Source organism: Beta vulgaris, chromosome 7 (assembly GCF_026745355.1).
Source record: "Beta vulgaris subsp. vulgaris cultivar EL10 chromosome 7, EL10.2, whole genome shotgun sequence".
Lineage (NCBI taxonomy): Eukaryota > Viridiplantae > Streptophyta > Magnoliopsida > Caryophyllales > Amaranthaceae > Beta > Beta vulgaris.
In genome coordinates, this window is record NC_079208.1 from 11,904,089 (window position 1) to 11,957,216 (window position 53,128).

Genomic DNA, 53,128 nt, shown 5'->3' on the forward strand with positions numbered 1-53,128 from the left:
GTTGTTTAAAGTAGTAATTGATACTTTAGAAACCCTCATATTATTCGGTAATGATAGATAGATACCACCATTTGCTACTGAAAGTAATGTTCCTTTGAAATTTCGATGCTGGCATCATTTCTTAAGGCGTACTATTTGGTCCAAGAAAACGCCAGCATAACAGATATAATTCGCTATTACAAGAAGCCGTTTCTAAAGATCCTTTAGAATTGTAAACTAACTCTACAAGGTAGAGTTTGAGCAATATGAATCATTGAATAAAAAATCAATGGCTCATATATTCTCTTTTCAAATTTTCTCCCTATTTTATCTCATCAAAATCCACCCCTAAACCTTTCCCTTCCACCGATATGAAGCCTTGATTTTAAAATGTATGGCTCAGATTCAACTCTACTTTGTAGAGTTTCACTAAAATTCTAGAAGATCCAAACTCGTCTCGAAAATATATAGTATCCCTCTATTACCGTTAATAATTGTCTCATAAAAAAAGAAATGATACAATTAATAATAAATACGGTTCTGATACTTCATGATCCAGTTTCTCAATCAAAATGTTTGATGAGCATCAGGCAGACCTTGTGAGATGAGAGAAAAATAGAATGGATACTAGTTATTTGAGGTTGGCGCTATAATCTATGGGTCACTTTAGACACACTTGACTAACACAATTATATACCCAAAGAAGGGGACAAATTTAAGTTGCTATTTGTATTTTTATGAAATCTTGAAATAAAAAGAAAAGCTAATTATAGAGATATTATAAGATAAATTTCCTCTATTAGTTGAAATATTTTATCCGGTGATTAAATCTATGTTGTTTTTATTTTGGATCTTGTTAGATTTAATTCAATGAGTTTCTTTATAATATCAATTATTTCTAGTTCAACTTATTAATACGTAACTAGAAAAATTAATGATCAAAATTCTAAAAAAATAATACAAAACTTGCATTTGGGATATTAAGGAACTTTATACTCAACTTGGGATCATAAAAGGCTATTATTTTTCCTTTCTACATACTCTTATTAGGCAATATAGGAATACTCTGACAAGTACTCACTTTGAATGGAAGAACTAGACCCACAAGTAGGCCAAATATGGCCTTTCAAAACCACTGATCCGTTTTCTAATTCACATGAACACTTCACCTTCCCAAACCACCCCCCAATTCAGCTTATGTATGATGATAGTGTAGAAACCTTCAAAATGAAGCTTAATCTTTCCAAGTTGTCCTCAACAAGAAGCAATGCAAAATTTGCCATGATTTCAGACCCTCCCTGCAAAATAACCTTTCCTGCCTTGCTAAGCAAACAACACACTATTTCAACAATATTTCTCCCTCAGACCTCACCTAAATATTGATGTTGTCAATCCAACTTAAAAATATTTTTTATCCTAACACCTAACTATATTATATAACACCATCTTTCCTTCATAGCTGAAGATAATACATCACAACTTCAGCAAACACTTAAGAGAAAGAAAAAAGAATCAAATACTTCCCTAAAATTATGAAGTTCTTCCTTGCAGCATTATTGTTTTTCCACGGCATTGTCCTAACCATGGCTCAAGCGCAAGCACCGGCTAAAGCACAGGCGCCTGCTCCAGGACCTGCAGGACCTACAAACGTAACAGCGATCCTTTCAAAAGCAGGTCAATTCACAATGTTCATCCGGCTACTACAGAGCACTCAAGAAGCAGACCAAATCAACAACCAACTTAACAACTCAAATTCAGGCCTTACAATTTTCGCCCCACCTGATAACTCATTCTCTAACCTGAAATCTGGGTTGTTAAACTCCCTGTCAGACCAACAGAAGGTACAGTTAGTACAGTTCCATGTACTCCCTAACTATATATCTCAGTCCGAGTTCCAGACTGCTAGTAACCCACTAAGGACACAGGCTGGGAACAGCAATGATGGGGAATATCCACTGAATATTACCACTTCAGGAAACCAAGTGAATATAACCACTGGAGTTGTTAATACAACAGTGTCTAATTCACTTTACAGTGATGGACAGTTAGCTGTTTACCAAGTTGATCAAGTGCTGTTGCCGTTGGCATTCTTTCGAACACCAGCACCCGCTCCAGCTCCAGTTGCAGCTAAGCCTAAGAAGGGTGCTAAAGAAGCTGATACTTCAGATGATGATAACACTGATGATTCTTCTGGTGCTATTGAATTGGTTAATTTTGGATTGTCTAAGGTGGTCTTTGCTGCCTCCTTGGTAGCGTCAATCTATATGGTTCTATGATTCTGTTAATTTTTTGTCATGTTTCTTTGGTTATTCTTTTTGGGCATTACTATTGAGTCGAAGTTTTGCTTGATGATGCTGAGATAAATATGAATGTAATTCTGTTTTTGTGGCTTCTTGAATTTAATGGAAGTTTTTTTTTCTGTTTTTTTGCTGATTTTGCCTCCGGCTTGGGAACTAATCCGACTGTTAGGGAAGAAATATGGAGAGGTATTGATGGAACTGGAACAACCGAACAAGGGTGTTACGTAAAGATTGTTCTGTACCTGTCATTACAGACCAGAACACCAAATTTCAGCGTTAGACATTTTTTTTTAATTCCAATTGACTCTTTCAATTCTTTCTATTTTACCGCTCACTGCTCTAAGCTCATCTGCAGTCAACGCCAGAATTTCGTGTTTTGGCCTGAAATTCATAAAATAGTTGTTATTAAAAACCGAATATATTTTAATAGGTCTTTTTAAACAAAATTTTTTTATTAGGTCATTTCCTATCAAACTTGTATTTTGTTAGGTATTTTCTAACAAAAAAAAGCCTTACTTTTTTTTAAAGGTGTTTTGATGCCTTGTACCGCATGTAAAATATCAATGGCAGGAATATAGTTTTGCTATCCTTTACTACTAAAGCTTGAAGGATTGCTTTTAACTCTACTTCAAGAGGGGATCTTGAAAAGAATCAACCCCTCGATCCATTCACCTTTTGAGTTTCTCCGAACTATTGCATGAATAGAGTCCTTAGTATTATAAGAAAAAGACCCATCAGTGTCTTATTGCTTACGCGGTGTAAGCGCGAATTTCACTATCTTATTAGAGGATTCTAATTTTATAAACATTTTGAAGTTGTTAGCAATTCTTTAAACGAAGACTTATAAACGTAATTGGATATTTGGAAATCATACATACATCTTAGGGACTCATCGAATGTAGATTAGTCAATGAACCAAAAATTGAGTTAAAAAAAAGAATATGAATATGATCATGAATCAAATTCATTAGAGCTCTACTAGATACGATTCATAGGTCTAGTTTATGCAATACAACAACCAAATAATAATATATTTCAAACACCCTAATGATTAGTCCACGTTGGCTCACTAAACACAAAATATTATGGTAATATATTCATTAAGCAATCAAATTATCAGGTTCCCAAATCAATTGTCCAAATTATCTTATTAGGCATGAGAATATTTATTTAAGTATTTGATTAGCCAAATTAAATATATGAGAGTGATGAAACAAATAAACACATAATGATGAATATGAATAAAAAAAGAGGGATAATCTCATTGGTAATCTTGTGTTATTAAAATTTATATTTGGTAAACATTTTTAAAAAGTTTATTCAAAAAATAACCTTTTATTAGACGTAACATTAATGAGGCTTTTTGTTAAATTTTCAGTTAAATATTCACTTTTTAGGATTTCTTCTAAGCTGTAGCTAGTAATGTAGTTAATTATTGATCTACCCTCACTATTAGGGTTGGCAAAAGTTGATCCAACCTTATAACACGACCTCAACCTAATCTAAAAATTCCAAGTTTGGGTTGAGATTTTCAACTTGAAATAAAACTGGATCAACCCAAACCGATTTAAAAATATAATGGGTTAGGTCCAAGTTGACTTTTTGATCCTGAAAACAACCTGAACAACCTAATTTAGAAGTCGAGTCAGATTCAGGTCGGGCGAGCCTGAAATTAACCTAACTTTTATAAGGATTTTTGGTGCCAAACTACCTTTAACTTTCATGTTATTGCGAGAAACTACCTTATAAAAAAATTATTGTCCCAAACTACCTTACTTTTACCATTTTGCTGTTGGCAGCTACCTTATGTCGATTTCCGACGTTGACTTTTATTTTTTCCTATTTTTTAATGTCACATTATATCACTTGACCTCTTCAAACCCTTTTCTAATTTCCCCCACCCTAATTTCCCTATTTCTTATGTGCGCGCGCTCTCTTTCTCATATCTATGTGACACTTTGTACCACCAATGCACCATTAATTCCCTCTTCTATTTTAACTAAAATTGAAACAATCACCCTTCTCAATTTCCACAAGGGTAATTTTGTTTTTCCCATAATTTTAGACAGAAAGAACAAACGTAAGAAACCGACATAAGGTAGCTGTCAACAACAAAATGGTAAGAGTAAGGTAGTTTAGGGCAATAGTTTCTTTTATAAGGTAGTTTTTCGCAAAAACTTGAAAGTTAATGGTAGTTTGGGACAAAAAATCCTTTCTATAACCTATTTTCCGTTTTTTTAACTTGTATTGGGCCAATCCCGCTTCCCGAATCTTCTAAATTTCTAAACATAACAAAAAACTTCTAAATTTGATTGAATTGACATTTGAATTCGAGACTCACTCAGCAAGTTGACTTATCGTAATGATTAAATTTAATTTTAGGTCATTTTGGGTTGGTTGTGTGTCAACCCAAAAAAAAGGGTCGGGTTCGGGTCATGACCTCTGACCTGAAATTAGAATCAGGTCGGGTTTGAGTTCGGGGTTAGTGACCTGAATAGAAATCAGATCAACCTGAAAATTGACCCAACCCGACCTAATTGCCACCCCTACCCACTATTCATTCAATTTTTAAAAAAACTCTTCTTCTCCATCCCACTGTTTGAACAATTGGCAGCACAAATTTGATGTGCTTGTTGACTATTTGCAGAGAGAATTCCAAGAGAATTTTATGAGTTCTTGAAATTAACGATTTTCCCGGTTCCCGACTGAAGGAGGTGAGGTTTATTTTTAGGAAATGAAGATTCCTTTATGAACTTGGTAGTGTATGGGCTTGCGCCCGTTTTATGACTTAGAAATATTTTTTACCTTTGTCATTTGACCATCTTATTTGGATTAGTGATATGAGCTGACTCAAATAGTGACAACCCAAAATATATTTGTTTGAATTAATTTGAATATTTATTTGGGTGGACTAAATTAATTAAATCGGGCTAATTATATTTATTTTAGCTTAGTAATAATTAACTTATTTTAATATAGAATACTAATAAATTTTTAATATCTACAAATTTGCCCTCCTGAAAATATATCACGTACACAACTTGAAGAGGTTTGTTAATTATCGCCCCAGAATTACTTAAAATCGCCACAAATCTATTTTTTCAGACTATTTTACCCTTTCGTCTTTTTCACACCATCCACCACCCCCACCACCATCTCCTACCTCTCCACTGCCACCTATGACCCTCCACCGCCGTCATCTACCTCCCCCAACCACTACCATCACCCTCCACCGCTGTCACCTACCTCCCCCAACCACCACCATCACCCACATACGATTTTTTTTTCTGAGGCACTCGAAAAACTGCACCTATGTATTATGTAGAGCAAAACACCGTTTGATAACTCCATTATAGGCCAGAAACTCAATAGCTGATTAATGAAAAAACATCAAGGGACACAACCCAACTTGCCAACACTTAAGAAACTAAACAAAACCTCCGAAAGTTTAATTCCACAAAATCCCGCTTTATTCTAAATGAACTATATCTTGACAACAGAGGATTAACACTGAATGAATGCACGCCGAGAGCAACTTGAACAAACGACTTACTCTGTCTTTGACATGTGGACGATCAAGTCAACTACACGGGAACTGTAACCCCATTCGTTGTCATACCAAGACACGAGCTTTGTAACCCACATACGATTATCGCAATTTTTTTTTAGGCGTGGGCGAATGTCCGCGGTGGACGTTCGCCCCATGGCCGGAATGTCTGGCCTGGACGTTCCGGCCATGGGGCGATCGTCCGCGGTGGACGTTCCACCCATGGCCGGAACGTCTAGGCCAGACGTTCCGGCCATGGGGCGAACGTCCACCGCGGACGTTCGCCCACGCCTAAAAAAAATTTGCGAACATCAATTGCTCAGCCTGGCCCGATCCTTAGGGACCGTTGAGTATGCGGCTCCGGAGGTGATCATGGCAAGAAGAGGTGGAGGGTAAATCGCAGGGGGCTGTTGGTGGTGGTTGCGGGTAAATCGCAGGGGCTGGTGGTGGTGGTGGGGGGTAAATCGCAGGGGATTGCAGGAGGTGGGAGGGCTGCTCGTGGGGTGGGGGAGGTGGTGGAGGCTGTTGTGGGTGGCTGTGACAATGGGGCTGGTGGTGATGGCGGCAGGAGGGTGGGGGCTGCTGTGGGTGGATGTGGCAATGGGATTGGTGGTGGTTTAGGGGAGAAAGAAAGAGAAGGTTATAAATGACATTTCAATGTTTTTTTTGGGCGATTTTAAGTATTTTTTGGGCGATAAATAAAAGTTCAGAATTTGAAGTGTTTAATTATGACAGGGTTTCGATAAATTTGATTTAGACCGGGTCACGGTTTAACATTGCCGTGTTGTTGGATTTTTATAGTTGCATAATTACTTGCAACTCTTAAGATTTATCATGATCCCACTAGGTTTACCTTAACCTATAAAACTCTTAAGTTTTATCATGATCCCACTCGATTTACCATAACCGATAAAACTGTAAAAGCCAATGAAGACAACCCTTTTTTTTTTTTTTTTTCTTACTATGCGATAATAAGTTCTTCAACTCCTCCATCACCAGCCAAAGGTAATCATGCAAATCTTTTCTTTCTTCCTTTACTTTCTTGGTTTTCAATTCACAGTTAGTGCTTTGCTCTTTTGTTTTAGTTTGCATTCTTTCACTATACCATAATCAATCACGAAGCTTCAAGATCAACCAAGTAAGTGAGAAAGTTGCTTTTTTTACACTTTTTCTTGTTTTGTACTAGTATCAATACTCTGGTAGTCTTGAAGTGCCATCTATAGATATCAAATACTATAAAGAAGTCAGATACTTCTCATCATTCTCATCTTGCGTCCAGCAAGAGACTAGATGTATCTGCACCTTTCATTCTTTTTTCTTTTTCATTAATTTGTTAATGTTTATTTAGTTAGTAAAACACATGTGTTAATCCATCATTCTTGATCATAATCGAAAATCCAGCAGCGCTAAAAGTCTATTTTTTTTCCTTTTTCTTTCATCAATCATGATGTATGATAACTAGACAATATCTTACGATGTATGATGCTTTTACCATACAGAGGCGGACCCACGTGGGATCTGGGTGGTCTGAGCCCCACCATTATTTTTTGAAAAAAATTAAGTTTTTCCTGAAAAAAATTAAAAAAAAACAGTTAGAGTTTTACTTTTAACATTTTAGGAGTCTATAGTTATTTATATATCCAATAAATCCTAATAAAATCTGCAAAAGTCAAATATCTCTTAAAAATTTAAGAGTAGAAAGAAGTGGACGGTTGCACATTGGTCATTGGACGACTGTTTCTGTCTATTCGGTCTGCAACTCTCATCGGCAAGGCTGCAAAGTGCACGGTGCACTGTTGGAAACTTGGAATTGAAAGGCGAAAGCGACAACACACTGCACAACATGCCTGCTACTGTGTGCCAAATTGCCAACCATCTTCTTTTCGTCTTATGTGAGTCTTTATTTTCGCTTTTTGAATTGAAATTTTTATTGATGTTTGACTTTGTTATTTGTTTTGCAATTTGCCTAACATCCTTTAATTTTATAGGATTATAATTGTTGTGGTACATTATTATTTTTCAACTAGCGGCATATTTTGACTTTTTTTTCCTAACGTTCAGTGGTTATTGATGATTTTAATTTAATTTGTAGATTGCATGATTTTAATGTTATATTATTGCCTAATTATTAGATTGTTTATATTTATGCACTAACTAAAGCTTTTTTAAAAAATTCAGAATGAAGAGAACAAAACAAAAGGATATTGCAAGTTTTTTTTCAAAAAGAATTAACGTAGATAATGGAGATCCCTCTACGCCAAATCCTCATCAATCTCGAACAAATTTTTGTCCATCAATCAATAACCCGTCAACTCAAGAAACTAATAATATTCCACAAAATCAAAGAGATGAAACAGAAGTTAGAGTTAATACAAATCCTGAGCTCAAGCCACGAATGAACAAATAAGATAAACTGAAGTGGATGCTACTAATCTTCCTCAAGATCTAGGGAAAAGGAAGAAAATTTTCGATTTCCATTCAGATGATAAAGATATAGTTCGGAGGGTTTATACTTCATACAGAAAACTTTGTCAACCAACAAATCATGAGTTCCCTAAGTAGATTTTTTGGGGACAAACCTCGCCGATTTTTTGTTGAAAAGGATGCAGTTTTTTGCTTTCCTTGCTATTTATTCAAGGAAGAAAACACACCCGGAGGAGATGCATTTATTAATGAAGAATTCAGAGCTTGGAACAAAACAGATGCATACGAGAAGCATGTTGGAGGGCATAAGAGTGCTCATACTAATGCTGTGCGTTATCTTGATGATTTTAGAAAACAAAAGGCAAGTCTTCCATATCTCTTTGCTAATCAATAAGAAGAAAGCAAGATTAAATATCGGAAGCAATTAGAAGCTTCTATTAAATGTTTGAAGTGGCTTATGCTTCAAGGCTTGCCTGCTCGTAGCCATGATGAAAGCGCCATTTCTTCTAATAGAGGTAACTTTGTTGAACTTTTAAAATTTCTTGTCTCCGAAAAAGATGTTGATAAGGTTGTTTAAAAAATGCACCAGGTAATGGTCAAATGACAACTCCTTCAATTCAAAAGGATATTATTAATGCTTGTGCAACAGAGACAACTAAAGCAATTATGAGAGAACTTGATGGAGATTTTTGCTATTCTTGCTGACGAGTCTGCGGATATTTTGGATAAGGAACAAATGGCTCTTTGTTTGCGATATGTTGATAAAAGAGGTGAAGTTATGGAGCTCTTTCTTGGTGTTGTACATGTTGCTAATACCACATCTGTGACATTGAAAGAAGCAATTGAGTCGAAACTAATTGAGCACTCTCTAACTCTTTCTAGAGTGCGCGGCCAAGGTTGATGGTGCTAGCAATATGCAAGGTGCAATTAATGGCCTTACAACTTTAATTCTAAATGAATCTCCATCTGCATATTTTGTTCATTGTTTTGCAAGTATATCAACAAACAGCCAACCACAATCAGCATTTTTCTTGTATATTGCTAGCACCAATTAATGGCCTTACTTGCAAAACAATGAACACAATATGCAGATGGAGATTCATTTAGAATTAAAGTTTTAGGGCCATTAATTGCACCTTGTATATTGCTAGCACCATCATAACCTTGGCCGCGCACTCTAGAAAGAGTTAGAGAGTGCTCAATTAGTTTCGATTCAATTGCTTCTTTTAATGTCACAGATGTGGTATTAGCAACATATACAACACCAAGAAAGCGCTCCATAACTTCACCTCTTTTATTAACATATCACAAACAAAGAGTCATTTGTTCTTTATCCGAAATATCCGCAGACTCGTGAGCAAGAATAGCAAAAAAATCTCCATCAAGTTCTCTCATAATTGCTTTAGTTGTCTCTGTTGCATAAGCATTAATAATATCCTTTTGAATTGAAGGAGCTGTCATTTGACCATTACCCGATGTATTTTTTAAAACAACCTTATCAACATCTTTTTCGGAGACAAGAAATTTTAAAAGTTCAACGAAGTTACCTCTATTAGAGAAAATGGCGCTTTCATCATGGCCACGAGCAGGCAAGCCTTGAAGCAGAAGCCACTTCAAACATTTAATAGAAGCTTCTAATCGCTTCCAATATTTAATCTTGCTTTCTTTTGATTATTAGCAAAGAGATATGGAAGACTTGCTTTTTGTTTTTTAAAATCATCAAGATAACACACAACATTAGTATGAGCACTCTTATGCCCTCCAACATGCTTATCCCATGCATCTGTTTTGTTCCAAGCTTTGAATCCTTCATTAACAAATGCATCTCCTCCGGGTGTGTTTTCTTCCTTGAATAAATAGCAAGGAAAGCAAAAAACTGCATCCTTTTCAACACTGTACTCAAGCCATGATTTATACTTATTTAACCATTTTTCATTAAATCGACGAGGTTTGTCTCCAATAAATTTATAAGGAAACTCATGATTTGTTGGTTGACAAAGTTTTCATTGAGAAGTATAAACCCTCCGAACTATATCTTTATCATCTGGATGGAAATCGAAAATTTTCTACCTTTTTTCTCTGGATCTTGAGGAAGATTAGTAGCATTTACTTCAGTTAATCTTATTGGTTCATACATGGCTTGAGGCTCAGGATTTGTATTAACTCTAACTTCTGTTTCATCTCTTTGATTTTGTGCAGTATTATTACTTTCTTGAGTTGACGGGTTACTGATTGGTGGACAAAAATTTGTTTGAGATTGATGAGGATCTGGCATAGAGGGATCTCTATTATCTACGTTAATTCTTTTTGAAAAAAAACTTGCAATATCCTTTTGTTTTGTTCTCTACATTCTGATTTTTTTTTTTAAAACTTTAGTTAGTTCATAAATATAAATGATCTAATAATAAGGCAATAACATAACATTAAAATCATACAATCTACAAATTAAATTAAAATCATCAATAACAATTGAATGTTAGAAAAAAAAGTCAAAACATGCCGCTAGTTGAAAAACAATAATATACCGCAACAATTATAATCCTATAAAATTAGAGTATGTTAGGCAAATTTAAAAAAGTCAAACATCAAGAAAAATTTTAATTTAAAAAACAAAAAGAAAGACTCACATAAAACGAAAAGAAGACGGTTGGCGATTTGGCACACACTGGCAGGCGTGCTATGCAGTTTGTTGTTGCTTTTGCCTTTCAATTCCAAGTTTCCAATAGTGCACTTTGCAGCCTTGTAGATGAGAGTTGCAGACCGAATAGACAGAAACAGCGGTCTGATGACCAATGTGCAATCGTACGCTTCTTTCTACTCTTAAATTTTTCAGAGATATCTTACTTTTGCAGGTTTTATTGGATATATAAATAACTATAGACTCCTAAAGTGTTAAAGCTACTTATACGATTTGGACACGAAAATCTCTAACTGTTTTTTTTTTTCACTTCTTTCAAGAATAGCTAAAACTTTTTTCAAGAAATAATGGTGGGGTCCAGGCCACCCAGGACCCCACGTGGGTCCACTTTTGGGTGCCATTAGGAATATTTATTGATAGCGTTGACCGAAATCGAGCTGAATCACTGACACACTTGTTGATGTCATTTGACATTATTTTTATGGCACATTTGATGAAGAATATATCTGCGGTTACTAATGAGTTGAACATGGCTTTGCAAAAAAGTGATCAAGACATAGTGAATGCAATGAAAATGGTAGACGTGACTAAAATAAATTTGCAGAATCTCAAAGATGATGGATGTGATACTCATATGAATAACGTTCATTTATTTATGATTAAGTATGAGATTGAGATTCCTAATATGGAGGATATATATATGTGCACAGGGCCGTCTCATGGAATATGGAGGCCCTGTGTTATTCTTCAAAATGGGGCCCTTCAAAAAAAATTATAAAGAAGAAATTATAATTTTTTTTATTATTATTTATCATAAATCGTTCTTTACAATTTGAAAAATAAACCAAAACTAAAAAAAAAATTAGTAGGATCTTTTATTTAAACAAAGCTATCCTTCTAGCATTCTTTGAAGCAAAATCGTCCACCAAATCTTCGTAATCAACTTTTTCCAAAATATCGTTCTCTATCGCTATCAAGGCTAGTCCATCAAGTCTTTCTTGTGACATTGTAGAGCGCATATAGGATTTCAACAATTTCAACTTTGAAAAACTTCTTTTTGCAGATGCAACAGTAACAGAAATAGTCAACATGATTCTATATGCAATAACTAAATTAGGGAAAAAATCAAGATGTTTTACAAACTTTAACATATCTAAAGGACCCAAGTCTTCATTGGGTAAACAATCTTTAATCATTTGCAACTCAAAATACAATTCAACCCTATCAATATCAGATTGTCCATCTTTTTCCATTGCTTTTTCCGAACCTCTACAATAAGACCTTAGACTCTCATCATCAAAAGAATATAGCTTTTTAGAACTAAATAAGAATCCAAAAATATTTTCATATTCTTGATATTGTTCAAATCTCTTATTAAGAGAAACAATAGCTTGATCAACAATATATAAGAAATAATTAACTCTGAATGATTCTTCTGGAGATTGAGAAGATTGAGAAGCAACCGATGAAGTATTAGAATTCTCATCAAAAAAACATTTTCTTCTAATGACAGGCTTTTCACGAAAAATAGGATTAATATCCATTTCAATTGCAAGTTTTTTTTGCTATTTCCAAGGCATCATGAAAACCGTTTTCTCTATATCGCTTAAAAAACGAAATCAACCCTTTTATTTTTTCAATAGCAACATCTATAAGAACATCCTTTGATTATAAATTCTTACTAACCAAATTAACAGCATATAATATGTCAAACCAGATAATAATTGCCATCAAAAATTCTAAATCACTCAACTCATTTGTCGCTAGAGATTTAGCTTCACTTCTTATTTTAGAATCATTATCATTTTCCCCTACTTGAATTAAAGCTTCTCTTATTTCGAGCATTTGAAACCTTATGGCTCTAACACTATCGATGCGACTCTCCCAACGAGTGGATGACAATGACTTAGGAGTCAATCCTTTTGCATTGTCTTTCAAAATTTGCCATCTTTTTGTAGAGCATGCAAATATTGTGTAGATACGTTGTATGATACCAAAAAAATCTCTGGCTTTAACACAAGTATTAGCCATATCACACAATGCTAAGTTAAGACTATGACAACCACAAGGAGTATAAAGGGCCCGGGGATTTATATCTAAAAGTTTTTTTTGTACTCCTTGATTTTTTCCCTTGATATTAGATCCATTGTCATAGCCTTGTCCTCGAACATTATCTATATCAAGATTAAGATCTTTCAACTCATTTTGTAAAACATCAAAAAGTCCTTGACCACTTGTATCATTCACATTCAAAATCCTAAAAAAGACTCCTCAATTATAATAGAACTCGAAGCAAAGTCAACATATCTTAATATTAAGGACATTTGTTCTTGGTGACTAATATCAGGAGTGCAATCAAGGATTACGGAGAAATACTTTGCTTGTTTTATTTTCTTAATGATTTCAGTTTTAATAGCAGAACCAAGCAAATGTATAATTTCTTGACCAAGATAGTGAATATGTATTTCATCATTGCTAATGCGCCTAACATGTTCATGAACAACTAGATCAAACTCTGCCAGCATTTCAATTAAGCCCAAGAAATTACCATTACTCTTTTGGTATATTTTCTCATTTGAACCACGAAAGGCTAAGTTATGTTTTGCAAGAAATTTTACAACTGAAATTATTCTTACTAAAACCTTTTTCCAATGCTCTTTCTCTTTTTTAATCTGTTTTTGAGTCACTTTGTCAATAGTCTCATTCTTTTGAAGTCTTACACACAAATCATACCAAGTTGCCATATTCTTAAAATGTTCCATACTTGTCTCATGCTCTTTAAGTCTTGTACTAATATGAGACCAATCACCAAAACCATCATTAATCAATTGACCTCTTCCATGACCTTTTTTAAAAATTTTACAGAGAAAACAAAAAACTTTGTCAAGCTCTTTTGAATAAACAAGCCATTCTCTATCACATCTTTCTCGATTTGTCAAGATTCCAGTATATATAAAGTCGTAGAAAATCGCTTAGACAACTTATCTTTAGGACCTTTTATAATAGACAAGTCTCTTTTGGGTTCCTTTTCTACTAACACTTCGATCATTTTAGAATTAAGAGCATCCCAATTTCGTGGATCGAATACATCAAGGCCAAATTGATTGTCATTACTTTCATCGAAGCCATGATTATTTTCATTCACAACATTATCATTTTCAATGGGATTATTATCTTTATTCAGATCATTATCATTTTTAGCATGAACATCATTTTCATTACCACCAATGTCATTCTCATTCGGCACATTAGCATCAAAAGGTACATTATCTCTATTTAAAGGCACATTATCATTAGGAATAACACAATCATCCAAGGCTACTTCATCATTCACAACCCCATTATTATTACTTTGAGTACCTACATGTGATTCTTTCACAACAAACTTATCAAGAGCTCCTCTTTGTGATTGAGTAAGCTCTTCAATTCTCTTTTTCTTTTTACGTTTTTCATAGCCACAATCATACTTCCTAATTTTGGGAGGCATGATAGAAATAATTAAATTAAAAGATATGCAATGTATAATAGAAGCAACGAAAATCTAATGATCTAAACACAACAAGAAAGACAGGAACCACCTGTACTCCAATCCTTTCAATTCCCTTTTTGCAATCTCATTCTTGGAAAAATAAATCTGGTTTAGCAAGAAAAACAAAGCTAACTAATTTCAGATTGTATTGAAATTATTAAAGTCTTACACATTATAGAATAATGAATAGCAATAAAGAATCATAAACAAAAAAGCACATGCTTCTGCATATAAAAATACAGTAAGGAATTCTAACTCTTGAAATTGCACCAAAGACCTTTCTCAAACATACAAATAACCTGAAGCGTAATCAACATATGAAGACTGAAGACACAAACAGAATTTTTGGGAGTATGAACATCAGTAGAACAAAAGATTCTTAATATTGAATTATAAAAATTCAAATCTGGCAGAATGAACATCAGTAGAACAAAAGATTCTTAATATTGAACATCAGTAGAACATATTATGAATTTTAATTTTAAATGATAAAAATTCAGAATTGCTAAATCAAATCTAGCAGAATTGAATTACAGTGTACAAAATTAAAGTCCTACACATTATAGAATTACATAATGAACTAGAAAATTACAGAATGTACGCAGAAATCAGAATTGCAAACAAAGCACATAAATCATGGAATCGAAAATTGCAGAAAATTAAAATTATAAGAACATTAAGAAGTACATATTATAAAAATTCAGAATTCCTATTAATCTCTACGAAAAAATCAAAATATGGCATAAAAAAAAGTGAATTTACCTTAAAAGTGAAGACTTTGATAATAAATTAGCCCTCAAATTCTTGATTTTTCACCTTCGAACTCCCACAATAAAATTCGCGACTTTGTTCTTCGACTTCACGTATTGTAATTTTTTGTAAACCAAAGTTCGAATTTTTTTGGAGGATAAAAGAAATTGAATTCTTGAATATGAGTTGAGTGGGTTTGAATATGAATCGCAAATAAATAGAAAAAAAAATTCTTCCAGTTAGATATCTCCATTTTAGGTGGTGTTCTTGATGGAAGGAGTAATGAAATTCAGATTCTTTTTGGCTAAAATTATGGAAATGAGATAATTTTCTGAATAAAGAGAGTGTATATTTATTTTAATTTGGGAAGTTGAATAATTTCAGCGATATTTTAGGGATTTTGATTTAGGAAGATTGAAGAGGAGAGAGAATTGTGTAGAAGAACTGAAGAAGATGAAAACTAATTTTTCTCTTTCTTGAAACTTGCGGGTATGATGCAAATTGCGGTACGATTATGGAGATTTTTTTTTCTTTTCTCCTTCCATTAGTTAACCAAAATTGGGGCCCCAAATTTGTGAGGCCCTGTTCCACAGAACCGGGTGTACCGGTATTGGGTCGGGCTTGTTAATGTGCAACCTGGCAAAAAGAAGTTTCGTGGTAGTAGACCACACGTAACAAATCTTCATCACTTCCGAGTTGAAGTTTTTCTGAGCGTCATTGATCTACAATTACAAGAACTTGAAAACCGGTTCGATGAGAAGGAATTACTTATATGTATGTCTTCCTTTAGTCCTGCTAACCAGTTTTCTTTGTCTGACATAAGAAAGTTGAGACGGCTGGCTGAATTTTATCCTAATGAATTTCCAACAGTTGAACTTTCTTTTATGGAAGATTCACTTCGAAATTTCATTGTTGATCTTCAAAGTGACAATATATTTTCAATGTTGAAGAGCCATAGTGAGCTTTCCATGAAACTTTTTGAGACTGGAAAGCACGAAATACATTCAAGAGTATATTTCCTTCTAAAGTTAGTGTTGCTTCTTCCAAATATCGAAAGTGTATTTTCAGGAATGAATACAATAAAAAACAAATTGTGTAGTAATACGGGAGATTAGTTACTCAATGATTGTTTGGTTTTTTTTAGAGAAAGATTTATTTTTGACAATAAGCCTAGATGATCTTGTAAATCAATTTCAAAATATGAAAATTCGACGTGAATAATGGTAAGAGTTTATTCAGAATAACAGTTAAGTAATATAATTTTTTTGTGGGTAATTTTATGGATTTCTTTTAATTATCGTTTTAGTCGTATATATTTGGCCCCAGATCTAAAATCCTGTATCCGCCCTTGTTTACCATACTTCTTTTTTTTTAAGAGTTATGAGATTGTGATTGCAATATATCTTGATTCACGAACTTGATCAAATAATAATATAAGTATGCTGAATTTGTCATCTTCAAGCATTACGATAAGCATAGCCTTGACGCAAATCATACAATATGTGTACCACACTTTTTTTGTAGAATCAATTATGATCATCATTTTTCGTCACCGGTAATGGACTACTTCTCTTTTGGTCTTTTCCCTTCAAAAATTTTTCATCTGTTTTCATGGATGTTTTGTCTGTTCATTCCTATGACATCATAATCGTGAACATCATCATACGTGTTCGTGGAATTAGGAATTGCTTTTGTGATTTTTTTTTTCTTTTTTTTTATATAATTAATGCAGCACCATGTAGTTAGTGCTTTGATTTGATGATTTATTCCGGTTTAGGGTAAATTTCACGCTAAAGGGATTGCTTGGATTGAGTGTAATGCATTAAGGGGGTAAAAAACAAGTCAAACTAAGGAAAGTAAGGTGGTTAAGTGATTATGAAGGGAAGAAGTGGTGATAAAAGGGATAAGCGAGTGATGGTAGGAAGAAAAAGGAATATATAGGGGAATTCTTACTCTCATAGTCTCCTCATTATGGGGGTAATAGTTACCCACCACCCCCAAGAGTAATTGTCACCCTCCTTTTGAGGTAATAGCTTCTTCTTCCATTCCTTCTCATCACAACAAATCACATTATCCCTTTGCAACCATCTCAATTCACCTCCATTTTTCCTTTATTCTGGTGGTTTGACTTTTATTACCCGTTAAATCCATTACCCCAAATCCATGCATGCCCTTGGCTTAATTGCTTGGAGAGAGGGTTGGCAATTAACTTGCGAATATGAATAAGTTGCGGAAATACAGTTGCGTAAAGTAAATGAAAGCACACAACAAGTTTTATGTGAAAACCCTTTGAAAATGAGGGAAAAACCACAAGATGATTGTTATCCTGCCAATTCACTAAGCACACAACAAGTTGCGTAAAGTAAATGAAAGCACACAACAAATTTTATGTGGAAACCCTTTAAAAATCAGGGAAAAACCACGAGATGATTGTTATCTTGCCAGTTCACTAAGTTGCCTGAGTTTTCGAGAGAGTAAAAAGTGTTTAGAGTTAGATAGAGTAGAGGGACTGAGTGTGAGCTAGTAGACTATATATACTAAGTAAATACAAGAACATTGCTTTCTATCCGTTTTATGCTTGACACTTGATTGGCCTATATCCTATTTTAATGGGAGTTAGAGAATATCTTCATACTTGGCGGTTATCTTCAGCCCCACTTCCTTCTCCCGTCGTATGCTTCTTCCTTGAATATAGAATGCCTCTCAACTGCTTGTCAAATCATCAATCCTTTTGTTCTACACGCGCCCAGTCATTTGCTACCATTTGACCAAGCAAACTAACACAATCTTCTCAAGTGCCTTGCTGCCACGTTATGATAAAAACACAAACTAAGACAATTATTTAACTTTTGAATTATGCTAACCGTCTTGCAAAATGTGCCCAATTGTGATAATTTTTCCCTTTTGCATGCGCTAATTAGACAATTAACTTCTCCATCTCTCTCTATAACTGCTGTTCCTTGGACAATGATATATTTCTTCATCCTCTTTCTTTACCCGTTCAAGTTTTTCTCTGGATTAGGTAATTTTTCCTTCTTGCTGATTTTCTTTGCGTTTTTCTTCAAGTTATGCTCTGTTTTTGCATGAATTGCCTTTGTTTCTTCTTTTTCTTTTCTTTGTTTCAACATGACTAGAGCAAATCCTAGGTCTTATTCATGAAGTAGTTCTTCCCCTAAAGAACGTTTTTCGCCCCTCAGAAATTTTGGAAAACAAGAACATCTACCCTAGTGTGCTAACCGTAGCCGATTTGCTAACTGTTAGGAACAATTATGATTTTCCCCTAGATGTTGTGATTAGGTTGTCGTTATACCAAGAAAGGATGGATTGGGCTTGCCCATGTTGGTTAGTTTTTTGCTGCAACTGAAATGGCACCTTGTCAACTTCTTCCTCGGGCATGGAGGGTTTTTACAAACGTAGAAACTTTTGAGCAAGAATTTGAAGATCGATTTTCCGGTGGACGACTTCGCCTTTACCTACCAAATCAAACCCTTTGAAAAGGGAAGATTCACCCTCAAAACCAATGAAGGTCGAGATGCGTTGGTAAAGAAAATTGACAAGGGCCACGACAGGGGTTGGGTCGCGGAATACTTTTTTTGTGAAAGTAAATTATTATATGGGTGATTTTGGTGGTTTGTTCAAGGACACTTGGAGATCTGAAGGTATTTGCTCTATTTGCTGTGAATATTGCATACTAAATGTTGAAAATTTGCTTACATTTTTTTTTGTTTGGCAGGGGTTTCTTTGCATTCTGCTGGGCGTGACCAATCGGCGAGCTTTATACACCTGATTTTGGCGCTTATTAGTGTTGAGGACAGGAACTTCCCCATTATTCCCATGCATCCAGGTGCCAACTTGCCTACCCAGGCAAACTCATGCAATTCCCCCAGAAGAAGGAGCGCAAGAACTCGCTCGACATCCAACATGTCTTTTGGTATGACCACAAATTTTCATTGTCTTCAAAGTTGTCGCTGTGTAGATTTTCTTTATAAGTTGCTTACCTTTTTTTTTTTTGACAGATATTTCTACATCTTAACGCGTTGCTTCAATTCTAACTCTAAATTGATCTCAAGGATGCGCAACAGGAGCAGAGTTTTTGTCGCGGCTCTTGCTTCTGCGCCAATTTGTCCACCTTCTTCTTAGAGCCTTCGTCCCGTCATGACGCCTGCAACCCATGGCTGGTCAGAAGAGAAAGAGCGTAGAGGTTGAAGTCCCTGAGGATTTTTGCTCCATTTCTGCTGATGCCACCCCCATATGGCCTCATGCCAAGAACTTGTGGTTCCATGCCGCCAAGGCACGCCCATGAAACCATGACCCCTATTGCAATTGCTTCAGAAGAGATTGGGCTCTTTTTGCAGGTACCTTCATTTTTTTAATTCCTAACATCTTCTCCTTCTAGCTTTGCTCTTCGTAATGTGGCTTCCATTTTAGTGTTTGCAAGCCTTTATTGCAACACACCAAAACTTGTCTGAACTAACAACCAAAGTTAACACTCTCACCAAGGAGAAGGAGGATGCTGAGGAGGTATGCCAACGTTGGGTGGATCAACTGAGGCGGAACAATAGGAGCTGCAATGTTTAAAAGGGGAAGTGGAAAAAGATGTTGACGAGGCTGGGGAGAAGTACAATGAGCATATTGACGACATAGGCATGCAACTGTTGCTGGCAGGAATTGAGGCTATGGAGGAGTATGTTGATGGGAAGCATGTGGAGTGGAACCATACTGCAGAAAGGCTGGCTTATGTTGATGCCAAAGTTACCAGGGTGCAAATGTTGCTTTGGTAACTGAGGAAGGGCTAATGATGCGTCTACCTATGTGGTAACTTCTGCTGTTGGTGCACCTTTCCAGCCGATTGACGTTGATGCTGACAAGCCTCATAATGATGCTCTTTAGTTTTACTGCTTTTCTTATGATCAAAAAATATTTTAATTTTATTATATTTTTCACTTGCAAAGGTTAGAAAAAACTTGTGTGTTTTTGTACACGCTCATAGGAACAGGTTTAGGACTTATTTGCGTGTCTTTTCTGCTTGCTAAAAGCAGAATGTAGGAACTAACTTTTGCCTTTCCTATGGGGTGAACTTTATGATATTTGACGTGCGTGGGTTGCTATTCTGCTTTTGAGAATGGTTTACATATATATGTTTTTGTCTCATGCATGCATGTTGTAGCAAACTAAAACATCAACCCGTTTTGAAGTTGCTTTTTGTACTCATTTGTTTTGCAACTGCGGTGTTATTGCCTTTTAAACAAGGAAAAATTGATGCTATGAGGCTCAACTATGAGCGATTCTCTTTAATAGGTCTCAGTTATCAATAATCCAGTGGCAGGTCCAGCTATTACATGATCCATTTTTGAGTGGACCTAACAAGTCACTTAACCTGCTACTTCAAGTTAAGAAGGTCACATAACTTTAAACATCCTTCTCATACCTCTTCCCTTCTTCTTCTTCTTCTTCTTCTTCTTCTTCTTCTTCTTCTTCTTCATCCTTTACGCATAAATGAGAAATCTACCTAACTCATTCTCTCGCATCTCGAACCCATACATCCCCACTACAAAAAAACTTAAATAAAAAAAAACGAAAACCCAAATCCTAAGTCCAAAACACAACAACAACAACAATTACAAATGAACCACACAACAATTAATCTTGCCCCTATCTCTTCGCAGCTTCGCGCACACAACAACAACAAAATAATACAAGCAAATCCCAAATCCAAAACCCAATAACAACAACAAATAAATAATGATCCACACAACAATTAATGACAACAACAAGGAGTTGACTCCAAATCACCACCCATATTGTCGATTTGATACCCCCAAAACCCAAACCACTCACCCTGTCATTCTTTGTCTCTCCTCAAACCCCTTTTTTCTCTCAAACCTTACCCCTATCTCATCGCAGCTTCGCACACCTATCATCGGTGTTCCTTGAGATTTCTAGTGTGTTGTCCTCTTTCTCTCTCTTTTCTCATCTTGCTATGGTGTTGTTGTTAATCTTTTCTCCTTCCTCTGTTTGAGTTGTGTTTTTGCAGGAACTGGTCATTTTGTGCTACTATTCGTGTTGACTAATTTATGTTCATATTAATGCCGTAATTCCACGCATTTGGTGAAATTGGAAACCGAGTGGTGCCATGGTGTGTGGTGGCGGTGCTGCTGTTGTTAGGCACCAACGTGGAAGAAAGAGATGAACAAAGGGGATTAGGGAAGAGAGGGGGAAGGAGAGATATAATTTAAATAAAGACTTAAGAAGCTAAAATGAACTAAAATCATACTAGTTTACCGATTCAACAAGTCATAAGTCATCTGGGTCCAACAAATGACAATACCCCCTAAAGTTAGGACCTTCATTGGATTATTGATAGTTGGTAGCTATTAAAGAGAACCGCTCATAGTTGAGCCCCACATCATCAGTTTTTCCTTTAACAATTGGCATACCTCACAAAAAAAGACGATTTGTAGTTAGGCAATAATTGAGGAAATTGCGCATCTTTATTATTGGAAATTAAGATTACATGTACAAATAAGGGAAGTGATTTTCTTACAAGATGTTCTCCAAAAATTCGCTTTCTATCAAAGATCAGATCACAATTATATCAAACCAACAATTCTCTTCTTAAATTGCCATTCTGAAGTTGCTCAAGAATCTACTTGATTTATTCTTGCACATGTGTAACTTAGATCGAAGTCCAATCCGAATTTATCCTTGAGTTGCAATATCCAAGGCTGCTCAAGAAGTTGCTTGGGAAGCTTCCTAGAAAGTTGCTTGATAAGTTGCCTAGGAAGTTGCTTCTGGCGTGTTAGCCCTTGCAGAATGGTTTACCAGACCTAGACCATTGGCATTTTGCCAACTTCACTCCGATACTTAAGTCAATATGTGTTTTTGCAAATAAAAGTAGATGCAACAAAGGAATGGTGTAAGGAGATATTACCAAAAGTTGCCTGTCATGCGTTTTGTGTTGGGATATTACCTGGGTAGCCGTCAAGTTGTGTTTTGACAGGTTGCAGCCCCTTGCAAGGTGATATGGAAAACTTAGACCTTTAGCATTTCGCCAATGGTACTCCGATGCAAAAGTCAATAAATGTTCATGAAGGAAAGAAATGAAGTGCAAAAAATAGAATAATGACTAAGGTTTAGAAGTGATATTGTTTGAGATGAGTTACGTTCCAACTGCATGGAATTTGCATCCTATTTCTGGTGAGCATCCTGTATGCTCTGTTGCCTACTACCTTTTCTATTTGGTATGGCCCTTCCCAGCTTGCGTCTAGTTTGCCTACCTTTGGGTCTTTGGTGTTTTGGAACATGTTTCTAAGGACCCAATCTCCAACTTGGAATTGCTTGATTATGATGTGCTTGTTGTAACTCCTAGCAGCTGCTTATTGGTAGGCTATCATTCTTACCTTGGCACTATCTTTGATTTCGTCAATGGTGTCCAAGTCATGCGCCAACTCTGCATCATTCTTGTCTTTTGTCATGAGTCCATATCCTGCAGTTGGCATAAACACTTTAGTTGGAATAACTACTTCACAACCAAATGCGAAGGAGTAAGGAATTTAATCAGTTGCATTTTTAGGAGTTGTCATATCTGCCCAAAGAACCATAGACAATTCGTGAGCCCATCTTCCGCATGCCTCGTCGATCCGCTTCTTTATGTTGTTGACGTTAATTCTGTTGCTAGATTAAGCTTGCCCATTAGTTTGCGGGTGTCTCGGCGTTGATGTGTCTAATCTCATGTTCCATTTTAGCAGAGCTTGCGTGTTTTTCCACTTATGAATTGCGATCCATTGTCGCAAATTATTTCTGAGGGGATTCCAAACCTGCATAATATGTTGCGTTTAGTGAAAGATATTACCTTGGAGTCGGTGACTTGTCAATATGCCTCTGCTTCAACCCACTTGGACAAGTAAACCTGGGGCTTGCGGGATTTTGTCAACAATGTCCATTCCTCCACTTCATGAATGGCCAAGGTGCTAAGATTGGGTGAATTTGTTTGGCATGTTGATGCGAGACTGCAGCATGTCTTTGGCAAGCGTCACATTTCCGAGCTTATTCCATGGCATCTTTCCTCATAATGGGTCAGAAGTAGTCCATCCTGAGTGCTTTGTTAGATAGGCCCCTGCCTCCAGCATGGTTGCCACATTCCACATCATGTAGTTCGCGCAAGACAACAGGTATGTCTTGCTCTTTGAGGCATCTTAAGTAGAGACCTGCAACTGAATTGCGAAACAATATGTTATCAATTAAGATAAAGTGGGATGCTTTTACCTTGAAAGTTCACAGATCTCCGAGTTGTTGGGGTAAGATGCCTTCTTTTAGCCATTGAATGTACCCTTCTGTCCAATTTGTACCTTCAAAGGCAACTTCAGTGCCGGTCTCATTTATTTGATGTATGTCCGTTGTAGGTTGCATGATGTGTACAATATTGATGTTGCTTAAGGTCGGTGCAGCTGAGACTGAACCTAAGTTAGCTAAAGCATCTGCTTCGACGTTTTGCTCCCCTGGAATCTCCTTTATGATAAACTGGTCGAACCTGCTAGCAACATTCTTGGTTATGTTGAAGTATTTTTCCATTTTATGATCTTTTTATGCATATGAATCATAAAATTGATTGACATTTAATACGGAATCACAACTTACCTCGATAAGTTTTAATTTACCTCGAGTTCTGCCACGACATTGAGGGCAACAGTCAAAGCTTCGTATTATGCCTCATTGTTAGTTGCCTTGAATTCCCAATGTATAGCCTAGACTATTATGTCCCTTTGTGGTAATTTTACTACAAATCCAAGTCCTGCTCCATTTGCGTTTGACGCTCCATTAGTGCATAATGTCCATTTGGGACTTGTAGTTTGCTCTAGCAGTTGCAATAGTTCTTCGTCAGCTTCTGTTTGCAAATTTGGACGAAAATCAGCCACAATGTCTGCCAAAGCTTGCGACTTAGTGGTTGTTCTTGGTTCGTACCTGATTCTGTAGCCACTTGGCCATTCTGCCTGACAACTCCGGTTTGTTCATCACATATCCTATAGGATAGTTAGTTTTGACGCAAATAGGGTGACATTCAAAATAAGGGTGTAACTTAGAAGAAGCCATAACTAAAGCAAGTATAAGTTTTTCTAAATGAAGTATACCTTGTTTCAGCATCTACGAGAGTTTTACTTACATAGTATATGGGTGATTGACTTCCATCCTCTTCTCTTACTAAAACGACAGTTACAGTTGCATGAGCTATAACTAGATAAAGTTGCAGTTCCTCTTTACCCTTCGATATTGTGAGAAGAGGTGGCGTTATCATGTAGGTCTTTAGGTTTTGAAATGGTTCTTCATGCTTGCTAGTTCATTCAAACGACTTGTTCTTTCTCAGCACATCATAGAATAGTTTGCATCTATCCGACGACTTGAATATAAATCTGTTAAGCGCTGCAACTCGTGCGGTTAGTTTCTGCACATCTTTGATGCATCTTGGAGATTGCAAGTTGACGATAGCCTTGATTTTCTCTAGAATTGCTTCGATCTCTCTTTGAGTCACGACGTATCCGAGGAACTTGCCAGAGGTAACACCGAGTGAGCATTTGCTAGGAATGAGCTTCATTTAATAGCGCCTAAGAATTTCGAATGCTTCTTTAAGGTGATAGATGTGGTCGCTGGCTTTTTTGGACTTGACCAGCATGTCATCAATGTACACCTCCATGGTTTTCCCAATCTATTTTTCAAACATTTTGTTTACTAAACCTTGAAAAGTTGCACCTACATTCTTTAAGCCAAAAGACATCACTTTATCGAAATAAATTCCTCGATCTGTGATGAATGCCATCTTTTATTGATCTATGGGGTGCATGAGGATTTGGTTATATCCACTGAAGGCATCTTTGAAAGTCAACATCTCATGGGTATCAATTGCGTTTACCATGGACGTCGATGTTAGGTAGAGGAAATAGGTCTTTTGGGCAAGCTTTGTTGAGATAGTCGATCTGTAAGGTCAACGTGTAATTGAATCTAGATTGACGTTTTATCAACGTTAACCTGATTTTTCGTGTGGGACGACGTTTTGTCAACGTCAACCTGAGTTTGAGTTTTGTTTGAGCGTATTCGAATGAGGGCTGGCAAAGCTTGAATCTCAATCGAATATGTTTGAGTGAATGTGAACAGTCGGCACAGTTTTGATGTGCTTGTTGACTATTTGCAGAGAGAATTCCAAGAGAATTTTATGAGCTCTTGATAATAATGATTTTACCGATTCCCTCAACTGAAGGACGTGAGGTTTATTTATAAGAAATGAAGATCCCTTCATGGACTTGGTAGTTTATGTGCTTGTGCCGTTTTATGACTTGGAAGCTAGTCGATCTTTTTTACCGTTGCCATTTGATCATCTTATTTGGACTAATGATATGGGCTGGCCCAAATAGTGATAACCCAAATTATATTTGTTTGATTTAATTTGGATATTTATTTAGATGGGCTAAAATTAATTAAATCGGGTTAATTATATTTATTTTAGTTCAATAATAATTAACTTATTTTAATATAGATGTAATAGCCCTGTTTTTAAGAGCGTTTATTTAAACGTTAAATATAATTATTAAGTTAGTTATGTTGCGAAATTTATTATTTTATTTGAGTTGTGGAGTTATTATTATTATTATTATTTTATATTTTCGGATTTTAAGTTTAAGTTGAGCGGTTTTTGGCCCAAATAGAAAATCGAAGTCGGGTTCCCATCCTTTGTTGTTGTCGGTTAGATATGCTTAGCCCAAATATTTTCTTTTGTCGGTTTGATGAAACTAAACCCCCCAAAATCTTCTCTCTCTCCCCGTGTATTCTAATCCCCAAAACTGAAAAAACCCAAACCCCAATTGAGGAAACCCGAAACCTCTCTCGCTCACCTTCGCCTGCATGTCGCCGGCGATTCCTTCCAGGCTTTGCCGGAGTTCCCCCCTGCTGCTCGTCGGAGCCTCGTCGCCTGCCTGCTACAACTCGCTGTTTCTCTCTCTCTTCTCCGTTCTCTGTAGCGCGAGGCGGTCGTGGTGTTGCGGTGTTGTTGTTGCTGCCACCGTGCGTGCGCTGCAAGCTGTCGTGGCTCGACGCCACGGTTCTCTCTCCTCCGCCGCTCGTCGGTGCTCTCCGCCGCTGCCGGAGGAAAGTTCCTCCCTTTGTCGTGGTCTCCCCTCCTTCAAGAGCAGAGGTAATGACTACCTTTTTCTTTGTCCTTGAAATTCTGGTTTTAAGTTTTGTTTGAGCCCAAGTTGTTATTATTGGTCTTTGTTGTTGTTGTTATTGGGCTGTTGTTAGTTATTGTTGTTATTGTTGTTATTTTTGTTGCGGTGCTGTTGTTATTGTTGTCGTTGTTGTGGAGTTGTGTGGTGGTTATGGTGAAGTGTTGAATTGTTGTAGGTTGTGTTGTTGTTAGTAGTATTACTGTTGTTATTCTCAAAAGGAGGGTTGTTAGTTTCTTATTTTCTTAATGAAGTTTGTTAGATTGATTTATGGTTGATTTGGTTTCTAGCTTACAATACTAGCCTAAGTATATTTTATCAGTTTCGTAGTTTTAAGAGAAGGTTTAAGTAGAATAGCTGAAGTTAAGAATTGTTGTTATTTTATTGGAAATCAGAGTTAGCCTATAAGGGTTGTAGTTGTTTCATGAAATAGGTTTAGAAAGTATAGACAAGTCAATACCCTTATTCGAATTATAGGGAGAATGGTTGTTAATACTTATTATTATTATGAGGTTATTATTGGAGGATGATTTTGGAATGAAGAACCATTCGGGATTATGAAGGAGATTATGTTGGTGGAATCTGAATCGCAGTTCAGGTAACTTTTATGTTTAGTAAAATCATTTACTCATGCCCATGTGTGTGTGGATCTCTATTATGTTTTTGATACTTAAGTTCGTACTATGGCCATAGATATGAATGTGATGATGAAATGTCATCGATTGGTTATGAATACGCAACTGTTTTGCTGGCTTAGTTTATGAACTGAAAATAGAAAGTGGGCAAGGTATGGGTGGAGGATGGTTACTCTTTTGATCTGATACGGTCGGCTACGCTCCATAACGAACCTTGGGGGTAGTATTGTTGGGCTCCATAACGAACCTTGGAGGCAACGTTTGTCCTTTGTCCAAAGCCTGTACTTGCCACTGATTTGTTTAAGAGAATGAGCTATGCCAGCGGTGTAACGAGATGAAAATGATTTGAGAAATAAAATGTTTATAACGGGCTGAAGTTAAGGTTACGAGTTTTCCACTCATTTTGGAATTGTGTTTGTTTTGTATTTTTCCCCTGAATTTGCAGGTTTGGTATCAAGAGCTCGAGAATGGAAGTGAAGCAAGATTATGATGTCGTCCTAGATTAAGGATTGAGCTTGTATCTAGTTAGTTGATTGGAGAATAGTTATTTATATTTCGTTGTATAACTTTTGGGATTTTTAGTTCAATTATTGGTGTATTTAAGGATATGTATAATATTTGGGAATTTAGTCGAGATATTGGTGTAATTAAGGATATTTTTCCGCTGCGATTTTATTAATTAAGATTTGGATTCCAGCTTATGGTTGTTGAGTGTGTGTCCGCTAGCAGCTCGGAAGAGCGGGCTGTTACAATAGAACACTAATATTTTTAGTGTTTGCATCTTGATATTGTTATCCCTTCATTTATTTCTTTATCGTCTTTCTAAAATTGTGGTTGTTGCAGTTGGTCTTCTCAAGTTGTTCTTGCTCTTGATGCATTTTTATCTCTCTTTACTGTGTGAGAATCTCTTGCACTTCCTCTCTCCTCTTGATATTGTTAGTGTCTGCAGCTTGATATTGTTATTTTTGCTCCCCTGTTGGGTGTCGTAGCTGTCGACTTAAGTATAGTCTTTGAGGGTTATTAATTACTAACCATGGTTAGTGTTGAAAAACAATTAAAAAAAGAGGATTACACGAAAATATGACTAAAATACTCATTAATGTCACGCCTGGTAACAAAATAAGACTATAAGGTGTAGACATATAATCGTGTCTCTCCATTTATGGATCCAATGATGAAACATACCGCGGTCTTAATTGGTCCGACCCAAGCTCCGAAAAGTCATCCCAAAACTATTTCCAAAAGTATTAAATTCCTATTTTGAAATAATTAATTGTATTTTTATCCTAGTTTTTTGAAAAAGCTCAGTGAATAATTATTCATGATAATTAATTATTTTTTTTAATAAATAAATATTTTCAAAGACATTTTCATAATTAAAATTGAATTTCCGGAGTCAAAACATAAAAGAAAATCTTCAAAACGTGTCTTCTAAAAAAGGTTGGCAAAGCTTGTCAATAAGCCAGGCTGGTGCGTCTGGCGCACCGTCGTGCGCCTGGCGCACCATTGTGCGTTAGGTGCAATATTGTACACCTGTGTCACGTACACCAATCTGCACCTAACACATAGCATTATGTGTCACAAAGAGTCGTGTGCTTAGTACACTCATCTGCGCGACGCGCCAAATTCTTTTCTATCTTTTTAAAACGCTTACAACGTGTACGAATCTAATTTGGCATACCATTGTGTGTTAGGCGCAATATTGTCCACCTGTGTCATGTGCACCAATGTGCGCCTGACACGTGTGGTTATTCGTCACACTAGGTCTGCGCCTAGTGCAGCCCCCGCGTGACGCGTAATTCCTTTTTCCACATAAATAGGTCTTGGATGTCCGAATTAAGGAGAACAAATTTTCATACTTCCACTATAGTTTGCCACACTAAACACTCGACTTTTACATAACGAAGACACTCACGAATTCTCTCTACAAAACTCATACTTTCCTGCTTTTCAAACACAAAAATACATACATTCATACACATGTTCAGATCTTTCGGCTTAACGATTGCTCGTTCCGGAGGTTATCAATCTCGAAGACTCAAGCCACGATATAATCGTGAGGGTCCTTGAATAATCTATTGTTTTCATATTAAAGTTACTAACAATTTCTTTTATGATGTAGATATTTAATATAAAATTGTGCCTTTGTATATTCTAATTCCTTTTCTTTTCTTTTATTTATTTTCATATGCCTATGTGTGCTATATGATTGTCCTATTTAATGCTTTCATCACCCCACATGTATATTTGCTAATAAATACCTAAAGAACTGCTCTAATATTAACTAGATTAATTTGAACAACATGCTAGGTTCCCTGTAATTTGATTGTCTAATAACTTGTCACTAAAAAAATAATGTTTTGTATGTGTTTCCTGAACCAACCTAGACTAAATATTTTTAGGGTGCATGAAAATAGTAATTGGTTATTCAATTGCATAAAAATTGACATGAATCGATATTAAGTAGAGGTCAGCAATGGGCGACATGGTTCCTGAATGTGTTCGTACCCTCATCCCCGAACTTAATCTTTGGTTAATTGACCATTTATGGTGGTAGGATGGGGAAATCTACATTGGATAAGTTCCTAATTTGTCCCTACGATTTTCCGATATTCAATTAGGTTTATGAGTCTTCCTTTAAAGACTTGTTGACGACTTCAAAAACGTTTTAATAAAAACGTTTATGATGAGGTACTCAAATACGCGCTCATCTCGTGTAGGCGAAATAAAAACACGCCTACATAAGGTCACATTTTGTATAGTCTTTTTAAAATGGTTAAAAAATATAATTTTTAATAGCATAAGATTACCAATGAGAATTTCCCATAAAAATTATTCAATACATAATTAGGAGATTAAACAAAGTATTAATCTTTGAAAGAACTACATCATAAAAAAAAAAGTTAACAATTCGAATAATTGAATAAAATGGAATAAACTAAAAGGATCCCCAAGTTTATATCGAAATCGCCTTGATCTCAGGAATAATAACCTTCAAGAGAGCAACCTTTAAAGCTTAAAAGGAAATTATTGAGGTACTTGAGCATATTTAAGTGTTTGAAGTATGTGGGAAAAGTGATATGGAGTATATGACTTGAGTATTTAGAGAGATTATATGGTTGAAAAATCGTTGTTAAAATCGGGTATAATACAAGATGTTTATAGGCAAAGCAAGAAATGTTAAAGTAGTCGTGCGCTTGGCGCAAAGGGAATAATTATCATGCGACAAAATGCGTTCTACGCGACACAATGCGTTCCACACGACACAAATGCATTTGGCTCTAAGAGGATGTGTGGCATGCGACCTACTTATTGACGAATATATATATATATATATATATATATATACACACACACACACACACACACACACACACACACACACATATATATACACACACACACATGCACACACACATATATATATATATATTAATTTTCGCTTTATTTCTCTTTTTCGTTATTTTTACTTGTGGTTCTCTAATTTCTGTAATTTTCATTACTTTTAGTTATGTTTTTAGTTCGGTTTTTTCATTGTTCAATTGAAATTTGTGTATGTATTTTTTCAGGTATATATATGTATTTTTTTCATTGTTCAATTAGAATTGTGTATGTATTTTTTCAATTATATATATGTATTGTTATTAAATATATGTATGTATATGGTGTTTTGAATGAAATCATCATGCACGATCTTTGTTTGTTTTGAAGTATATATTCTTAATTATTAATTAATAATATATAGTATAAAATATTAATAGATATTATGTACTAGGGATTATCTAAGAGGCAGGTAGTAGAAGTTAAGAAAGCAGAATGCATAGTATTATGAAAGGAAAGAATCAATTGGAGTTTTGGTATGAAAGTTGCGTTGCAGACCTATAGTTGCAAGTCTACCACTTTTTTTAGACAAAAACACTACAATCTGATGCGGTTCTGAGGGAAAATCGCATCATATTATTACCTAATCTGATGCGATTTTGGACCGCATCAGAAATGATTAGTCACCTGCTACGCCCCCACCTGATGCGGACCAAAACCACATCTGAAAGGTCAGTTTTGACCGCATCAGGTGGGGTTTTTTTATTAGCGATTTGAATATATTTTATATTTATGTATGGGTTTTTAGTATAACTTTTATTATTGCATACTCATTCTTTTTCGCTATTATTTTTATTACCTATTGAGCTTTATTGGTGCTTTATTTTATGATAGGTGTTCGGTTTGAAAAAGTAAGTACGTGCCCAAATAGTAAGCAATCAAAATAATAAACATTAAGAAGAAGATATTGAAGCCCACTTTATGTTTGGACACTAATGATATCCACGCTACATCAAGAAAGCATAAGGGAGAATTCTAATTACCTGGGCTTAAGTTCATATAAAGAAAAAGAAGAAAAAGAGTGGTTGTTTTGAGTTGGGAAACACGAAGAGAAGAAAGAATAGGAAATGTTCCTATTTGCACCTCCACACAAAATGCAATAATGAAGTTTTTAGGAATTGGGAATATCAGATTTTATTTTCATTCCTCTCTTGAAGTAATTTACTTAATTATGTAAATTGGGGGTTGGTGGAATTAGGAATAAAGAGGGAAGCAGCAACGCAGAAGAGAGGCGGGCGAAAAAAGTAACAGTTTTCGCACAACACACACAATAGTTTTAGGTTTAGTTTTTAATTCAGTCTTAGTTTGTTTATTCATGGGTGACAACGGCGGAAATACATTTGGTCCAGTTCTATGTTGTTCTTTAGTATTCAGTTCAATTGCAAGATTTTTTGTTTTGGTAGAACTTGTTATTGCCGACGGGGCGACGACGGCGGCGAAGCTTAGTTCAATTTCAGTATTCTCTATCTATTTTATTAATCAACTTTGGTACTTTCGTTCCTTTCGTTCTCTAATTTTTGGTTTGTTCGTTTGTTTCACACTTGGATTTTCAATCTACAGTTAGTTTTCTTTCTTCTTTCATCTTTTGTTGAGTAAGAATTATTTCGTTTTTTCTTCTTTATTTTTCTTTAGTTATCCTCGTTTACTCTTGCTTGTTCTCTGACTACTCCATAATTCAATCTTGTGTTGCTTAAAATACTACTACTTGCAGTTCTTCTAAATTCTTAGGTTTGTCCTATTCTAAATTCCAATATCCATTATCATGATTCATGTTTTATTATTGTTGTCTTTGCAATTCCAGTAGCTTATTTGTTTTCGTCATTTTCTTAAGTTAGTTTAACCTTAGTCTATTGTTTGTGCTGCTAGTACTGAGTCATTATTGGTAGATTAATTATAATTACAATATTAGTCTAATATTTGTTTGGCTTAGGCGTAGTTATTTTGCATAATCAGAAATTCAGATATTTAAGTGGGTAATTTAACATAGTATCAACATTCTTGTGGGTTCGACCCGTATTTGCTAGTTGTGTTACATCGTACATCGAGCACTTGCGGTATTAGTTTTTATTCCTACACTATAATAGAAGGTATTCAATTAATGAAGTTTATACTCAGATTACTGAAGAACAACCTGTGGTTTCATGGGTTAAAGGAGTTTGGAATCGTATGTCAATGCCTAAACACAAGTTTTTCACATGCCTTGGGGTACATGACAGATTAAAAACAAAAGAGAGGCTCTTCCAATACAACATTAGTCCTGATGATCTATGTTGCTTATGTGGGACTGGTTCTGAGTCTACTACACACCTTTTCTTTGGGTGTATCTTCAGTACACAGTTATTGAAGGAGGTTCTTAGATGGATTGGAGTCAGTTATCAGCGTAGAAACCTGACACAATGGCTCAGCTGGACTAGAAGATCTTATCATGGATCAAAGGTAAGAAAGCAGGTGTTGTTAACAGTTCTGGCTGCAACAGTCTACATGGTCTGGAAAATAGGAATGAAGCTTTTTGGCTTTCAAAAGTAAATAGAATTACCTGTATAGTTATAGAGATCAAGTATATAATTAAACATAGAATAAATCTGTGTAATTTAGGAAAATGGAGTAGAAAAGATTGTGACTGGATTAGCAGTTTACAAGCTGCTTCTTGGCCTTACGTAGCCTGTTAGCTCCAGCTCCTATTTTGGAGTTTATGTTGTATTATCTCTTTGGTGTGAGCTTATACCTTTACTTACCAAAAAAAAAAATTCCTCTATCATCAACAAGACTCCTGTTTCTCTTGTTAACTTTGGTACTAATTCTGATGTTTCTCCTTTCTTTTCCTTACATCAACCAAATACTCCATAATTCAAAGAAAATATTCTTGTTTCTCCTCATTCTTTTACCCAGTCCATTGATCACACTACTTCTCAGACTTTTTATTCTTCACCTTTACCTTCACATATATCTGACAGTAATCCTTCAACTTCTTCTCCCACTAATTCACCTTCTTCTTCTAAAGTTCAATCTAATGTCTCTATTCCTATCAGAACTTCTACTAGAAATGTGATACCTTTTGTTAATTTGACTAACTTTGTCAATACTTATGTTCCCCACAAAATTCCTCCAAACACTCATCTTTCTTCTTCTGAATATGCTTCTTTTGCTGTTAATTATTCTCATATAATTGAACCTAAGCACTACAATCAAGCTAAGAATAATCCTAATTGGGTTATTGCTACGGGAAAAGAGATTAACGCTCTTGAAGATAATGAAATATGGGATTTAATACCTCTTCTTGTTAATTGGTTCAAAGTGGGTTTATAAAACCAAGTTAAATCCAGATGGTACCATAGAAAGGTACAAAGCATGTTTGGTGGCTACATGATACTAGCATGTAGAGGGGAAATATTTCACTCAAACTTTTGCTCTAGTAGCTAAACTGGCTACTGTCAGAGTGTTGATTGCAGTTGCTAATGCTCATGGTTGGCTTTTGTGTCAATTAGATGTGAATAATGCATTTTTGCATGGTTTTCTTGAAGAAGTCTATATGTTGCCACCAGTAGGGTATGACAAAGCTACAAATGGTGAAGTATGTAAACTGAAAAAGTCCATTATTTATGAACTTAAACAAGCCTCCAGACAATGGAATAAGGAGTTAAACAAGTTTTTTCAGAGTTGGGTTTTATTCAAACCAAACAGGATTATTCATTATTCACAAGACTTTTAGATGGTCATTTCTTAGCTATCTTAGTCTATGTGGATGATATAGTTCTCATTGGAACAAGCATGCCTCCGATTGATTATGTCAAACATTCTCTTGATCAAGCCTTTACAATTAAAGATCTTGGTGCTCTTAATTACTTTTTAGGAGTTGAAATCTCCAGAAGTTCTAATATGTCATAGAGGTATTTTGAGATATATAAACCTTTTTCTCAAAAAACTTTGAAATAATGTACAACACTATTAGTTCTGATGGAGTACAATATAAAGATTGGAAAAATATACCCCATGAACAAAACCAAAATGCTAACGATACATGAAGAAAACAACAATAGCTACGACAACGTGCATGCTTCCAACCCCACTTTAATTTCCCTTTCCAACAATCAACATGAAGTAATATCCTCTGGCCAACACCCTTTACCCTCAACTTTTGACTTACTATAAAAATCTATCAATTTTTACTGCCTCGACAAGATATGATTATCACAAAGAAAGTTACTTGTTACCAAAATGATTGAGCCCCATGGTTGAGTTCATAGATGCAAAACTGGCAAGTTCTTGAGGCAAAAAAGGGCGAACACTTCCGTCTTCAGCTCCCATGCCAAGGAAATCTCTAGTTAGAGCGTTCGAGATGGAAGAGAGCTTAAGTTGGTTTAAATTATTTTGTGATTTCGAACCCGATTGCATTATCAATTGACTAAGGTTGTTCACAGAAGTAGACATTAAGTTCGAGCTCCCTACTAGTCCAGTGCTAGTAGTAGCACAACTATTAGGTCCATTACCAACACAGTCAGGCGCCTCAGTGCTTGACACTAGGGCGCTTGATAAAATGTTGGTAGGTGGTGAACTCGTCATGACTCCCATGGATGTTCCAAGAAAAGAAGGATTGCTCCTTGTTGAACCCATTTGAGCCGCCTTTTGTAGGAGTGCGGTTGCAGACATGGGGGTTGTGGGATTCGGTGAGGAAGATGATGGGTTGTTTTGATCATGTGAATATAAAGAAGCTAGGTTTTCAACCATGTTTGTCTTGTTGTTATTGTTATTTCTTCCTTCATCCTTCAATGCAAGTGGGAAAGATGACAAGGAAAGACTTGCAGTGGTTGATGTTGGTGTTGCTGTTGCACTTCTTTCTAAGGATGAATATTGATTGTTGATCATAAAATTGGGAATCGAGGATGAGCCAAAGAGGTTGTTACTTGTTGCCATTTGTACCATCTCAGGCAAACCTACAAACAACATCCATGAATTCATTCACATATGTTATGATGCTCATATACCAAGATACTGTTAACATGTTCAAATTTGCGCATGTTTTAAAGATTATTCTCAACGTGACTTGATAATAATCGTCTAATTTTCTACTCAATTATTCAATTTAAACTAACACTTCATCTATTCAAAATTTATTGTCGCATATGTTATCTTAAATTGTCCAACATAATTCGCGACTTTTCCTACAATGGCTTTTGTAGACAACTAAAAATCCTAATATGTTATTGCTTAATTTGATAATAATAATGGAAATGATAGAATGAGCACTAATATATAATGATACCTTTGTAAAATATGTTTTATCCTTAATTATGATAGGTTAGGTCAATATAACTCATTTTGAATTAAGGGAAACATAGTTTCGATCTTTTCAGATGAAGTAGTAGTTTTTAGCAAAATTCTCAATAATAGGCTTATATTCTTGATAATTCACAATGGTAAATATGGCTCTTTTTCCTTCCCATTGTTAGGCCTAAATTTTTGCAATTCACCCAGATATAGCATTAATAAGGCTTAATTGTTAATTTTTGGTTAAATTTTAATACTTATGTTAAGTTTTGACTAAGCTCTACTAAACATGATTTATCTAGGTCAAAGAGTAGGTCAATATTAATCTTTATGACTAATCCTGACATATCTTGGTACATTGTATACTATTAGTAGTATGCATACTATTCATGTGATTTTCTAATAAAGTAAAAGATTCACCATTCTATGACTTCTGAAACATATAATGCACACCCAAGAGGAAAAATTACACAATGATGGGGTAAGAAGATGAATTTTCCATTTATCAAAATAAAAAGAAGATGAATATGTATTTTTTAAACACAAAAATAAGAATAAATGTGAGTGACAGACAAAAGGCAACACATTCCACAGTGGGAAGGAGAGGTTAGGCTGGAGGGAAAGTGAAATTAGAATTGGAGGAAAAAAAAATTGTTAGTCGGTTAAAAGTCTTGACCTAAGTAAATCATGGGTTAGTAGGGCTTAGAAAAATTTAAAACAAGTATCAAAACTAAACATGAAATTAACAATTAAGCCCGATTAATGCTACATTTGGGTAAATAAAAAAAATGAGACCTAATTATGAGAAGAAAAAAAAGTTGAATCTACCATTCGAAATTCTCAAAAATAGGAGTCTACCTATGGGTAATTTCCCTAATATTTATCATTGGAAATCTACGACACCCCAAATTAAGGAGAATGTACGTGAGTGTAATATATATTATCATTGTTATTTTTCGATAAATCATCAAATATTTTACTAAGATAAGCTATGCCAATGTCACAATCAACAGAGTTTTATTTGTTCTAACAAGTGCAATGATAATGGTCAAAATTAGTTAATACAATTGGGTAATTTAATTGCAATATGTGCATCTTTTTTTTTCCTTCTAAGAAAATCCTTGCAATGTTTTAATGTCAAACTAGTATTTGGGCTCGGGCGTTGTCCTGCTAAGTGGTATTTTTTCCGAAGTTGATATGTATTTTTTTCCTATTTGCATTAGAATATAATAAAGAAAACTCAACATTTAAAAGGTACAAATATAATAATGTGGACATTTAAAGCATGATTAAAAGCTGGTTGAGATAGTAACTATGCTTTATGTAATAGTAAAATGTCATTGGTTCAAATCTTGTTACAAGCCAATTTAGTTTTGTTAGTTGACATCCAATATATACATATTGGACAATTCTAGAGTTCTAGTGGAGTAGAGATGCCACATGGCGTGCAAAAGTTGTCAAATACGCCTTTTCATATACTTGTTTAGATATTTTATTCTAGATATGTACTTTGCGTCTTTATTTCTTTTCTAGAGAGGGTGTTAGTCTAAGCTTGTTCTCCTTATCAAAAAAAAAAAAAATTCTTTTCTAGAGAAAATAAATGTCCAAAAACTAGAGGCACAATTAAAAAATTATGGTGATTATCTTGCAAGAAAATTATTGTAGAATGTTTTCATTATTTCCCCTAATATATAACATGTACTTCCTCTATTTCATATTACTTGAAACATTTCTCCGGACACACTTGCCCGTGCCTTACTTTATTCATTAATATTTTTAATTTCTTATAAGTAAAAACTTAAAAAGTTAGTATTTTGAAACTATATGACAATATGAATCTAATAAGATCACATGACTATATTTTTCATTACGTTGAATTCGCATAACACTGTCAAATAAGAGTTGGTGAATATTGTAGAAGTCAAAACGTGAAACGAAGGAAGTATAACTGAGAAAGGTTGAACAATTAATTAGTGAGACTGGTGGGTTCCATGTCTTGTCATATCTCATTATTTAGAAAATTGACAATCAGCTATTTAGCCATTCAATCAAGAATTCTCCAAGGCATTTGAGGAGAATGGAATTATTTGAGATTGCCATTAACCACAATACACAAATATTTAAATTGATGCTAAATTTGATCAATTAATAGTTTAAATGTCTAGTTGCCTAGTATTATCTAATGAATAAAATTGGTGCATACAAATTAACAATCAGCTATTCGCTACTTAATTCAGGATGATATATAATGCCACTAACCTGTATTGAGAGTATTGGTACCAGCCATGTTGCTAAAATCTTGTCGAAAAAGCGGGTTAAACTGTGAAATTGAATTGGAATTTTCTTGAAGTCCTTGACTAACAAATCCATGATGAAAACCAGGTTGAGGAACAATGGTGGATTTGTTATTGGATTGATCATCAGTCTTGAAACTTAGACTTGGAGGTGCGACTGAATTAATCCTCACATTTTCTTCTGCTAATGCATCACAAAAAGCCCTATGTGTGATAAAACTATCTTTCCTACAATAATAATAATAAAAAAAGTAATATTATAGCTCACATTTATTACAAATAATTAAAAACACCCCAAAAAACAAAACAAATAAATCATAATATCTTAAAAAAAGAAAGGGAATGAAATTAATTAAATTCACCTGGAGAAAAGTGTACCACAGTCACATTTATACTCCCTAGTACCACAAGTCTTAGTATGAGCTTTCCAATCTGATTGCACTGCATATTTCTTGGAACATTTCTCACACTTCCATTTTTTTTCACCATGTTTCCTGCTAAAATGTTTTTTAATTCCAGTTAGATCACCAAGAGCTCTTGATGAGTCATGATGTACACATGTTTTTTCTGGGCATATGTAAACCTTCTTCTTAACTTCTTTGTTTGTCCTTTGTTTAAGTTTCCATGGTAAGTTGTGGCCTCTCCTGTGAAGCTGAAGGTTTTGATCTCTTTGAAACCCTTTATTGCATATTTCACAGATGAATCTGTTTGTAGCCATTAGGGTCTTTGGCGATAGCGCGATCACTTCAGCATCTGGATCTGTTTACATGCCAAAAGAAGCATCATTGAATAAGAGCTTCTACAATTATTGTACGTTGACACATAGAGTCTCATTGTATAATCATAAATGAGTCTCTTTATTAATTAATCCAAGCATGAGTTGATTTTTTTCTTTATCATCTAGGGTTTCATGGTTGTTCTTATTTTAATTGTTGCAAACAAAATCTATTATTCATGGTGTCATATTTCTTTTGGATAATATATATTGGAATATCTAGGGGCGTTCTTACTAACTAGGGGCAACCTTGAAATAAAAGTACCTGACCACCAAGATTAGTCAAGAGTTGCTGGCTATGATTATGTTATACAAATATATATAGCTATATTACAACATATTAATACATTGTTAATCACTAAAATGACGAACTCAACTTTTAATAATGTTTATTTTGAAAACTGACAACAAAAAATTAAAAACCGGTTCTATGGGTTCCATATATTTGAATTTACTTTTTAAAGAAACGAAAAACTAGAAACAAAAGACGATAACAGGTGAGTAGATTTTAGCTTCAAATTTATACACAAGGCCTTCCATCAACTTTTCGCCGAAAAACAAATTAAGAAAAGGAATTCAAAGTAATATAAATGAAGAGACTTAAATAGTTACATAACAAGTGAGATGATAATATTACTTATGGAAGATTTACAAATTGGAACAGTGATAAGTTACCTGGTGTTCCTGGTAGATTTCTCTTCTTCTTGGAAGGAAGAGGATTACCATTATTATGGGATAAAACTTTAGGGTTAGGGTTAGATGGTGGTGGTTGTTGTTGTAGTTGTTGAAGATGATTTTGAGGGAATCCCCTAATTGTTGAAGGTAAAGAAAACCCATCTCCAATACCTTGCAAATTCATATCTTTTTTATTGGGTATATATCAACTCTTGGAAAACAACTAACTTCCAAGAAAAAAACACTAAAATTAAGATCAGAAGAAAGAAAGGAAAGAAACAAGAGTAGTAGTTTTATTTTGAAGAAAAAAACAGAGAGAGTTAAAGAGTATGTTTTTGGGTGTATATTGGAATGTTTTGACTCAATCTCTTCTTCCCTCGGATTATACCAAAAGAACAAGAAAACCCCAAAAAAAACTACTGAAAATTAATTTACTACTACTTTGTATCTGAGTATTTCTTCTAACACTAAGCGAAAAACTCGGTTTAACTGTTTTTTGTTTTGATGCTCTTTCACTACTTAAGAGGAAAAGACCAAAATATAAAGAGAGAATATTTTCATTTGTTTGTCTTCCTCAATGATCTCTTTTATCCAAGGAGGTCAGCCATAGATTTACAAATAGTGGGCCCTCTCTAATATTATGTCATTTTCTCTCTCTTCCTCGTGATGAAAAAAGAAATAAGGATTAGGTGTGTGTGATGTTAGTAGCTGCTTGTGAATTGTTCCCAGAATGGTGTAGGATTGTAGAGTACCACAGACTCCACAACTGTGTCTTTCTCATTGTCATCTAGCTACTTCACTCTTTCTTGCTTTTTGAATTTCAAATGAATATATTATTATTTCGTGTATTTGATGCATGAATGTATGTGAAGATTAGGGACTATGCTACGTTGGAGTAAGAAAAAAGTTTTGGTTTGTTAGGGTAAGCAGTGCGTTTTGACTTTCCATTCTTAAACAATGCTAATGATTTGAAATATACTTCTATGATTAAAAAAAAAAATATGAGTCTAAATTTACTCATTGTAAAGTATAAGAAGAATTTGTAGGATAACAAAATAATTAGTGAAGCATTAATGCATCAAGCTCAAGAAAAAATATACGCATAAAGTTAAGAAGATTAAGCATTGATTTAGCAAGATAGTTGAATCCATTTATGCACCATAAAGTATTTCTTTGTTACAAATATTGTGATGGATGAAGAACTTCCAACAGACATAGTAAGGCCCTATTCTCTTGTGGAAAGTTTCAGTTCAGTTTAATTCAGTCCATCACGTTAATTCAGTTTCGTTCAACTACAACAGAGTCTTCAGATGGAGATTCCAATATTAAAAGGTATCAGTCTACGGATTTTTTTGGCTTCACCTGGTTTGTTAATATTATATAGGTATGATATAATATATAAGAAAAAATGATATATGTTTGTGTTTTGTGAATATTTTTTGGGTATCTTTTCTAGTAATTACTTAAAAAATTGATTGTATGATGTATGGTGTTGCTCATACGGTTACACTAAGCACTAACAATGACATTCCTAATAATCAATCATCCAATTAGGATCTGTTCTCCTCGCCTTATTTTCAGTTCACTTCAATTCAATTCAATTCAGTTCAGTTCAGTTCAGCTCTGGACAATACTTTTACTCTAACATATCACTATTCATTTCAGTTCAGTTCAGTTCAATTCAATTCAGTTTAATTCAATTGATTTCAGTTTAGTTCAGTTTAGCTGTTTTATGCCGAAGAAAACAAGCCCTTAGTTATTGGCTCTTTCATTAAAGGTTAGGAAACTCACAATTACATGTGTTCAAGCTTTGAAATGGGGACTCATTTTTTAAATTTTAGGATGGCTGATTTTTTTTTTGTTCATTTCAGATTATGTTTAAAAGCAGTATACGGGAATGTGAAGGTGGATATATACAAGATGTTTAGGCACAAGAGATAGGACTTATATTTTTCAATATTTTGTGGAATTAGTTACTTTTGCTTAAGAACAATATTGTTATACCTTTTGAAGGATTTAAATTTAATTAGATTTTAGCGTATTCATTTTGGGTTTTATTGTAGAATCTATTCACATTGTTATTTGTTACTAATAATAGTATTTTTTTCTTAAAATTGGATTATATTTCAATTGTTCTTTGATTTTATGGTTGAGTAATAAAGAACAATAAAAATAGTGGAACAATTACTAATATCATTATTTTTACTTTCTTTAGTATGATGGATGGAGATGCTTGAAAAATATTGTGATATTGTTGCACCGCTATTAATGCGCCGTAATAGGTCGATAAAAGCTTTGGATTGAACTCAAAAATATGACATTGGGTTGGTCTTTGCAAAGTCAAAGGAGGCGCTTCAAAAACGTTGCAACACTATAACAACGCTAAGGATGTGTTGTAATAGGTTGACAAAAGCGCGTCAAAATTGACGTTTTTTGGTGTTTATACCTATGCTATTAGAGTGTGTCGCCGTAGGTCCCAACAACACCGGCAAAGTCGGTGTTTTTCCAAGCGTCGGTAAAAGCCCTTGAGCGCTTTTTAGCGCCGCAATAGCATATAAACACCGAAAAACGTCATGTGAGATAGAACTAGACCCAATATAAGGAGTTTAGCAGAAAATTTACCATCCTAAGGAGTCATGTGAGATGCAGCTCCCGAATCCGGGTACCAGACTGAATCATTAGCTTCACCACCAACAGACAGTGCAACTAGGGCTTGAGTGACACTTTCAGAGGACGAGGAAACAAAGCTGGAATTAAATCGTTAGGGACAATAGGCAGCTTGATGACCTGGAAACCAACATAAACCACAAGTATCTGAAGTAGGGGTAGAGGTTACATTGCTACTTGATGAATTACTCCATGCAGACGACAAATCATTAGTAATATAATCTATACAAGGCATACGATAGGATGACAAGTTAGAATATTTATCATACCATTGGAGCGTCCCCGATTAGCATTGTTGTTGTTGTTGTTGTTTCCAGAGCCACGAGAATTACTATTTCCCCCATTTCCACCATTATCACCACGAGCATTCTGATTATTGTTACCACCACGATTATTGGTACCCCCACGATTTCTGTTATTTCTTCCCCGATTCCTCCTTCTAGAAGTAGGCTTGGAGGAGGAACTTGATCCAGAACCAGTAGATTGAACAGCAAGTAAGGAATGATGAGAGAAGGAATCAGATCCATCCTTCGAGTTTATCAGACGTTGTTCATGAAGGAGCAACTTAGGACACAAATCATCAAAACTAATAGGGAATGGATAATGCAGCAAAGTAGTGACAATGTGATCATACTCAGAATCACGATCGAGACCAAAAAGTGTATACTGTACTAAATCCTGGTTCGATACAGGACACTGAATGGCAGCAAGGGAATCAACAATCACCTTAATCTCACTTAAATAACCATCCATAGTCTGGAAGCAGTCTTTTTAATACGAGTTAAACGTCCCTTTAATTCCATTGATCTAGCCATACTAGCATGCATGAACCTAGTTCGTAATCTAGTCCAAATTTCTACAGAAGTAGATAAATCATGCACATCCACAAAAACATCCCTAGATAATGTCAAAAACATCCCTAGATAATGTCGCAAAAATCCATGATTTTATTTGTTCATCCACACACAAATACTCATAGAATTGATTATTAGGAATGAAACACCACGTTCATCAATAATCGTTGTAGGAGGAATAATAATTGTGCCTTCAACCATACCAAGAAGTTGATGGGAAAGAAGCAAGCAAGTAATATGAGTTTTCCACAACAAATAATCTTTAGGAGAAGAAAGAGTAATAGTTACCAAATTACTGAGATTAGGCGCAGAGATCTGCAGTAAGGGGAAACACGACAGGAAGAGAGTCGGTTGGGCGGCGCCGATTGGCGTGGTCGTGGTAGTGACCGGAAATCCAGGGGGGACCTGGGTGAGGCGCGCGACGAAGAGGCCGGGGTGCTCGTGTTGTGCAGCGCCGAGGAGAATCCCGACATGGCATGGCTGGAAGAAGACCATGGTTGGGAGAAGAAGGAACCGGCAAAGGGCGCTGTGGAGGAGGCTGCGGCGTACGTCGGGTGGTGCCGGAGATCTTGCATCGGGCTGGGCTGCGAGAAAAGCATGTCGTAGGGCTGCGTGGCAGCGGTGGCGACCGTCGGCGGAGGCAATAGCGGATCGGAGGTCGACACCGGCGGTTGCTGCGGTGAGGCGACTAAAGAGGCGGAAGAGGTGGCCGAGAAATCCATCAGGAAAGAAAAGAAAACTTTTTTGTTTTTGAGAGGAAAAAAAAATTTAGAAAAACCTTGGTTGTGATACCATGTACAAGTGTAGAGAATAATTATGTTAACCTGATGTGGTTAACCCTGGCATTGAGTATATATATAGGTTTACAATACATGCCTATGACTAGTTGAAGACTATTCTATCATTTTACATACAATGTTATCTAATACTTTTCGTCGTTAGTACTTGATAGAGCACTAGTGATTTATTTTCCAGTTGCTTAGATTATAAGACTTGAGGTCCCCGATCGAGATTGGCAAATTTGACATCTAAATCTGCAACCCTCTACCAGCAAACTATTAGAACTACAAATCTTCCAAATTTTGTATCATTGCATATACACTAATAAGATAAACAAAATACTGAACTTAAAGATCCCATGATGATTGGTGTGAGGGAAACACTACATAAGGGAAAGGGAACCGAATAACCCCAACATGATATGAGAGGATTGACTGTGATTATCATACTGATGGTGATATTATTTGAATAAAAGATTGAAAATTTTGAAAGATTTAGGCCTTATCATGGACAAATCTGTGATGACGACGTGCTTAAGTTAAAGGAAAATTTGTCCAAAAAAACTTTTTAAAGCATTCTTTTAATTTTTCTTGTAAGATGAAACCTATTTTCATTTTTTGGTGTGGTTTTTGAGATGCATAGGGGTGGCGCTGCAGCTAATGGAAATAGGGGGGTAAAGAAAGGTACAAGGGTCATCGCCGCAATTGAGAAAAACACACCAGAAAATGGGAATAAGTTTCTTCTTGAAAAAAAAAATTAAGTTTGTGGTTTCTTTTTTGCAAAGAATGCTTTATAAGGTTTTTTTTTTTTCACAAAATTGAACCACTAGAAATTTCTTTTTGGCAAATTTTCTTAAATTAAAATATGGTGGCTAGAGTTTTAAATAATGAGAAAGAGATAAAAGAGAAAAATAAGAAACCAACAATTTAGACATTTTGTTGTTTTTTCCCAAAGCATAGTAGTATACTATTTGATAGAGTATAAATCTATTCCTGGGGCCTTAACCATCAGCTTAAGTTTTTGGTTGAGTTGGTCCTTTGATATGGTATCAAGAGTCAGCGTGACAAAAAGGTCACGGTTTCGAATCTCATCCACCCCTCATTTCTCAGTGGAATATTTAGCGTCAGGTATGAGGGCAACCTGTGTTGCATCCACACTTCAAGTCCAAAGGGCTCTTGCGTGAGGGGGCGTGATAGAGTATAAATCTATTCCTGGGGTCTTAACCATCAGCTTAAGCTTTTGGTTGAGTTGGTCCTTTGATACTATTTCTAATGAATTTCTACAGACTAAACACCATGCATTCTTCTTTCTCTATAATGCCCATCAATAGTATAGATAATCAAAAAAATCAACGAAAGGTCCACTAAGAGCTACACTGATGGCAACTTCATTTGTACTTTGAATTCTTCTTTTACTTTTAAATTTTGAAAAACTTTTATTACTTTCTTCTTTCAATTGATTTTGTGTACTTTCCATCCATATGGAGAGATTAGCATGACTACGTATAGGGGGAGCAAGTTTAAGAGTAACAAGCTCAAGTTATTTCAGACAAAAAGTAAAACAAGTTCGAATAAACTATAATCGGTAAATAAACGCCCATTTGGCACTATGTAATAAATATATAATATTATTATGTTTAACTACTTATATTTACATAAAATAATAGAAAAATATATGATTTCAGTATATAAGCATTTGAAAATTTATTTTCTTTTTCTTATGCAAACTCATTTAATTAATAATTTTGTCTTTCCTCACTAATTAATTTTCCTAGTGGGGAGGAATTAAATTTATATGAATTAAAATATAGCATGATAATTCCTTCTTATCTAACACTTTGAGAAAATTCGTTAGCTTCTCCTATTTTATAAGTTCAACTCATACTAACTATATTGAGATCCTATAAGTTATAGACAAGTTAACAATTTGATTTAGCGAAACACAACACATTCTAATAAGTTAGAAATATGAAAATAAATACACAACAAGAGAAAGTGTCCACTGAAAGAACAAGAGAATATATGAAATTGAAAGAGATAATTCACCTACAAAGATATGTTTGTTTTTACACTTATTCGAGACAAACGTAATATGTTTGTGTGATGGTAGTGAAGTAGTTTACAGATCGAAAAGTTACAATTAAAATAGAAAATATAGTATCAATCAAATGAAATAGTCATAAAATTAAATTAACGCACTAGAGCATGGTAAGAAAGAAAATCAATCAATTAAAGCGGCTACTTGTACTTTGATTAATGATTAAGTGATTCTAAGTTGCCATCCAACAAAACCAAAGGCTTTCACTCTCAAATCTCAATAATAGGAATAATTATAATAAATAACCATGATAATTAATATATTTAGTAGTACTATTATTATTGGTCAAACATAATTACATATTTACTTACTATGTAGCTAGCTAGTAAGTAAAGAAATTATAGACAAAAGGCTACCTCTTTCTTTATTTTTTGAGGGGAACAATAATTTCTCCCAACATTATTTTTGCTTTTTATATTGTGATTTAATTTTTTTTTGTTTTCATCTTGGTTTTTGGGATCGACTAAGGTAAGTGCAGAAAGGCAATGGATGGAATTATTTCACAAGTGTGATCATGATAGGTTCGAAGCTTAGAAAGTCAGTTACCTTTCCATAGTGATCTTTTCATCAACATGATTAAGTCATAATTACAGTAGGACCCTAAGAAAGGTGAACTTCGAATTGTCAACAAATTGTAGAAAAAAATAGTACTATAGTATTTTCAGAAAAGAAAAGCAAGGAATTGAACAACAAAAATTACAGTAATCTAGGCGAAAATTTCTTTATACATTACGATGCCGTCCGTGAACTCTGTCTACACCTTTTCTGACCTTTTAGACCATGTAGGTCCCACTAGTATTGTACAGTATTCTGGTTGCATGGGCACCTTCATCTATAAAAAGTTTTTGTATGGTGGGATAGATCGATAACTGTTGGGGCGCAGTGCATGTGGAATGATGCTCTTTCTATGCTCTTTGATGGTTGATCTTTTAGACCGAATTGCGTGTCAAGCCTTGTGATGTTGAATGTTAATAATTATAGTCTTGAAGAGTTTTCATCAATTATCACATGTTCTTTTGGTAAAAAAATTACCATTTTTTTTATGAGGAAATTAAGTTAGCTCAAGGACTAACCTCTATAAGACTATTAGCCTGTAGAAAACACCAATACATTTGCATAGCATGCTAAGGAAATACCCCAACATAATGGGGGGTAAGGATTGAACCCCTGACCTCAGGGGCCAAGGGGAGCGCTCTACCCACTTGAACTAACTCCTATTCTTAAGAAAATTACCTTGTGACAAATGTAAAATTTACGGAGTTTTTTAACTTAAATTTTGAATTAAATCATTTTGTATTGTTTAATGACATAAAAAAAATTAATGAATTAAAAACGAAAGTACAATTTAATTGTAATACAACGAAACATAAAACAAAAGGCAAACATAAACTAAATTAAGCTTCATTTGTTCTTACATATTTAATGAAGAAAAAACAAACTATTACTTATTTCAAATGAAACTTGTCTTGAGCGATGGTCGGTGAGTTATATGTCTTGATCAAAAATACCTTATATGAGAGGGAACTTGTTGAGATACGATAGACAGATGATCATTAGAGATACATTGTTGTATCTCATTTAGGAAACCTCAATATCCACTACACGATAAATCTCAAAATCCTTGAATAGAAAATCCCCCCAGGGATTCTACTGATTTGACTAACAACGAGGTCACGTCCTTTAGTGAATTCTGACCCTATTGCGAGGGTATCCAGAGTTCAATCTCACTGGAGTGAATCTTGAAATGCGTGTAGATCAAAACTTGCCCGAAATCAAGTTGGAGGGCCTCCCACAATAGGCATTTCATAAATGTAATGTTGCCCGAAGTCGTCACGAGAACATCGATTGAATTATATTGATGGAACTCACCCAACTTACATATCTGAAGGTCCAACTTTGTGATCATTAAACTAGAAGATCAACGCACGATAGATCTAAATTGAAAACCTCCCTCATCTTATCCAACACTCAAACCCCTAAAGCTGCATAAACCAAACCATAAACCGTAGGAGCATTGGCTCGATTGACTAGGTTTCCTAGATCTTCCTTTGTCATAGGAAACCAAGAACCTTTTAATGCCCATCAATCACCAGTAACTACCACCCAAGCAAAACCATACACAAAATGACAAGGGTAATTGGATCTCGATAAACCTAAACTAAGGCTAAAACAGAGAACAAACACTAAATAAACTAATGAACTGATTACTAGATTCATAACACCATGTCGTAGATAACTTCCACTTAGGTTAATAATCAAAGTCAAGAAAAACCAACGAACACTACATCTTACTCCCCCGCGCGAGATGATATCTGGTTGGATCGATGACTTCCTTCCAAGCAACAACACTTGCTGCTGCTCCGGAACAACCCCTGGTCAGTACTAGTGCTCACACAGTGGCATCGACCGATGAACACAAACAGGGGAGGGGGAAAGGGAGACGCGGGGAAGGAGAACCATAGGGGGACAACGGAACACTGGGGAAGGGGAACCATAGGGGACGATGAAACACTTGGGAAAGGGGAGATGCACGAAACGGGGAAAAGAGGAATGGTGTGAGGGAGAGTAGGAGAAGGTGCAACTAACCGATGCTACTATTTAGAGGACAGGGCACTAGTAGAATAATTGCTTATTGCTGCGGTGATATTGTTGCGGTTTTACCCATATACATCAATATATAACGTAAAAAGAAAAGGAAAAATATAAAATAACCATATTGCTGCGGTTTCGGCCGAAAACCGCAGCAATATGGTTCAGACGAATTTTTTTTTGACTATTTGACCAAATAAATTGTTGCAATTTCTGGCAAAAACCGCAATAATATATTAAAATAATATAAAAAATTATTATTTGAACCTATTACAACGGTTCTTATAAAAAACCGCTGCAATAGGCTTTCAAAACTATTAATAAAGTAATCCACCTAGGGTTTTAAGCACTCCTCTCTTCCTCTCTCTCCTCTCACGCACGCCTCTCTTTTCCTCTCTCTCTTCAGTTTCATGTACTCCTCTCTTTCTCTCTTTCTCCACCTCTTTTCCTCTCTCTTTCTCCTCCCACGACCCGATGAACCCTTTTCTTTTCCTCAAACATTTCCATTTTTCGGGGGTTTTATTTATTTCCAACAACTCCCAGAATTTATAATTCTAGGGTTTGCTCGTAATCGCGAAATTCAATTCCTAGTGTAGCAACTCACTATAAAGATGGCATATTCTGCCAATCTAAGCCCTCAACCTCACCGCTTAATTTTCGCTGGCACAATTCGTCGAATAAAGCTTGAGAATTTTATGTCTCACAGTAATTTGGAGATCGAATTCGGCGATTATGTCAATTTTATCACCAGTTAAAATGGAAGTAAGTTTGTTTCTCCCTCCAATTCTCAATTTCAGTTCTAGAACTTTTTGCCCTAAAAGTTATTGAGTAAAATTTTGAAGCGGTAATTTCTTCCTCACATCAGTTCACGCACCCTCTCACTCTTCCTTTAACCCTCTCATCCTCTCGCGTAGCTTCAACCACGACCGTTCACTTGTCCGCCAGATTCAACGTTCATTTGTCGCTCGCAGACCGTTCTTCGTCGCAGATTCGGCCGCTCGCAGGCCAGATTCGGACGTTCGATGGCAACCACGACAAATTCAAAACTTCATCGCAAAGAGAGAAAAGGATCAGTTTCGTAAAGCCTAAAGCCAACGTAATGTGGTATTCAATTTTATTTTATTGTATAGGTTGTGATATGCAGTGCTTCATGCTATCTTAAATGAAAGATTTGAACAAGGATTTTTTTTTTGTTTATAGTCCAGATGTAGTGATGTTTTATTTTTTTTGGATTTATTTTATTTTTTAGAATGAATATAATGTTAGGTTCTTTATTTTTGTTTTTTTTTGTGTATTTTTCCTTTATATCTCTTTTTTTATTTGAGCTGAATATTTTTTGTAAGAGCACATCTAAAGTTCTTTATCATTACTTTGAATGTTGTGTTTTATTTTTTTTTCAGTATTTTTATTTTTTAAATTTGACGGTAAAATGCAAAAAAAAAAAAAAATTACTTGTACTAGTACCTATTGCAGCGGTTTTGACTAGGAACCACAGTAATAGGTTTAACATATTGATGTGATTTTAGCTAGGAATCGAAACAATATGTTGAAATATTGTTGCGGTTAAAAACCGCAATAATATATTATTTACCTATTGATGTTACGATTTTATATAGAGTTTTTCTCCCGTATTTATTTGCTAAAAGTTATGGTTATGGTGCTCTTAGGAGCCATTTGGTACTAACTCTCTCCATCTAGTTGTGGTTTGCTTTTTTGTATTGGATTGTAGGTTTTAGGGAGCTATTACCTACTTTATATGACCGCACATTTGGATTAGAGAGGTTGGATGCTGAGTTTCAAGATCCCGAGGATGCTGTTCGGGACTTTGAGCAAAGGACGAACAAGGAACGAGCATAATCTGACCGGCCCGATACAATCGGGCGGCCCAGCCCGATCGGGCGAAGAAGCAAGGTTCAACATTCTGTTGCGGGCCCAATCGGGCGATGGACGCCCAGTCGTGATTCGGTGTTCGCTCGATCGGGCGACGTGGCCCGACGTCGGGCGCCCCTGGCCAGCTGTTGCGAAACGGCTATGTTTAGCCCGATCTCATCGGGAGCCTTTGGTCTTGGTCCTGTTCCTCTGTTTTGGAGCCCGATTCCATCGCGCATATTTGGCCCGATCGGGTGACTGTCCGCCACACGTTTTAATGAATACGGGGCCGTTTATCGAGACTTTTTGCTATTGTTTTAGGGCTTGTATAAATAGAAAAATCAGAATTATTAGAAGACATCTAGGTCTTTATTATTAGTTTTCTCTAGAGGGTGTTTCAAGAACCTTAATTTAGTGCTTTGTGATTTCAATTCAAGAGCAAACCTTTTTCTCATTCGCAAGTTCAATATAATTCGGTAATCTTTCTTTATTACTTCTTCTATTGTTTGTTAATTAGATTATTTTCTTAGTTATTTGCCATGTTTTAAAGTATGAGTTTTTATATGACTTTGGTTATTGTTTTCATGATTATGAGTGAGTAGTTTATTATCTAGAATTGTGGGATCTATGTATCAATGAGGGATTGATAGATTAGTTTGATTACTTGTATTTCAATTGTTTCCTTTGATTGATTCTTCATGCTAGATTATAAGTTAGGCCTGATTTATATTTCTATTGTTGCAATACTGAATCTACTTCGAGAGGAGAGATATCCGTATAGGCTTTCAATTATTAGGCAAAGTGACCCTTGACTATGCGAGAGCGGCTGGGTGATCTTTGAGGGAGGTAATGTTCGAGAGAAATTACATGTGCCCTAGACAGTTGACTTACTAGGTGGTTATTATTTATCCCTGATTTCCCGAATTGTATGCATAGTGATCCATGATTCTAGTACTTTATTAATATATTTACACCTTTATATTCAGTTCTGCTATTGCTTAGTTTAGTACACAACCATTCATCTGATTTTAGTGTAAATATTAGAGTTCAGATAAATATATAACTTCTCCCTGTGGATTCGATCCTGACTTCCCTGACTACTAGTTAGTGGACCTTAGGTTATTTTTGATTAGGTGATACGACTTTAGCCTATCAAATTTTGGCGCCGTTGCCGGGGAGACGGTTTATTTTATTTTGTCTGAATTATAGTATTAAACTAACCTCTACTCTGAAGAACACCTGTTCTTTGGAGCATCTCACGTTTGTTTTAGTGTTTTTGGTGTATGAGCAGGAAATTGAAATCCCCAAATCTCATCCCGTTCGATCCGAAGATTGAAAAGACCGCTCGTAGACTCAGAAAGAAAACTAAACAAGCTAAGCTGTCTGCAGGGACACCCTCCCAAAAGACACCTTCTCCACCATCTTCCCCACACCAAGAAACCCCACCTCACCTATTACTCTCAACATGGGTGAGAATGTTACTCGAACCTTCAGAGACTAGCACAACACCATCTCCTATAACGTGCCTACTGGGGTACGGATGCCCACTATTGCTGCTACAAATTTTGAGATCAATGTTTGAATATGGTTCAGAACAATCAGTTTGCTGGGTTACCATCTAAAGACCCAAATCAGCACCTGCAGAGATTTTACAGTGTTGTGCTACTCAGAAGCAAGCTGGTGTTACTCCTGATGAGATGAAAATCCTTCTATTTGGGTTCTCTCTGCGCGATAAAGCTTTTTCTGGTATAATAAGCTGCCTTCCACCATCACCACCTGGCCAGAACTTTCCAAGATTTTTTATCAAGTGGTACCCTTACCAGAAAACTGCAGATATGAGACATGCCATAGTTACTTTACCCAAGATCCTGGTGAATCTCTATATGAAGCTTGGGAGCGGTTCAAGGATCTGCAGCTCTATGTCCTCATCATGGGTTGGACCAGTGGTACTTGTGTCAGATTTTCTACACTAGAGTTGATGCGATACAAACGGGGTAATTGATGGAGCATCGGTGGGTTCTTCATGGATAAAGCAATTGAGGAAGGGTATGAACTTTTGGAGAAGCTAGCATCTAATCAAGCATCTACTATTCGTTCCTCTTTGAAAAAGGGAGGTAAACATGATGTTGAAGCCATTTCCTTACTGTCTGGGCAACTAGCTGCTCTAACTCAAAAGATTGATTTGAAGTTAGGTAATGACTCCCCCCATATGAGTGTTAATGCGATGGCTAGTGCTTCTAACTATAATGTGCACCTATGTGATGCTTGTGGAATATCTGGGCACAACTCTCAAGAGTGTCCTGCGCTGGGAAATAACTGTGAGGCGTCAATGCTTTCCAGTCACAACCTAGGAACCAGTTCAACCCATATTCCAACACCTATAATCCTGGGTTAAGACATCATCCAACCTCTCATATAGGAGTACTAATGTGTTGAACCCTCCACCTCACCTCAACAACCATATCCGCCTCAACAACAGGGTCAACAATACCAACCTCCACAACAAGCTCCACCTGGTTTTCAGAGAAATCAAGCACCTCACAGCCTGCTCCTCTGCTGACCCAGCCATGACAGAGTTGAAGAATATGATGTTCCAGATGCGAAAGGGTTCAATGCTTTTCAAGCTGACACAAAAGCTCAACTGGAAAATTTGGGCACGCATAACAAGATGTTGGAGACTCAACTAGCTCAGTTGGCTAGTTCTTCTGCTAGTAGGCCACCTGGGGCCTTACCTTCACAATCAATGCAACCAAGGGACACTGCCAAGCCATCACTCTTAGGAGTGGAACACATTATGATGGTCCCCAATGCCTAAGGATGGTCCGGTTGAGCCAGAAAAAAATGCAACGTCTACTGAAACTTCGTCAGCT

The 53,128-nt window shown here is 35.6% G+C and overlaps 2 protein-coding genes, 1 non-coding gene and 1 pseudogene across 3 annotated transcripts; 1 reads left to right on the top strand and 3 right to left on the bottom strand.

The window, feature by feature from the left end:
* The first annotated feature begins 1,368 nt into the window (after positions 1-1,368).
* LOC104898707 (fasciclin-like arabinogalactan protein 11) lies at positions 1,369-2,404 on the top strand. The gene has a single exon (XM_010685811.4). The coding sequence runs from the start codon at positions 1,512-1,514 to the stop codon at positions 2,253-2,255; it is 744 nt and encodes a 247-aa protein (XP_010684113.1). The 5' UTR covers positions 1,369-1,511; the 3' UTR covers positions 2,256-2,404.
* A 9,359-nt stretch (positions 2,405-11,763) lies between these two features.
* LOC104898755 (uncharacterized) lies at positions 11,764-14,479 on the bottom strand (annotated as a pseudogene).
* A 19,753-nt stretch (positions 14,480-34,232) lies between these two features.
* Positions 34,233-39,957, bottom strand: LOC104898708 (zinc finger protein JACKDAW). Its single transcript, XM_010685812.4, has 4 exons — positions 39,403-39,957; positions 38,315-38,711; positions 37,918-38,180; positions 34,233-35,324 (listed from the first exon to the last, which is right to left on the bottom strand). The coding sequence occupies exons 1-4, from the start codon at positions 39,584-39,586 to the stop codon at positions 34,594-34,596; spliced, it is 1,575 nt and encodes a 524-aa protein (XP_010684114.1). The 5' UTR covers positions 39,587-39,957; the 3' UTR covers positions 34,233-34,593.
* A 12,126-nt stretch (positions 39,958-52,083) lies between these two features.
* On the bottom strand, positions 52,084-52,195 carry LOC125492103 (small nucleolar RNA R71). Its single transcript, XR_007268550.2, has one exon. It is a non-coding gene; the product is annotated as a small nucleolar RNA R71 (small nucleolar RNA).
* Between the last annotated feature and the right edge of the window lie 933 nt (positions 52,196-53,128).

What these genes read in the sequence shown, in the direction of transcription:
- LOC104898707 (XM_010685811.4), top strand. Translation starts at nt 1,512, where the DNA reads ATGAAGTTCTTCCTTGCAGCATTATTGTTTTTCCACGGCATTGTCCTA.
- LOC104898708 (XM_010685812.4), bottom strand. Translation starts at nt 39,586, where the DNA reads ATGAATTTGCAAGGTATTGGAGATGGGTTTTCTTTACCTTCAACAATT. An exon ending in AAATCTACCAGGAACACCAG is followed by an intron (nt 38,712 to 39,402) that starts GTAACTTATCAC and finishes GCATGTAAACAG; the next exon opens with ATCCAGATGCTGAAGTGATC. An exon ending in TACCAATACTCTCAATACAG is followed by an intron (nt 35,325 to 37,917) that starts GTTAGTGGCATT and finishes TGTTGTTTGTAG; the next exon opens with GTTTGCCTGAGATGGTACAA.